The sequence below is a fragment of the Archocentrus centrarchus genome, chromosome 1, assembly GCF_007364275.1.
Source record: "Archocentrus centrarchus isolate MPI-CPG fArcCen1 chromosome 1, fArcCen1, whole genome shotgun sequence".
NCBI lineage: Eukaryota > Metazoa > Chordata > Actinopteri > Cichliformes > Cichlidae > Archocentrus > Archocentrus centrarchus.
In genome coordinates this window covers 28639469-28700416 of record NC_044346.1, presented here as the reverse complement: position 1 = coordinate 28700416, position 60948 = coordinate 28639469, and the positions used below count along the sequence as shown (strand labels likewise).

Genomic DNA, 60948 nt, shown 5'->3' with positions numbered 1-60948 from the left:
AAGTTTACTGGTAACACTTTGTGTGATTTACTTTCTATCTAGCAAACAGGGAGGCAGCAGGAATATAGAAACACTGCTGAGAATATTGAACTGATACAAAAGAGAATGTTTAATTATTTATTTTTATTCATAGTGTCTCAGTAGAATATTGATTGGTTTCAGCTTTGAGTTTTTTCTTTGTCTACTCCGACATATTCATCAGCTGTCTGATTATATTGTCTGCTGTTTGAGACAATTATATATATATACCTGCTGGGCAGGTGGGATACATTTTTCTAGGTGCTCTTCCCCCAGAAAAAAAAAATTCCATTATTTGTTTTGAAAGCTGTTATTTCAACGTATAGTTGGATTTTAAAGTTATAAGGTTAAACAAGTGCACACAAAATGTGCAGTGGTATTGTCACTTTTGCATGGCGCAGAGTTCGGCACCCTAATAACCTTGAAAACTTTGTGCCTAAACCTAACCAAACAGTGAATAAACTGAAAGTTAACAGCAAGCAACAGCAAAACATAAACATTAGTCCCACACGACAGCCAAATTCCAGTGGCCTCATTAAAAGTCCTGTGTTTTTGTGCTCCTCCAACCCACCTATATGCCAATTCAGAGGCCATTACATGGGTCGTTTCACATATGATTTAAATTTTTTATTTTAGAGCTTTTTCTTGAAAATAGATGCTCGTCTGTGTTGTTTAAAGAGAGCAAATCAAAGCTGCATATCATAAAACCAAAACAATGAGCTGAAAGATACTAAAATGCTCTTAAAGCTAAGGGAAATTACAAAACTGGGTGCTATGTTTCTATGAGGTCATTATCATCAGTAGCATTTTTTAAAATATATTTACTTATTTGTTAATGTTAACATAAAAATACTTATTGATGCAGCTTTAAACACACTACCAGAATCAGCTTTTAATATACCCATAATATGTACATATCATATGTTTAATTTTATGCATAATGTTTTATTGAAGTTGAGCAGGCTGCAAATATATGTGTTTTCCCTTGCTGTTTCCAGAAAAGGAAATGTGGCCCATCAAAGGGTTACACAGTCAGTACACTAATTGGAAGAGCAAAGCCAATGTATTTCTGCTTATAGGTCATTGAAATTGAATTTGTAAATCTCTGAATCTCTTTCTGTCCCTGATACAAATAGAGTCCCTCTAGCATATCTTCTCTCTCTTTATGTGGATTATCGTTCTATCTCTTGGCCCGCTGGAAGAATTATGGCTCTAATAACTTTCATTGGAGGCCCCTGAAGCATCAGTAAAATGTTTACTACAAGAACGCAAAGAGGTCCTTTGGTGAAGCCGTGCGTTCGTTACAGAGTCTTTGACTCAATTCAGTGTGTATAAATATATCCATTTCATTATAGGAGGCCAGTCAAATATTTGTTTCAGCGGTTTTCCCCCCATATAATGTAAATTGCTGCAAGCTGTTGCACTTGGAAAATGTTTTCTCATAATGCCTTTCTGCCTTCACATAAATCACAGCTAAATGTTGCATTCAAATGACTACAGACAGGCAATTTATTCTTGGCTTCCCTCGTCCCCCTCCAGAGAGGCTTGTGGCGAGAGGGTCGCTTCGGTTTTTAATAGTGACTGTCATTATTTGTTGACAGTTGTTCATCATCCTTTCCACATTTATGGTGTTTCCTTAAAGTATTTCTTTGTTTTCTCTGCAGTTATGACCACTGTCAAATGAAGTGAGGGGTGAAAACATGTCAAGAATTAGGCCACTGTGAGGCAATGAGCGCGTGACATGACATCTTTTTCTTTTTCTTTTTTTTTTTTTACATAATGAGGTTATGGGGGCATTTTTCTAATAACCCTTTAGTACTAGAAAATTCTACTCAAGAAATATACTCATAATATACTCATAATTTTCAGTTTACTGTCTCACATTTGGCTTCTGTGCTAAACCATGTAACAGGAGCCTGAAACACCACCTCAAACTGACAGTGACATTTCCATTCCTTTTATAAGAAACAATAAGGATACATCATCCACAGGCAGCGAGATGATCCTCTGGTGAAACTGTGGTTGCCTAACAACAAAAAAGCAGGATTGTGTTGTGCAGTGCGAGTGAGCTCTGTATCAGCTTTAACTGGATCTCAGTGGGGTTTGCTGACAGTTGAATCACTGTGTAAGTGGCCCTGAGTCGCCCCACTGAGGGATTTTGGGAAATCTGTCAGCAATGGCAATCAAAGCTAATCCTGTAAAAATCTATGTCATAGCTGCCTGTTAACTGAGGTTCTAAATGACTATGACATTTTAGCGTAGAAGTGCAGATGCTGCTGCACTGAGGTGGGTTTGTACCTCTGAATCTGGGAGTAGAGCAGTGGCTCCACCTGCTACACGGGGGTTGAAAAGACCTTCACCTTCAACTGATATATGTGCCGCTATGCAGTGAGCTAGATAAAAAGAGGACTGTGAAAACAGAATTAGACAACAAATAAATAAACGCGATTACATTTAAAAGAAGAATCCCCCATGCAACAAATACACCCAAGGCTTCTTTTTTTGAGATAATTATAATCATAAAATATATTGGAGGGGACACATGCCTTCTAGTAGGGTGTTTGTTGCAGAACCTCAGGAGAAGTAATTTCCCAAATGCAGTGAGTAGGTATAATCTGTACCAACACTGCACTGTCTCTATTCATTTACTTTTGGTTAGGTCTGTAATTTGTTTCACAATGACACAATTTTGTAGTTTTTCATTCGTAGATCACCACACTGGATTTTAAATCAAACAACTGATATGTGATTGTGCAGTGCAGACTTTCAGCTTTAATTCAAGGGGTTAGGCAAAAAATTTTGCATTAACTGTTTAAAAAATTACAGACATTTTTATACACAGTCCCCCATTTTCAGATGCTCAAAATTAATTGCACAAACTGATTTTAACTGATTTTAAAGATAAGGATTGTTTTTCCTACGTGGATGATTTGTGGATGGGTGATTTTGGATATCCCAGTAGCACATCACACTGCACCATTTACTGTAAGAAAAAAAAAAACCCTACACACACACACACACACACACACACACACACACACACACACACACACACACACACACACACACACACACACACACACACACACACACACAATCTCCAAATATTTGACATTTCTAAGCAGAACAGAGATGTTTCTTATTGGCTGCTCCAATATCACTAGGGGAATACAAAAATGTTAAATAAATTCATTTGGTTTTGGAGGATATGCGATGGTTCTTAGGCTGTGACACCATTTTTGGGGAGCCAAGAGGCTGGAGTGGGTCCTTGGAATATGTCAGGGATTAGAAACTTGTTTGGGGGTTGTGAGATGTTGTCAGGGGTCCCAGAATTTGTAGCCACACCCCTGTTTAGTGGTCTGGACCTGGCAAGCATATTCTATCTTTCAAAATTGCTCTTGGTTGTAGGCTCATGAAGAAGAAAGCCATGGAAATTAGTCAATGGGAAAATTACAGTAACAGTTGTAATTCAGTTTGCTTATGAATGGCTTGAGTTACACAGGTTCAGACTGAGTTTCAAGTTTGTAAAATGAGTGAATTGAAGTCAAACTTATTCCCTCTACCAAGTATGCAATGTTTTTGTGTTTGATTTTTTGCCTGTCTTTGTGTCTGCTTGCAGGATAACATAAAAATTATCTAGCTGAATTTGGTGAAAAATCGTGGAGAGCTGCATGAGAGAGAGAAGAAACAACTACTTTTTGGTGTGAACTTTTCTTAAAATTGCAAGATAAGCATGGTGACAGTCCCATCTCATTTTTTCATATTGTAATGATTTTGTATTGTTTTGTGACACTGGATTCAAAATCATTTTCGCCAGCTCAAACAGGCATACTGATACAATTTTTTACATTTTTTGGCAGAGGCCACTACACACTGAAGGTATTTAGCACCGTGGACACTGAGAATTTAGGTATTGCACTAGGTAGCAGAGAAAGGCTATTTCTGTTTTATTAACTGTTTTGCGGACTTTAAAAGAGAAACAAAAGAGAATCAACATTGAGGGTTCTGGTACGGTGAAGTGCAATGAGAAATTTAATATGCACATTGTGTTCCTTTAATTAAATAATGGAATCCCAAATATGCTTTGTGTGTCAACACTGACACCAGCAGAGAAAAAGATGAAGACACCCAGAGGGAGAGAAAGGTCAATGAGAACATCCTGGAATAAAGAGTCTGAGAATCCCACAGACAGACAGACAGGAATACCCTGAACTAAGACAGCAGTTAAAGACTCATATGCAAGTGTTTATCACAGATAACATCACAAAGGCAGAAAAGGAGCAAAGCTCTAAAAGTAAAACAAACAGCAATGAGAAACTGCTACAATTCACTGACTGTCACAATAATGTGGCATTTTTAAATATGACATTTCAGACCAAAAACAATGTAAATGAATATAAGACAAAATCATTATTTACAGAACTTTGTAGTACTGTGAATGTACTTCAAATTACAAGTGCTGCCTTCTCTGCTGTCTTTAAAGGGACAATTCAACAGTTTATGTCACAAAACATATGACTGAAAAACAGTAATCAAATCCAGCTGACTTTCAGTGATGCAGCACAAAAACAACACAGGGCAACACATTGGTTCGAAGTAATAAGGATATTTCCACTGTTCACTCAAGTTAGAATCAACTGAGAATAAATTCAATAGATTCATCAATTAAAGTAATAAAAAATCACACTCAAATACTGTTTCTGTTTTTGTAAACTCTGTGACGGGATGCAACAGATGAGAAGTTTTTTTTTTTCTTTCTTTCTAATATTCAGGAAATGTAGATTATAAAAAACAGACCTGTATGGAGATTTTCTGTGGTCAGGACAGCTGACCATTATTCAGGAACACACAGATTGGATGACACACAGACATTAAAACCACTCAAGTACAGACACAAACGAGCCACAAGGATCAGATGGGTTTTCAGTCTGCAGATGTTCAACTCTTTTGTCGGTGTTGTGGTACCTTTGCATTCTTTTTGTTGAAGTCTTAAGCCACAATGAGACAATTTCCACCTGCAAAATCTGTGGAGTGACCCATTAGAAGAAACAGTGAAAATTAATAAGTATCGAGAATTGTACAAATGACGTCATTTTGTTTTTCTGAGTGCCTTACTATGATCTGAGCATGACATGAATACCAAATACAGATAGCATGCAAAGCTTCATAAAAGACAAAGTGTAGCTCTGTTAATAGATGAAACCAGATCTCCTGTCTGGATGCATTTAGAAAATATGTTGATTAAAAACAAATGTTGTGGACTGTAAAGTCACTTTGGCTTTTAGGAAGAGTTTTATACAGTTTTATAACCATTCTCCAACACTCGAATTACATTTCTGCCTCATTACGCTATACATTTGTCCTGCACATGTTTGTCTGCTGATGACCCATCCTGTACGAAAGCTAGCGGGCCGAGTCATGCATTCAACAGATCACCATTAATCACGGTGTGACCTTCCTCTCAACCAGGCCCATCTAAAGCTCATTCATCCCCATTTGCCATGCAGCTCTGTGGGTCGATAATTGGCAAAGCAAAACACAGATTAAACTCAATTTGGAGGGTTTTAACTTGAAGTTTAGCAGAGACGGCCAGGCTCAGGCTGAACTGGGGTTCACTGGTCTCTGGCCCTGTCTGAGGCTAAACCAGGAGGGGACCACAAAAACCTAAATCAAACCAGTCTGTTCTCTGTTTGTGTTGCATGTGTGTGTGTGTGTGTGTGTGGTGTGCGTGTGTGTGTGTGCGTGTGTGCGCACAAAGCACGCAACATTGCACTTCTCCCTGCAATGGCATCACTAATAGAAACCAACTTTCAGCATTCAAACTTAGTTTGTCTCATTAACCTATTAGCTTAAAGCTTAATTACAGGATGTCGTAAAATGATTTGGTCTATGAGTAATGACAATATTTCAGCTCCTTAATGGCCAGAACAAAGCAAACTAAAGCTAAGTTAAGCAAAGCCGGTTGTTTTTCTTCCTCACGGCATGTCTGGGCTGCAGCTTTGGGCCTTTACCTCGCCATGTAGGTCGGGTAATTGTTTACTGGCGAGGTTTTCGTTGCATGAGGGCAACATCACGGCAGGAAAACAGAACTAATGACTAATTTCATGGCTATTGAGTCATTTTAAAACGATCATAGTGAGGATGAACATTAAAAGGGCAACTGTTCCTAATCTGATAGCAGGTATTCAAGTTATGGTTAAGAAGGCATAATTACACTTGTAAAGTGAAAAACAAAGAAGAGCAATAAAACATTGTTGTTGGGTTTTTTTTAGTGATTTCAAACACTTTTGAGAAAATATAAACCGTCTTGATTCTGCTTATCAAGCAAGTGGTTCAAAATAAGCAGAAGGAACATCCCCCTCTGCAACAATGGGAGATGACCCCTAGGTGGCAGTGTACCTCATGAAACTTCTACCACTGTAAGTACATCACTCCAATTACAAAACCTCCTCAATTGTCCTTGCTTTTATTATCTCTGCGGGGCAACAAAACTAGATGACAGTGTGTCCAAGTGCTCGATAAGTTATGATCAGCTGCCTCGGCTCTAGCTCATGCCCTTTAAACAGCAGCTTGATAGGATCTGTGAGGCTTGCTGAGCATGTATAGTGTTACTCTCATCAAAGGGGGCTGAATGGAGGATGATGTGTGTACTGCCTCTGCTTAGTGGAGGCATTTCCAGCTGGCGCCAGGGCAGAGGAAACCCACAGAGACCCACAACACACACAGACACAGGGGTCAGCTTGGATTCACCCTCCTCCTCCACCACTACCTCCTCATGCCTCTTGGCCTCTACCGCCTCCTCTTCTTCTGCTCAAACCCTCACCCCCCACCTACACTTCCCAGGCCTGGCCGCCTCTCATCTGCTCTTTCTCTTTTCTTCTGTTTGTCCTGCATTTTCTCTGCTGTCTTGTTTTCTCATCCTCATTTCCCCTGTCATCAAACTTATAAGAGTTCCACATAAAAATGCTTTGGCAAGCCAACTAATGGATAAAATAGTTCTTTGCTGACTGTGAGCAGTGAGACATGTTTGTCAAGAGAGATACTCCACCTTGCAACAAAATGTGTTGGTGGGTTGTTTAAGAGCCACTCTCAAATGATCACATGATTAATCACATGCTTGGAGCAGGTACAGCCTATTAGAGACAAGGATTTCACTTTTGATGTTTAAGATATATATATATATATATATATATATATATATATATATATATATATATATATATATATATATATTTATATATATAGTTTTAAATGGGAAATCAACAACAGACATTTTTTACTTTGTTGCATGTATAAATAATGGAGATGTCTATTCAAAATAACAATCATTGCTCATATTTAAGAGTATTTAACAGTAACTCATTTCATACAACAAACCTTTTACAGATTACAGTCTCACATCTGTCTCTTAAGTAAACTGGTTAGCTTCACTCAGCACAGAGTGAGCTAACAACATGGTGTCTAAATCAACCAAATCCACCAATCTGTATCTCTGAAACTCAGCAAGACTTTCTTCTTCACTCTGACCTTTGCTGGAATCTCTACTAGCGGCCTTGGCGAAATCTTAACTTTTCATGTTTTCAAAAAAATTACCAATTAATTTATTGCTGCTCAGTATACACTGAGCCACAACTGTTAAAACAGATAGCTTGGGTCAGTAACACTGATCATCTTTTTATAAAGCAATGCTCAGCTGGGAAAGCTTGGGAAAGGAAGTGGGGATTTTTCTTGGGCATACGATTCCATCTTAATATTGCTGCAGTACCAGGGATGCCCCCTGCATGGATGTGTGTGTAAATGGGTGAATGTGGCTTTGAGTACTCAATAAAACTCGGCAAGTGCCAGTTCACATACCTTTCCCTTGAGAGGAATAATGTACCCCAAGCTCAAAAACACAGCTCTGGGTCGGCTTGAGGAAAAGAAGGTGTTGACCTAGCTTTGAAACCCCCCAGATCCTAATCTGATCGATCATCCTCTGGGTGCACTGGATCAACCCAAATGGGCCCTCTCCTGCTGGATGGGTTACTAGATACACAGACACCCCAGATTCCTGTATCTATCCCCAGATGGGTTGGAGTTGTTCTAGCAGCACAAGAAGGAGGAACTGCAATAATAGTAGCTACAAATTTTTAAGTTATAGCTAATGAGTGTGTGTATTGCTCCTTCTCTCTGTGCTTTCGATCCACACCTACCTTTGTTTATTGGTTCTTCTTGAAAAGCTGACACTGCAGAGATGCACAAGAACAAGAAAGAAAGTACTTACATCAGTGACATCAGAGCTCAGAGGAATGCGGTTCTGGTGCAACGCTAACAGCTAAATAACTCTTGGCATGGCATCCCTCACGATCTTCAGGGGGAATGAAGGGGAAAGGGTGGGGGGACTCTGAGCGGTCAGAACAAATTAAAAAGCCAACCTGCTATTTTACTGTTCAGATCTGTTGATGCTATAAAGCAGAAAAAATGGGCTTGGCCGCCTTTACGTGACTACTCTGATTTTACATGATTTTCCTCGGGCCCTGAATCTAAGCCCTTTTGGCACAACATGCTATGGCTTGACCAAGCATGGGACCTGTAAATGGACCAATAAATATTTTTAGCACTTTATTTAATTCCATGCCCTGGGCCAGCAGCATTTCAAAGTATGTCATCCAGTAATAGTAAGGGGGGGGGGGGGCCTAAAGGCTAAACAGGGTGTAATGTAGATTTAATTAACAACCTAAGTACAGCCATGAAGGTTTAAATATACTCTAACAGACGGAAGACACACATAAACTTTAGCAAACACATAACTTTAGGTTAATGATTTCATATTCACACGTATACAGACACACACACACACCACACACACACACACACACACACCCACACACACACACACACACACACACACACACCACACACACACATACACAGTCTTCGAGCCACACATCCCTGGGTTTACAGCAATGGTGTGAAAATATGTGAGTGTAAATGAGATTCAGACAGGCTCACAGCAGTGAACCCAGCAAAGGGAGAGAATAAGAGGATGTGGCTTGGCTTTGAATTGCTAAACTAAAGTTTGAGGAGATGGAAGGAGTCATATTTTGAATTCTATGCATACTGAGCATCTTTGAGCAACAGAGTGTACATGGAGCTGAACATTTTTTTCTGCTGGTAATTCAGGATTAGATATTTAAAAAAATATATGAAAACATATTCACTGACCTCTTTTTCAAAGAGTTGGAATGTGTGGAAAGCAAAGAATCTTTGTGGAAATAGTTAATTACAGTGAGCAGTTCAGCATTAATAATCTTTTATCTGTAAAATGTATCACGAAAATTACTCAAGAATAACGGAAGAAACAATCAGGAGCTGTCTCTGAATTGTTTTTAAGAAACAAAATCTTTATAAAACCTCTGCAGCTACTTATTAGTTTCATAAAATGAGGCAAAAATAATACAATAATCATTGGTTAAAGAGTATTTATAACATTTGTGTGACTCAGAAGCAACTTTCCATCAAAACAGGACCTCAAGATTGGATTTCAAGTAATTTATGTCGATCTGTCCCCCACAAATCAAAGTTAAAATGCACTGACTATTAGATCATTAATGACTGGCTTCCTACGCAGGTGATATTTTTAAGTTTATTCTATTGTCATTATATATGTGATATATTTTAAGTGATTTGTTTAGCATTGTACTGGACTGAAGTTAAAAAAAAATCTCATGGTGTGAACTTGGAAAGCATATATATGTTTTTCAAACCTTTATTTTACCAGGTAAAATGTTTGAGAACCAGTTCTCATTTACAAACATGACCTATATGCTGTAAGGAATGTGGAGACAGAGGGAATGACACCACAAATGGACTGGGGCAGACTCAGACCCAGGGTGCTGCAGGAAAAGACCTTATACTGGGGCTACTAGGTGAGCTTCAGAGGCATCATGAATTTAGTTTTATATATCATGTATGTTAAAATACCTATATATTTTAAAAGATCAAATATTCTGTACTCTAAAAGTGAAAAATAAATACCTAGCTTTTAAAGAGGCATATATAAAAGTACAATATAGTCCTTCATATATTTGGGAGAGTAGAAATAAATTATCCTGTCATCCTGTGGCATAGAAAAAAATGTTCAATCAAAACTGGAAACAAATACACATGAATTTTACACGAAATATTGGGAAACATGGGGTTCTTAAGGTTTACTAAGTTTTGAAGTTGCTATGTAACAATTCAGTTCAATTCATTTTTATTTATATAGTGCCAAATCACAAAAAACAGTTCCCTCAAGGCGCTTAACAATAAATGGCCTCCTGCAATTTCACGAGGATATCCTTGAGTTGATAAGCATAATATTTAAAGAATACCATATTGATATTGTGTTAATAATACAATATACAAATAATCCAGTAACTGTAACACTTTACACAACAGGTGGATGCATTGCACCTTATTATGGCTGCCACCCACTATAAAGCAGAAAAAAAACTGTCATTAGTCAGCTAGCTAATACCACAGTGTGTGGCTTCTGCAGCATAAAAGAGAAACAACTATTTTGAGTTTTGCATACTAAAATGATTGTGTTACATCCACTGAAATGTATAGGCTACACTTCAGTGGAGGTACTCACCAAGTATTTTACTATGTATGCCCCAATAGTTTTTTTATTTAACCTCTATTTATACAAGTAGTCCCACTGAGACTCAGTGTCTCATTTACAAACTGTTTCAAACAAGCATAATAAATTAACAACAATAAAAATAGAAACAATAAAAATTTTAAATAAAATATCAAATGTTTATACAATCATATTGAAACAAGTTCCCAGTGATGATTTCACATTATCGTTTATATGTCTTTGGAACTCTATGAGCGAAATCAATCGAGAAAGCCGCAAGTCCTTCTATAATATATTCTAGTACTGGGTTGGACCCCTTTTGCCTTCAGAACTGCCTTAATTCTTTGTGGCACAGATTCAACAAGTTGCCAGGGATTTTGGCTCACTTTGATATGATAGCATCGTACAGTTGCTGCAATCTTTTTTTTTTCTTGGCTCATCCATGATGTGAATCTCTAGTTCTACCACATCCCCAGATATGCTCTATTGGATTTAGATCTGGTGACTGTGGAGGAAATTTGAGTACAATGAACTCACTGTCATATTCAAGAAACCAGTTTGAGATTATTTGAAATTCATAACACGGTGCATTATGCTGGTGAAAGATTGGTACACTGTGGTCCCAAAGGAATGAACATGGTCGGTAACAATACTCAGGTAGGCTGCAGTGTTTAAACAATGCACAGTTGATATTGTCTCAAATTGTGTCTGAAAAATATCCCCCACACCATTACAACACCACCGCCCTGAATCCTTGATACAAGTCATCCATACTATCATGTTGTTTACACCAAATTCTGACCCTACCATCTGAATGTTGCAGCAGAAATCAATTTTCTGTTGTACAATTTTGGTGAGTCATTGTGAACTATAGCCTGTTTCTTGTTTTTACAGGACCAGCAACCAGTGTGGTCTTCTGCTGCTGTAGCCCATCTGCTTTGAGGTTTGAAGTGTTGTCGTGTTCAGACATGCTCTTCTGCATACCTTGGTTGTAACGAGTGGTTATTTGAATTGCTGTTGCATCAAAAAGTCATTTTCACCCAATGAAATGCCGGTGACTGGATGTTCTCTCTTTTTCAGACCATAAATCATAGAGATGGTTGTGTAGGAAAATCCAAGTAGAGCAGCAGTTTCTGAAATACTCAGACCAGCCAACAACCATGCCACATTTAAAGTCATTTAAATGAACTTTCTTCCCTATTGTGATGCTCAGTTTGACCTTCAGCAGGTTGTCTTGACCATGTCTACATACCTACTGTATTAAATTGCTGTCATGTGATTGGTTTGATTAGAAATTATGTAAACAAGCAGCGTACTGTGTACTTACATATGTGGCCATGAGGCATATTAACTTATTAGAGAGCCAAAATTTTATAAAGTAATAGATAATTAAGTAACTAGTGGTGTTTCATAAGTTGAGACTATGTTTTAAATCTGTCACAAGGACAACATTTACTGTCAAACAGATTTAGTGGAGGATAGAAACATCTAATGACTGTTTCTAAGATGTCATCAGTCGTGGCAAGTTATTAATTCAGGTCATTAGTTGCAATGACTCTAAATCAACAGTGCTGGTTCTGAGTGAGAGAGCTCAGCACTTCAGGCATTTATTTCTATTCAGTCAGTGACATCAGAACAGATGTGTCTGATGTAAATGTTTGGCAGTTAAACCACTGGAAACATGCTGTGTTGTGATCTCACATTCATCCAACTCACTGAAAAGTTTTGTCCAAATAAGATTAATGCATTTGGGGGGGGGGGGGGGGGGGGGGGGGGGGGGGGGGGGGGGGGGGGGGGGGGGGGTGGGGGGGGGGAGGGGGGGTGGGGGAGCAAAGAGAAAGTGATGAGAAATTCTTCATACTTCTTACATCATCATAAATTTTCAAACTAAACCTTTGGGTCAGAGATCAGACACCATTGAATACTTACAGTTATAGGTACTTTGTTAATTAAATACTTAAAAAAAAACATAGAACGCTTTAGACACGTTATTAGCACTTATTATATCTACTCCGATGAGTCGAGCATCTCGTTCATACATCCGATCATTATACGTTAACCCTGTGTTCACAAGAAAGGTTGTTTAAGCAACATAAATCAAAAAGAAGAAAAACAGAATGGAACACTGGGCTACTGTTCACAATCAGCTTACCTACATGAACACAGTACAGGTTTTTTGTAATATACATTAAAAGCTCTTAAGAGCGTATCCATAATTACAGGAAAGTAGCTCACATCATAATGTGAATAAAAGAAGCCATCAAATGACATGTGGATTCATAAAATATTCAGCTTGCTCAAATGATGCATACCTAATTGTGTTTTGTATTAATTAACACTGATTAATGAACTTTTCTGGAAATTTTATAAAGACAATAATCCAAATGAAAAAAAAACTGTTTCCCAGAATCTGAATTTGGCTTTAACCTTACAAAACTGCAATTAGAAGTCTAGACAGAGGAAGAGGTGGGGTCAACTAAATTCAGTAAAATGGAAAACATCTTAATAGTCAGACTGTGTGCACATTCAATAATGACTTCATACATTCTGCTCTAAGACTAATCAGAAGACGAAGCAAGATATGTAGCGTGAAGAGAGAAACTCATTAAAACCTTATCTTCACTTCTCACTGTAAGTTCTGTCCTGGCTTCTCTTCTTTCACCTCCAACTTACTCGGCAAATAATGCACATTAACATGAGCATACACACGTTGGGTTCATACATACAGTGCTGTGGAAAAGTATTTGCCCCCTTCCTGATTTCTTACTTTTGCATATTTGACATAAATGTTCAGACCATCAAAGAAGTATAAATTTGACAGATAATAAGTAAACACAAAATGCAGTTTTTTTGATGATTTTAAGCTATCCAGACCTCGTTAACCAAGCCTGGCCCTGTGTAAAAAAGTAATTGCTCTCGATTTTTAAATCATTTTTCACATTTTTTTGGCTGAGTTCAATTATTTACTGATTACTGCCAGACCTGTTGAATCAAGAAATCACTTAAAGAGAACCTGTCTAACAAGGTAGGCTAAACAATCTCAGCCATCTAAAGAAACAAAGTCACTGACATCTATCAGTCTGGTAATGGTTGTAAAGCCACTGCTGAGACTCCAACAGATCATGGTGAGAGCCATTATCCACAAATGGACTAAACAGGGGTGATCTTCCCAGGAGTGGCCAATCTGCCAAAATTACTCCAAGAGTGCATTTACAACTTGTTCAGGAGGTGACAAACAAACCCAGAACAACATCTAAAGAACAGGCCTCACTTGCTTCACTTAAGGTCAGTGTTCATGATTCAACAATGAGAAAGAAGACTGGCACAAATGGAAATTCCAAGGCAAAAACCACTGTTAACCAAAAAAGAACACAAAGGCTCATCTTACATTTACCAAAAAAACATCTTGATGATCCCCAAGACTTTTGAGTAAATATTCTGTGGACTGACGAGACAAAAGTTTTACTTTTTGGAAGGTTTGCATCTTGTTACACCTGGCATAAAAGTAACACACCATTTAAAAAAAAAAAAAAAATTACACCAACAGCCAAACATGGCGATGGTAGTGTGATGGTCCAGGGCTGCTGCTTCTGCTTTGGGACCTGGACAACTAGCTGTAATTGATGGAACCATGAATTTTACTATGTACCAGAAAATATCTGGGTTATGCAGCAGGACAATGAACAAAAACAAAAAAGAAAAAAATAAAAGACAGAAATGACCTAGTCAAAAATTGGATTGAGATGCTTTGACATGACCTTAAACAAGCAGTTCATTTTCAAAAACCCTCCAATATGGCTGAATTTAAATAATATCTGCAATGCTTTTTTTCACAGCACAGTATGTAAGCATGAACAGTAAACAGTATTTACATGAGTGCAGACACACATGCAGGATCCAGATGACTTTTGTCATGACTCAGTAACACTGTAAAAGTCATGTACATTCCTGCCTCTAACCACAAGCACTCACCACGCACACACGCCTTATACACTGGAGCGCCAGTAAAAGCGTTATTCAATGGGCTGTCTGAGAGGGGAAAAAATGCACACACAGACAAAAAATAAAATAAAATAATGTACACTATGCCCTCATCATCATTTTCTCCACTAGCACATCCTTCACTCATCTCCCTCCAGCCCTTCTTTCAGTGGCTCACTGCCTTGTTTGGTCACCTCGGTCTCCTTCAGAGCACTGATGACTGGTAACCATGGTGATGGCAGTTCAGGTCCACTCCTCTTGACCTGGTTTAGGTGGCTGAGAGCAGCGTACAGTCCGGCGTTTGTGCCGCCATGCACACCTGGCTCCTGCTTCTGCTGCTCTGTGTAGTACATCTCCAGAGCTGCAGGGGTGCAGTGCTTCTGCTGTTGGACAGAAATATAAGAACAGCTTTGATGCTTTCAGTATTACTCACACACTGATTTGAAATCATCAACACAGAACAAAAACCATCCTGGGTCAACATAAAATGCAGACATTCTCCTGATATTAATTCACCTGCTCCAACAGGAAGCAGTCTAACTTAATTAAAGCCCTAAGAGACAGATGGAATCACCACACTTTGCACAATTATGATTAATAGTTTTCTATGTTTCGAATAGAGGCTTTTATCTATAGTAACGTGGATGTTGAAAAATGTATCCTGCTTTATATCAGTGCTCAAGTAATGTAGCCCTCTTCTGTATGTTTCATCTTGGCTTGTTTTGCTTTTGTAATCAATCATCCATGCAGCTGCTTTGGGTGTTCTGGTTTTCTACAAGAATAACTTACAGAAAATGTATTGTGACATGCAGTTGCTGTCACAGGTTCTGCTTGTCTTTGCACACTTTGGGAAGAAGCTTCTGAAGCTAGAGACAAAAATTGTCCAGTGTTGCCTGTTTTCCCACCTAGCACACATCAGACTGAGTCGAACACTTGCATTTTGAAATACCTTAGGTAGGGCTGGAAAGAGTTCAAGTGTAAAAACATATTCAGCAGGTTGCATTACATTCAAATACTATATCTAAGGCTAAATTAAAAAGAACTAAGTAAAAGGTACTCCAGAGGATAATCCAGGGTCTTAAAAACACAAAGATGCACCAGAGTGTGCCGAAATATTAAGAAACGGACAAAAATGCAATGCAATTAAGAGTGTTTAAGTACCTGGTGCATAGATATAGTTAAAGACTTATAGACCCAATAAGCTATCGCTTGAGGAAAAAGCATCATTCACATCTTTAAATTCACATTTATTTGTTTTTGAGGACAATTAAAAGTATGTATGAAATAATGGGGGTGAATTAACGCAAGAAATTGAATGCACATCCTGTTATTATTGTGCTTTGGAATGAGTCCATAGAACTGTCCTGACCTTGCAAGTCTTTCCCTTAAGAGGATCCACTACCTGACCTTCCCTAAAAGCAAGGAGTCAAGCCTCTCAAAAGCACAGCAGTGACTACACCACCCTCCACCTTCCATCCCTCTTTTGTCTCTAACGACACACTAGCAGGAAAAAAAATGCTAAAAGCAACTGTAACCGGCAAAAACTTCAAAAGCTTTGCCGGAAGCCCTCCCCCCCCCTTCCTTCCTTGCTTCCCCTCACCATTAAGCCCTTTAATCACAGTTTAGTCACGCTCAGCTCTAATTAAAGACCCCTCCAATTCACAAGCGGGCATCCCAATCTCTGCCTGACCAGAAAGTAGGCTGTCACTCCCTTCCCTTCCTTCCCCCACTCTCTCTATCTACCCCACTCTCTCATTTTCTTCTGCGAGAGAGGGCCTTTAACTAACATTCGTGGTGGTGCTGGTTGGTAGATGATGCCTCCAAGGTATCATTTGCAGACAATGAATTTGAGCTGCCAGTTTTTGGAGAATAGTCCTGAAGTTACTGAAATTGAGAATCTGTGAAGAAGAAACACCAAACGAGCTGCACTGTAGACTGTGTAAGTACTCCACACAGACTACTTCGACAGTAATAAGTTTGTGATATAGAAGGATGAGACTCTGATATGACCTGCTTCAATCTGGTCTCTGCTATGCTGCAGGAAGATAATGGACCTTCCAGGATAATTTGCTTTCCACGTTTCTGTGAATCATATAAAAATCTGTATTTATACAGCGGTGTGTGTGTGTGTGTGTGTTGTGTGTAATGGTATTACTCATGCTGTGGGGGACCAGCCTCCCTTATAAGGAATAAAGCTTTAAAATATTTCATAATATAAATGATTACATTTCAGGTTCAAGTTATGATTTAAAATTTAGTCATGTTAGTGCCAGGTTAAGTCTAAAGGAAATGAATGTAAGTCAGTGGAAGGATCTGTCTTGTGTGGGCGCATGTCTAAGAGATGTATGTTATGCAAAGAATGGTGTTGGTAAAATAAGGAAGCCTCCCCTGTGCACATGTGGATATGCTGCCCACCTTTAAGATGGAAACCCTCTGGGCAGGTAAGTTGGTCATACCCACATGGCTTTGTACATGAGGCAGAAGGAGCAGGCTGGTCAGGAAGGCCAAAGTAATGAGGATCAGGCCTGTGATCTGAGGAAAAACACATATAAATACACACACAATTATAAAGTATATATTTTAGAATAAGCACTGAAAATACTTTTCCTACTCTGTCTATGGCCCTTAGCCCCCAGGAGCTTTGGTTCGTACCACAGACTGTATACAAAGATAGTGACCATGACAGCTCTGCCAGAATAGATGTTATGTCCTTCCTGATGTCTGGCTGCAATATAGTTATAGTCTGAAAGGAAGCCATTGTGAAGTTACCCCACCTTACAAACCTTCAGTTCAGCATTTTGGACCATTGCTATTTTGTTTTGTTTTTTTAAAACCATTCATGATGACCAAGGGGTGGATCCAACTGAGAACCCAAGAACACTATGCACGATCATACAGCGGTAACTTGTCGAGTTGCAAGGATTGTAAAGTAGATCCTGTTATTGCGGATATAATTTACAAAAAGAACATCGTGCTGCATTGAAGAAGAGTTTAAACTACTGAGAATATGAATTCATTATTGTGGTAAATAAATCAAATGAGAATAAAATCATTTAATTATTTTTTCACAGATTCCTATGCAATCTGAAATCTGAGGAGAACAGAGGAATCACCCCCTTCTGGTCATTAGAATAAATTTAATCAATTTCCCAGGAAAAGCCTTATGGCCACTATCTGCATTCATTATGAAACCACACTAGCCCACAACTCACAACCCTTGGAATAGAAACAACTGTAAAACAAGGCAAAAACTATAAATCTGAGCATTACAAACCCCTGTCTTCATTTTAAAATAGTTTATTGATACGGTTATTCATTATTTTGCTTTTTCTGAGAACACACCACTGAGCAACTTTCATTTTAAATGAATGAGGCAACATATTATAATCTACTATGTAGATTTTGGGCCATTTCAAATAGGATAAATAACTTAATTAAAAACCTTGGCACTGCACTTTTTAGCAATCAATGCTCAAACAGAAGAAAACAGTGCATTTGTTGAGGGCTTCTTTCAGCCAGGCATTAATACACACACAGTACTTTAATGAACATTTCCAGCAGCAGGCCAGTGCACATGAGATGGATTCAAAACAGTGCCAGTGTTCATTGTAATAAATGCAAAGTCCATCAAGCACTGCACACTGCAATTAAAAGAACCAAAACACAGACTTATACTAAATTTGAGTTTTTGTAGATTTTCGCCCGTCACCTTGGCCTTCTCAGAGACATCACTGTAGAAGTTGATATTCAGCTTCTTGATGTTGGGAAAATACAGCTTGCTCTTCTTCTTCTGCTGCAGCTGGAACTGTGTTGACGTCTTCACAATGACCTGCAGGAGAGGCAGTGCACTGTGACTGTGACTTTCCTGGAAAAAAGCTCAGCATTTCTATTATCCACTAGGGTTGATAAAGGATGTCCTCAGTTTTCAGCACAGGTTCAGCAATCTGCTGAACACTATTTTGAATGTGAAAAATAAATTAGTATCATTTGTAAAAACAGACAGCTTTAATTATATGTTAAAAACACATTTGGGAACTACAAAGTATTTTTATGTTAATGTTTCACCGCCATCTACTGAGCCTGTGGAACATCCTGTGCTGCTAAGAGCATTATCAAGCAAAATATGTTTCTGAGAGCTTTCTTCTTGTATTATGTATTCAAAGAGGTGCTTGCATTGCGTGGGCTGGTGCCAAGGTTTTAACCTAGGATGGTAGGCAAGGAAAAGTAAATATAGCACTCTCAGTGTTGGGGTTTATGTGAGGACAGGTAAGTATGCCCACGTAAATTTTAATAATGTTTATTGTAATTTGTTGGGCATCTCTGTAATGCTATAATGTACAGTTCTGTTGTACCCAGTGTTCAACTTGGAAAGTACACAGTATTTTAAAAAGAACAAGTGGGCAGGCAAAGAAAAAGATCAAGGAGGACTATAATTTTACCTTTTCTGCAAAAGGCTGCTGGAGCTGGTTGACCTCCAGGGGTGTGATGAGGGGGATGTTATCAAAGCCATCGTCCGCAGATGGCTGCTTCTCCAGCTTATCGGACAGATTGCTGCCCAGCTTCACCATAGCTGCTCGTCTGTCTGAAAATGACCGGACGGATCTCGAAATCAGGGACAGATTTAGTCAGACTGAGTGTTTTGTAACCAAATGTGATAGTGCTGCTTGAGGACCCTGCCAGGACAGAAGAGGAAGTGAGAAGATAACAGTCTGATGAGGATAAATGGGCCAGGATAAGAGAAATATAAACTGCATCAAAAGAAGAGAAAAACATAAAAGTTACTTTTTAGTCATTTTAGCAGCATGGCTGAAGATAAGGAAATGTGTGTCGGTCTATCACTTTGGCCCAGAGTGAATTATATCAACAATGACTGCATTGAGTGGCATGATTTTATTAATACAAACAATATATCCTGCTGACTTTGATGATCCTCTGACTTTGTGAAAACAGCTAGTGGACGCACTGCCATCACATCTGCTTCATAAAAACATGTAATCTTTGGCAATATCTTAATTTTGTGTTGTGTCAGGCTCAGGCCACACCTGAGTTTTATGAGTAAATTAAAAACTAACAAAACTCATGACGTTCCCATCATACTTAGCTGGACTATGTGTTTAATATTAAATGTCTGCAAAATGCTTGCTAACACAGTAAATGTGAATATGATAAATTATAAAAACATTGTTATTGTGAGCATAGCATGCTGGCATGTATAGAGTAATTACCCTACAGCAATGCTAGCTTCTTAACAAACACGGAGTATATTTGCACATGTATTAAATATCTAAAATGACCATTTCTTTGCTGGGAGCTGTCTAGATATTTTTACTCTTTATGCTAAGCTATCCAGCTGCCTACTTAACTAAATGTTCATGGTATATTACTGGAATCATCTTATAATGCACGACAGAAAGCAATTTAGCAGATTTCAGGCTATTTCTTCAATAACTGCCCTTTAAAACTGTCGACACACGAAGTGAATGACTTTGATCATATTGTTAGAGTGCATTTTTGCACGGAAACCTTAGTTCCTGGCATTTATGGGCATGTTACTTTGGCATATACCACCCAGCAACACATTGTTGCAGACAAAGCACCCTCCCCAATGGCAGCAACTTTCCTCAGCATGGCACACTGTAAAAACTGCTCAGTAATAGCATGAGAAACCCATCAAAGACTCAAACTCAATACTCCCCCAATCTCATCAAGCGCCTGCGGGGTGTGCCAAAACAAGCCCGATCAACAGAAGCCCCACTCCATAAGTCGTGAGACTGTCCTGGTGCTAAACACAGTATTTGGTTTGAATGTTGTGGCTGATCAATGCAGCAGCAGCTTGAGTACATACAGTTTATAAGTAAAAAAGAGAAGCCTGCTCTCTCCCTGTTTATCCAGTCCAACAATCTAGAGTAAACAAGTTTCATTACTACTGTGTAGCTGTGTGTCCATGTATCCAACATATATAAATGTCATGCTCTCAGTGCTTCTCTGCTCAGATAACTCCCTGAAATTTTGCTCCTCTATCTGATGATTAGCTAAATGTGGAGGAAAGAGGTGAGGAGCCACTTTATCTCATTCACGCATTGCAACACAACACCTCCCCCAGCAAAGGATGCCACTGGCCCACTGACGCCAATGACTCACAATGATGATACACACCAGGAGGCAAAGAGCTGGAGTTTGTATGCTGCTGGAGAAATCCCTGGTGCCCAAGAAATGTGTTTTTGATGAAGGAGATAGAGGATCATTTACGAAAGCCTCTAGCCTGTCATCAAGTGGCAAATGCGTATGATAATATTTTTTAACCATGTAATATCCTTTCACAAAACATTTTCAGCATTTAGAAAAACAAAATTACTTTTGCACATTTGAAATCTTTGTTAGGTAAGATCTTGACAGAATCTAGGCTATTACTCAAGACTACAACACATAGTTCTTGATGAGTGGGTGGTTATAATGTGGTCATCTGTGCTGACCGCCATTTTTCCTCCCCACGGTTGGAGTGAAGTGCGGGTGCGATGATTCATCCTGAATCTGTGATTAACAAATGAGTCGAGTGCTGCTGTCACTCAGTGTTCCCACACCCTGACAGGAAAGAGTCCAGAAATTGAAAGAGCTGCAAATTACATCCTTTAAATTCACAGCCACAGTTTTTTTTTTTTCTTAAATTGTCCAGTGATTAATAATTACTTTATAGTTCTATCCATCACCCAAATCTGACATACTGAAGGAGACTTGAAGCTGTCTAAAGGTGAATACATACTGTGCTATGAATACTGTAGGTAGCAGAGTGTTTGCTACCTGTGCCTGTCAAGTTCTTCAGGGTTCACTGGTCATGCATATCTAAACTTGCTGCATTGAAGACTGCTGCTCCAAGATACACAGGCTGTGTATGCAATAATCAGAGAGTAGAGGTGGGATAGAAAAGAGCTGATAAAACACATTTTCTATGCAGTACTGTTTTGAATTATTAGGCTATTTAATCACATTTTGCAAACTTATACTCTGATATAATATTCTTCCACTGTACATTTTCTACATGGTTGTTTTTGAGGAGTTGCAGACTTAATTAATACCCACAGGAGATGAAGACAATCACAGAATTTAAGTGTAGCCTCTTATATAATGGTGGTATAGGGCAAATTACAACGCATGTCAAAGACACACACAGTCCCATGTAGCACTCAAATAATGGTTGTCCATTCATCGCCTAAAAAAACGGAAAACCCAAATATAAACTACCTGCACTAAATCACTTAATTGGGCTATGCATATCTAATCGATATTAAGTGATCATCTCTCAGCGACATAACCCGCAGCCGATCAGGCTGTCCTTTAACCGCATTCACGTCTGTCTAATAAACACAAATAAGCCGTTGCACTCTCAGAAATACTGAAGCAGAAGCAGGAATAGAAACTTACGGTGGTCTTGCGGGCTCTCCGGTTGCCTGTGGATGGGGTCGGATCTCACCGATGCTGACGGGGACTCGGTGTGAACGAAGGTTGCCGTGGTGATGTGAGATTCACGGCAGGACTGCGCATGTAATTCAGCCCGTAGCAGCTCCGTTCTCCAGCGGAAACTGGCAGCTTAATGCGCGTCTCAGCGCGGCTCGCCGGGACTTCAGCTGATGTATGTGTGGAAAATACTCATGTGTGAGGGATTGTGATCAAAAGGGTCTAGATTGCCTCTGAATGTAAATATGGAGAGCTCTTTTATTTGATCTTGGTCTCAGGCTTTGAGTACTCAAGTGCTGGACTTAAGTGCAGTTTTGTTGAAGGATGTTGCAATTTTTACGTCACTAGATTAAAGCTACTTAACACCTATAATTCCTCTTTACGGTGCACTTCAAGTCCCCTTATTTATGATTTCTAATCAGTACAAACACATTTAATAAATAATTTACAAGCAGATATATGGTATAGAAACTGCCCACTAGAGGAGTTATAATTGCTGATAAAGGCATTAACACGCAGTTACATCTTCTCACAACTACATATTTCAAATCATTCATTATGTCTAAAGTGCTTATAAAGTGCTACATAAAGGGACTCAGACAATTAAGATTTTACACTGGAAAAAACAAAACAAAGTCAACTTAAATAAAAGTACCCATTTAAGCTAAAACTTCCAAGCAGCATAAAGCAATTCACATGAACTGTAGAAAGGGGCACTGTGCAAAAGCAATTTTATTTTTATATTTTAGTACATTTTACTATGAATTACTTCCAATGATTCCAATAATTATGTGCTTTCACTTTTAAGAGAGTATTTTTACACTGAGGTATTGCTGTGTTAACTAAATGTATTATTTCATAAACATTTACCTGTAACTGGGCCTTAACTTTATAGCATCTTTGATCTTCAAAAGAAATGGAAGTAAAGACTCTGGCTCCAAAACATGACTCTGTAATGATGGGCAAAAGGTTAAAGACCTGCGGACATGATGTAGCTCAGTTGTCTCTGACCTACTAACACATATCCCATGACCTGGGTGACCTGAGGAGTCTTCAAAGGCATATTTAAGCTTTAGCTTATTTCTGAGTTTTTTGTTTTTTTTCACTCAAATCAAGTATGCCTTGCTGTGAGGAAGAGTTATTTTATATCAGCTTACTGAGGGTTATTTGATTAGTGCTTGGTCGCCTAGTTTAGCTCTCTCAGTAAAGATGAGGATAAGAGGTGTTGTTTATGCAGAAGGTGTGTGTCGAGGGAAAAAAAAGAGACTGATATTTTGAATATTTATTCATACATGTGCCTGAGATAAGAGAGAAATAAGAGATTGATGTGTTAGTGGGAAGAAGAAGCCAGTCTTGTTTGCAGATTTAGATCAACCTTTTCATGGAAAGGGGACCCATGCTGTTTTCTTCTTTGGCCATGCCTGACTGTATGAATTCATTACCCCTTAAAGGGAGCACTCGTCCAAAAATGAGTGCTGAACCCTAAAGCCCACCCCCGCCAACCCATCAATTGGGCCTACATTTATTATTTTGACCTTTGCTTTGAGGCAGAGGGACATCAAAGTGGATCCTGGACTAGTTCCTCTATAAAGAGACGGAGGTGTCATCCTCACAGTGTGAGAGGCAGACTGCTGGCCTGTGCTGGTTTTGTTGTCAGTGTAGAAGAGGCATGGAGTCTGGGTCAACATAATTAAAATGAGAATCAATTAGGATAAAGTGTATGGAAGAAAAAATGTGACAAACCAGGCGTGTTAATCTGTCTCTGTTTATATACAGTCACTGGTGTGTAGAAACATTTCTGATATCATTGCGACTTGTAATTTGTATTATTAGCACTTCCAAAAATATGCATATAATGGAAAATAAAAAAAAATTTGTATTTTGCAAAAGCAGCTTTTTGTGTAGTCATCATGAAACAGAATTAACCCTTTCTGTATTTATTAGATTTGTAAACAGTAAATTTATCACATTATCACAGATGTAAATAGAGCTTTCACATACTGTAAGCAGGACTTTGGACTGGGACTGGATGCTGAGCTTTCAACTATTAAAGGTAATCTCAGTGACATAAGATTAGAATCTGGGTGAGGAGCAAAAACCAACAAAAACAAAAAAGTACATAACATAAAATAGTCAGAAATATAAAAGATAAAATTCATCATTAGTAAATCCCACTTCAGATATTGTATTCATTTTGTATTCTTACAGCAGACACGTGCATGCTTAAAATATTTTTAAGAAGAAAATAAGAAAAAATATTTGGGAAGAAAGTGCAGTAAGCTGTCAAGTTAATCACTGATAAAAAACTTACGGTTTGGTTAAAGGAAAAAAGTAGTGATGTTGATATTCACCAAATAATATACAACCACGGTGCTTCCCTCTATTTCCAGTGAATTACCACAGCCACTAAAACTACACATAGAAATGTAATTTTCCACATTTTTTTCTAATTAACATTCAGACACCGTTAGAATCATTTATTTTGTTTAAGGTGCCCTTTCATCTGTCAGTTACATTTTATCAAAATGCTCTGAGACGGAACAAAAAAGAATGGTAAACACGACCAAGTTTGATAGCAGGACTCTCATTTCCAGATCGTACATGCCAGTGAACTGTACAGCAGATGAAGGTAGAGCCATTGTTGCCGTTTCTTGCTATCGGTCTGCATGCAACCCCTCAAGCAGGTTCAGCCGGATCTATGAAAAGCACTCTCTCACAGAGTAGCCCCCTGTATTGGCCGCTCAACTCTCGTTGCTATCCACACTTTCGTTTTTTCCACTCTGACTCCTCGTGTCTGCCTTATTTGACTGAAGCTCTGACAAAAATCTATCCCTCAGCTGGTTTAATTCTGTTTCCTCCTCTACAGTCATTTCCTGTCCTGTATTAAAGTCTTACTTATTTGGAGATGGGAATATTTGCCATGTTTTACCAAAAAAACAATGGTAGGTGTGAATAATTTATGAGAGAAAATATTTTCTAATATTTTCTGTTTTGATTTACTTTTTGTTTTCCAAGCACAGACTTTAAAGTAAATAAAACAATAGTTTCCACAGTTTTTCTGTCCTCTTTTTGCTGCACAGGTTGCAAATTTGTGAGCAGGAGTTACCAAAACCTATCCTCAGGATGCCGTGTAATATAAAATTTTAAGGGCAATCTGGATGACTTAAAATTAGAATTTGTGTGAGGAGCAAAAACAAAGAAATAAAATCTCATGATATAAAATACAACGTCCAAACATACTAAAGCTGAAATTAACTGATAGCGAGACCCAAGTAATGTCTTCTGTTCTTACCACAGAGACATGCATGTTTTAGGGAAACGTTAAGAAAATGTGTTCAGTAGGAAAGTACATTAAGTTGTCAAGATAACCACACATGACATGACTACAACTCCTTTTTGTGTTTTCATACCAGAAAAATGTATGTTTAGTATGATTTTTAAGAAGCTGCCTTGAGGAGGATAGTGCAGTAAGTTGTTGAGTTAATAGTTCAGAGCAGTTTGATTACAGACGCTTTACTAACAGAGCCATCTAGTGTCTGGTTAGTCACCTCACAGTTCAGTAGATGCAAAGACCAACAAGACAAAGACAGATTTTTTTTTTTAAAGCACTGATAAATCAAACAAAATGAGATGCAGCAGTTCAACCACTCTGCAAGTACAGTATGATGTATGACTGAGACAGTTAATATTCATCATCAACAGATGGCGGCATCACTTCAGTGACAGAAACGAGCTGACTGATGGGAGAGAAGTCTTTGCTCTAAACTGTAAAATTCAACAAGATGTAAAATCTCATTTGGAACAATAATTCAGATGGCAGTTGTTCACTTATGGACAACAATTTATCATCCTAAAATGAATCTTACAGGTCATGATTTGTTTATTTTACCAGGCTTTCAAAATTATGTGCATCATAGTTGTCCTTTTTAAGGCGTTCTTCTTTAACATTTGTATTTATTAATTAAATCACACATTTCTTAGGGTAAACTGACCATTTAAAATAAATCTCTTTGTGAGAAGACAATGTTTTCTCACAATGAAGATATTTTTCAAAATACAGGGACTATTGTGTTACAATTTTTTTTATGTATATTGGCAAAATTTAAAAGCAAAGCAAAAGTTTCTTTGCAATTCTGCTTTTACAATAAGTCCTTTTAAACATGTTTAATTTTTGTTCAGACGTGAAAAGTCTAAAAAGGTCTGAGCAGTGATTTATTTATTTTTAAAGAAAAGGCCCAGTGCTGTTAAGCAAGGCACAGCTTTAGCAAGAGCTCCTGATGCTTTACGTAGTCTCTCATTGTGCTTTAAAACAGTCATATGAGACACATGTTTTAGCTGTAATTCTGCAAGATTTTTAAAATATGAAACTTTGTATAAATTTATGCAAAAAAGTATGCTTTTATTTTATTTAAATCTTTTAACAGGGACAGAAAAATGAACCAGCTCAGTAGACACTTACGTTCAATCTGTTGTTCCTGGAAAGTTCTTAAAACAATAATTCTGAAATCCCATAATTAACATAATATGATATTTTTTTTAATGGTCTGTTGAAGCAAGTTAGCTGTTGTCAAGCACAGCCTCTAGCCTTTATGTAAGGTTTTAAAAAGTCTTTAAAAAAATAGAAAACACCACAATAGTATTTTTGCTTTAACATTTTGTTATGAAACCTATCATATTTGTTTTTTGCAATAGTGAAAAGAAAATGACACCATCATCATTTAATTTGGTTGTCTATAAATCTTTCTTTCATTGCTGCCACTCAGATTTGATTTGGGGCAAACTTTTCCACTGTGATGCTGTAGTTACAGTACTTCTTTCAAGGAAACAAAACTCTAGTAGACACATATATTCCGCAGCCACTTTATTAGGTATGCCTGTTCAACTGTTTGTTAATGCAAATATATAATCAGCCAGTCATATGTCAGCAACTGAAAGCATTTAGGCATGTAGACATGGTCAAGACAGCCTGCTAAAGTTCAAACTGAGCATCAGAATGTGAAAGAAAGGTAATTAAATGTGGTATGGCTGTTGATGCCAATAAATATGGACCAAAATCTCTGTTTCCAGCAGCTTGTTGAATCTATGCTACAAAGAATTAAGGCAGCTCTGAAGGGAAAAGAGGGTCCAACCTTGTACTAGCAAGGTGTACCTAATGAAGTGGTCGATGAGTGCATATGTATAGTATATGCTTGTGTGTGATTAGCAGTGCCATGACATGCACCTGTGACACAAGAGTATGTATTTCTATTTGTTTCAACTAAACCTCTTCAGAGGACCAGTTTATATTTGCTTTCAACTGAAGGTCAGTTTCACTGCTACCACTGACAGTGTGTTGCTGGCCTTGCTCTTTCATATATATTTGAAAAAAAGCTTGAAGTAATTTGGTTGAAAACACTAATACAGTGCTGAACATTATTCAGGAAAGTGAGCGATCTAGAGTTCTGACTGACAAAAGAACAAAGTGTTTTGATGAGCTGTGAGGTTCAGATGGAAAGTGTATCAACACAGTATCTGGACAAATATCTTTAGTAGTGAAGTATGAATGGAAACAATAGCAGTGTGTACAAAAACAATGAGAAAGGCTAATGTGGATGTGGAAAATACATTACTGAGAAGTACATTACTGTAAGAGTAGTGAGAATGACTTTTCTGATGTGAGAATTGCACCAAAACAACTGGGAAAAACTGTAAAAACACTAAGTGGTCATCTTATCTATTGTCACTTTAACCTTTTCCTCAGCTGGTTTACTTGATGTTTCAAGTGTGAGAGAAATCGTTGTATCGTTTTATACTTGTGTACAATGACAATAAATTTCAGTCTCATCTAATCTAATTTAAAATGCTCCTAAAAATTTGATAATAAGTGTGATCTGGCATTTAAATCAAACTTGAGCATTCCATGCCTTAAATTCACGAGACCAAGCACACTCAGCTGTTTGGCACATACACTATATCACTACTAAACTGGAATTACAGCTTTTTATTACCTTCATTTAACCAGTAGTCCCACTGAGATCAAATCTCTTGAGAGACCTGGCCAAAGTAGTAGCCATACAAGCTCAAAACATCTCAAAAATTCAACAAATACAACATAAAATACAATATACAAATGCCCATAACATAAAAACATTTGTGTAGAAAAACATCCACAGGTCTCCTTCACTGCATTTGCAGGGTCTTTACGATATAATGCACCTTGAAGTGACTGATGTAGTAATTTGCTGCAATATAAATAAAACGGATTTGAATTGAATTGAACTGATGCTTTTAAATTCACCAATAGATATAGGTATGTTTAAGTAAGTCTTTCTGTAAATTATTTCATGTCCAAGGTGTGCAGTAAGAAAACCACGTTTGTTTTCCCCAAACAGACCTTTTTTTTTTTTATTAATTTTTTGCAAGTGTTGTATTTGAATTGCTGAACAAAATTGAACAGTGGGCAGAAATTCAGAAGTCTGGAACAAGGAAAATAATCTGCAGTGCAATCTAAAAATATATTATGTACTAAATCCACTATTTAAGTGTTTAATCAATGTATCAGAAAGAATGTATCAGAAAGGGAAGAAACGCAATAATAGAAGCATCAATGTATTTAAATATTGAAACATTAATGAAAACTTCCTGTGAGGGGAATCCTGCTGTAAGTGTACTTTCAGTGTGGAAAAGTAAAAATAAACTATAACAGCTACAACAAATAAATGAACCTGCATCAGTGATAAGTTCAACACTTAGGCTTGCCATCTCCATATTTAATGAGATAGGTTAAGGCCATTTAAATATGGTATTCTATATGATTTTAGATACAGCAATTAATACTAGTAGAAATGTGAAAGTACAAGAAACTATAATTTCCACTATGTATGACACACACAAGAAATCAATACCTCTGATAATACACTGGCTCCAGCAAAGAAAAACAAACCTTAAAGTTGTTGGGTGTGTTGTGTACCAGAGGGACGTGTTTACACCTTGTAGTCATGTCTAATATCACATTAAACCTCATGTGAATTTAAGGCTAAAGGTGTTAATAAACAAACTTTAACAAAAACACATGATGCAACCATATGCCACATGAATGCACAGTACATGAATTAAGGTTTCAAATATGTGATAAAAGTAGAATAAATGTCATATATAATATGACAGACATTAAAAAAAAATAATAGAGAATTAGTAATCACAACTTTGGGGTTTTTACAAAATTAACGGCACTATTACACCTCCAGTGATCAGGCCCAGAGCATGATGTGACTTCCTGGACTAAAAGTGGGACAGAAGTTTGTGGGACTAAAACTGATGTTTCAGTCCTCGGGGGTAGAGGGTATAGTGTTTTGCTACATTTTACATGGACATGTTTCCCATTAGCTCAAAGCTTCACATAATACAAACTGATAATTCTGATGGCAGCTGAGACATGCTGTAATCAAGGGATTACAGCTGACTTCAAAGAATGATAAAGGGGCTCATGATGCTGATGATTTTATGCTAATGACAACAGTACTAATGCATTCTGATATTATATTACCATATTTCACTAAAACAGACTAATAGCATTAATAATGACTTTATATCATTGATTTGTCCTAGTCAGTCCTGACAGTGTCACAATGTGCCAGCATACAGAATACCAGAAAATCAAACTAAAATCCAGGTGGCCTTACTTTTACTTTTTATGGTTTTATGAATGGATGATTTCTGTGTAAAAGGTCTATATGAAGAGTTGCTGTGACGTACAAACATATAGGGCTGATGGGAAAATCCTCAGGTGAAGTAAAATGAACTTGTTCTAAGAAAACTAACACAGTGCTTTTAGGTGTCATCTAGCTCATAATATGAAAACGTTCCCTGATTTGATATGGGAATTTTATATCTGCAGTACGCAATATTGTTAAATGAATCCAGTCGAGATGAGGCCCTAAACCAAGATTGAATGCCGGTAATCTTCAAGTCCTCAGGCAGCACTGCATTAAACACAGACATGATTCTATAGGAAAACTTGTAAAAATTTACAATGCAAAGAAAAAAAAAAAACTCACGTAAACAAGATCCAGAAACACTACAGCATGGCATCCGTAAAAAAGGAGCAGCAGTGCTAATCTGGCCTGCCTGCAGTTCAGACCTGGCACCCATTCAAAACACTGAGTGCATTATGAAGCTAAAATGCAGGAAAGACCAACAGTTTTAATAGAACTTTTTTTTTTAATTAAACATTACAATAACAGTTTATAATTTTGAGTGAAATATTTAACATCTAAAAAATTGTATTAGTTCTGCTCTTAGTTCTGCAGCCCCTCCCCTACCCACCCTAGTGCTCTCCAGGCTTTAAATGTGCTACTGCTTTGCTGAGGTGCTTTTTGGAACCTCGTAAGGTGTTCATAATGAACACAGTACGAGATGATTTTTTTGAACCTACCTATCCCAGTGTATCTCTTTCTGTTTTCCTGCTAAAGGTAGCGCCGGTAAAACGGCTGCATGACCTCAGACACCTGTCCCCCTGTTTGTGTTTGTCTCTATGTTTGTATTTCTTGGATGTGTTCTGTTAACTGTAATTTCCCCATTGTGGGACTAATAAAGGTATTCGTATTCGTATTCATATTAACATGAACTTTTGCAGGTAAGACTCCAAGAGTCTGTGAAAAACCTGACATCCCACACTACCCCCAGCTTGACTTCAAGTGCTCCCATAACTGTTCAGAGGTCAGACGGCTCCAGAGAAAAGTCAGCACTTTGCCATCTTTGCTCTTCAGGTAGTTCTTGTGTAACTTTTAGGTGTGTTTGGGCTCATTATCTACAGCGGTGTGATTTTGTTTCTACAAAGAGGCCAACCAGTAGATTTGGCAGGTTTGAAGAAAGGAATGTTCCTTTTCCTTGGTGAGGCTTTAGTTGATGTAATTTGCTATCAAAACAACCTCAGACCTTTAAATCCCCGCCTGATCTCTATGTTTAACTGCTCTATCATTCACCTCTCCCCTTTGTTTCCTTATATAGTAGACACCAATCTACTGCCACAAATTTTAAACTTGAATTTATCACAAACACTTTTTTCCCCATAATCAGCTGTTCTTACCCAAAGCATTTGGCCTGCTGCAGACAAACCTAATGTAGTGATCTTCTGATGAAGAGGCCACTTAATCACACTTTGGATATAATCAGTGAGTTTCTGCAAAGCAGTCTACCCATTATGTCCTGAGAAAGTCCTTTTTTGCCAAGAATAAATAAATAATAGCGTGTTTATAAGTGTCTGATGACTAGATCGAATCCACTTGAGTTTAATCTAAACACCAATTCAGTGTAAGACATACAACTCAAGGAAATATAATCTGTTGTACAAAGGAGCAACCAAGGTCAGTGTTGCAAATTTGCTTATATTCGACTGCTAACCTAGAAATACTGCAGAAGCTAAAGCACTCACTCTTTGTTTCACAGATATTTGAATCAGTAAATGCTTCAAGTGACTTGAACAGTAACACTATCAAAGCTCTTGGAGGGATAAATTGAGTTGTTTGATTATTAGATTGATTAATATTTCTGGTTAACCTCCTGAGACACTGTATCCTCATATAGGGACACTACATTTTGGCTTTTCTACATCTTATACTTTGTTGTGCTCAATAAAGTGTTTTATACTTCATTAATTAAATAATATTGACTTTATTGTGTTATGGTGTAAAACAAACCCACTGTGTGCATAGTGCATCCTTTTCTTTAAGTATGTAACAACTATGTACCAAAATAATTACTTCCCGTTCAAAGATGATTCTCTGTTTTTATACTTCAGGTCCAACTTATCCCAAATAGCTGGGAGAAATTAAAAATGCATCTCAAACAGAAGCTCAGGTCTCAGGAAGTCAAACAATGTCAAAACAGACGTGTCTGTAAGCAACAAAGGACCTCATGGCTTATTTACGAATGCTTTGGCCGTAAAGTTGTAAAATGCAAAACTTTAATCTGCTTCACAGAAGTTTGAAACTTGAGTCTTGAGTCACACAAAAAAGTGATGAAAGGGAAGTGGAAGAAGAAAGGAGCAAGGTGGAATAAGCAAGGGAGGAGTATGGAAGGGGTGGAACACAAGGAGACAGGGAGAGGAGAGAAAAGTAGGAGAGAATAGATTCAGAAAGGGGGGGCTCGGGGTGACTGCTTAGCAGACAGTGATGAAAAGGATGACTTGGGAGTTATAGAGAGAAGGGGGAGCGCCATTAGAGATAAATAAGCTTTGCAATGGCTCATGGGATCAGTAGGCAGCTTGACCTTAGCAGCTCATCCTTTCGTTAGTATTGAATGATGGACAGCCAGGACGGAACTAAATTCTGTTACCCTGAGCTTGTGAATTTGTCTTGCAGTGGTTTAATGCGTCCTCACTCTGAGGCTGTACTCCTCTACATGCTGTTCTTCTCCATCTCTGCGCTAACTGTAATTTTAAATGTGCTGGTTATCATATCCATCTCTCATTTCAGGCAGCTCCACAAGCCCACCAATGTGCTCCTGCTCTCCCTGGCCATCTCAGACCTCCTGGTTGGGCTGCTGGTGATGCCGGTGGAAACTGTACGGTTTATAGAAACCTGCTGGCTGCTTGGTGATCTCATGTGTGCTCTGTCTTACATTATCGGCTTCACTCTCACCTCAGCCTCTGTGGGAAACATGGTGCTCATATCAATTGATCGCTATGTAGCTATTTGTTATCCTCTGCAGTATCCCACCAAAATCACTTTCAGCAGAGCTGAGCTGTCTGTGAGTCTGTGCTGGGCCTGTTCGCTCCTCTACAATGGGCTGATCTTAAAGGAGCATCTTAGGCAGCCAGACAGATTTAACTCCTGTCATGGTCAGTGTTTGGTGGTGATTAACTATGTCTCTGGAACCGTTGACCTTGTGTTTACTTTTATCGGTCCTTGCTCGATGATTATTATTCTGTACATGAGAGTGTTTGTTGTGGCTGTGTCTCAGGCTCGTGCCATGCAGTGTCATATTACAGCTGCTGCAGGTGGTACAGTAAAAATCACTGCAAAGAAATCTGAGAGAAAGGCAGCCAGGACTCTTGGTGTTGTGATATTAGTGTTTTTGATGAGTTTCTGTCCATATTACTATCCCTCTCTTGCAGGACATGACATTTCAAACAGTGCTTCATCTTGGGCTATTGTTTCCTGGCTGCTGTATTTCAATTCTTGTTTGAACCCACTGATATATGCTTTTTTCTACCCATGGTTTAGAAAAGCTATGTGGTTCGTTGTCACCCTGAAGATACTAGAGAAGGACTCCTCTGAAGCAAATATACTTTAAAGTAACACATTTTTTCCTGAATCATATCATCTGCCACGAGAGAATAAAACAATATAAAACTGCTTTTTTCCATATGTAGCAGAGGCCTGTGACAGATTTACTGACATTTAAGTCTTATTTTATATGAACCACTGTTCTCTGTTCTCTTGTTAGAACTGGGAATCAGCAAACATGTAATTTAGATTTATTTAGTTACATTATAGATAAATTTATCAAGGCATGTGTGTGGCATAATGTTTTAGTTACTGCAACAAAGAAATTTCCTAACTTTGGGATAAATAAAGTGGATCTTATATCTTTTGGGTTAACACAGTCTGTAGGTTAATGACTAAAAACAAATTGGGTTTTAGAAAACTGTGATAAGGTTGCTCAAAGATTGAAAGAAAATAATCACATTGCTAGAGTAAGAATCAAAAAAGAAAAAGAAAAAAATCCATCTACTCAATAAACATCACCTTAATTACACCAAACACTAACAGCTCACTGAGCAGTGACTCAACTTGAGCTTGATTTAGGTTTTCTTTAAAAATGTTTGCAGAAGATATCGCAACACACAAGAAAAACTCAAAACACGAGTTTCTTTCTGACCGTGAACATAGCTGACCTATATTTTCAGATGGATTTATTTCATCATTATGTCAGCAAAACTACAATGACAAACTCTACAGGTTTTGTTTTTTGATGATATCTATAAAATGCAATAAAGAATAATAATGAAACAATTTATTATTTTTATGTATAAAAGCAAAAACAAGAAAGACATTTATACTATATTAAATTACCAAACCAAAAAACAAACAAACAAATGAACAACACTAATGTTGAAGTCTTCATCTCCTGGACTGTGAATGAGGCCGTTTGACTTCTGTAATAAAAAGAACAAAGAACGTGAGTTTGTTTTGTTGTTCGACTCACTTTACATTTAAATATGTTTAAACAAATTTTAGAGCAGCAATCATACTGAAATCTTTTTCTTTTATGCACTTATTTCCTTTTTTCAGTTCCAGTAGAGGCACCAAAGGATAGGACACTTAATTATTGGATATATGTCCACAAAGAGCATTTATAAATAAACAATATATACCAGGGATTTCATGTGGCCAGAAGTCATCACAAGCCGGACACCGCGGCTCAGATCTGCCTTTGAAGTATCTGGCCACACATGGGTTATGTATTTTTATGCCACATGTGGAGTTCTCACAAATTTGGCACTGAAAACAAAACAAGAGAGAAAAAAAAATAATTCAGCTCAAATACTGTACAATAAAAAGGCTGGTCACACAATTACACTGACCGGTCATTTACTGGGTACACTATACTCATACCAGGTTGGTCTTATCTTAAATACTGAGGCATAAATTCAGCCTGGTGCTGAAAACCTTCCTCAGAGGTTTTGGTTCATACCAACCCCCAAATGATTCACTTTTGTGGACTGCATCTTTATTATGCAAGTCTGTTTTTCTACAACATTTCAGCAATGTGGGAATATGATCTGGTGACTGTTTAGGGCATTTAAATACAGTGAAATCATTGGCATCAACAAGACAATTTCACCCAGACATTTAGCACTCACTAATGTTTGTTCCCCTTTCCAGGACCATTCTTTGTAAACTCTAGAATTGTTATGTATGAAAATCCCATTAGATCTGCTGTTTCTGAACTACTCAAACCAGCCATGGCATATTTAAAGTGACTTCAGTCCCCTTCCTTCCCCAGCTGAGGCTTAGTTTGGATTTCAGCAGAATATGTTTCCATCAGTTTCTGCCATGTGAATGGCAAATTAGATATACGCTTTATCAAGTAGTTGTACCCAATAAAGTAGGTAGTCAACATTACAGATGGCATTTATTCTCTGTACTGCAACCACACATAAAAAAAACAGACATAGCTACTCAAGAACAATTTTACTGCAAACAAGATCTGGTATTTGTAATGCGATTGTGTTTAGTGAAAAAAAAACAAACAAAATCAATGCCTGAAATAATTCAAGTGTTTGTCAGGTGGGCACAAGGATGATATTATTAAAGGGGTGGGGGCATTTACCTGGAAAGCGATGTTACGACAGATGTGGCACTCTTTCAACTGGTCTTGATACATTGTGCGAATATATGGCTCCATCTCTATGATACACCGGGTGGATAAGGTGTATTCGCCCCGTTTCTAGGGTAACAAACAGCACACAATTACATACTTAAAAAAAAAAAAAATGTGTTAATACACAGCCAAGCTAAAAAGGCACTCCTGTATAAATAATATTGGAGTCATAAATTTCCACACTTGTTCATTTTACTTGCTAAAATACAAAAGTCAGATTAATACTTCATATATTCTTGTTGTGCCTTAATCTTACAAAATATGTTAATGAACTGCACAATCTTTTCCTGCTGCATTCCCATTTTGAATATGGTTACTTTGAAGGTAATGTGACTGTGTTAAGCTTGCTTTAGAAAAGAGGTCCAGCAGATATAAAATGTAACTTGAAGAACTGAAATCAGTCTAATAACCATCCGTCTGTTCACACAAAAAGAGCATGTAATTTGTAGGAAATAAACACAAATCAGATTTGTGAAATCCTGGTGGAGACTGTATATTTTACCTCACTGAGCCATTTGTCGTGCACAAGTCGGCTCAACAGGTGCTCCGTTTCACTCTTCTTCAGCTTTTTGGTGGTCATGGAGTCCGTGGTGTTCAGGATATCAGTGGAGGACGCTTTGCCATTCTCAGAGCCCACAATGAGGTCCATCTGATTTAGAACAGCTCACATTAAGCACAACATCAATTTTACTACAAGCCACATTCATCCATACCGCACTTTATTCTATTCTTGTAAGGACTTTCTAACCGTTATGCGTGCTAAAAACTTCGGGTCAGTTTAACGTGTGGATTGGAGGAACCAGGAATCAAACCTTCAATCTTCTAACTGGTGAACACTCTACCTCTTGAGCCACAGCCACCCACAAAGCCGTGTGTGGTAATTCACTCCTTTGTCTTTTAAAACTAAAAATTAAAGTTTGTCCACTGTTTATGGCTAATTTCACTAATTGGAGTGTTACACTGGACTGCAACCTACTGTTTCAGGGTTTGATATCAATATACATTACTGCCAAAGACTTTAAAAATATAAATATAGAAATTTATAGTGGAGGTGTGCGTAATATGTTATTTTGCAGGCTTTTTTCCTGCGAATTTAACTCACCGTTTTCCTGAAGAGCTCAAGTTCATTATCAGCATAATCTGACGACATCCTGGTGATGTCAGTTTCAGCCATGTTCACCTGGACAGGATTAAAGTTAAACTGTAATTTGTAGCCTAATTTCTCAGTTATGATCCCAAAACAGTGACTAACCAAAAATCTTTGCAACTTAAGACAGTCCTGATAATGCAGACTCAATACAAGCATCAGATCACTAACCAAGGCGTAGTACTGCTGACCGTTATCTTCAGACATCCCTTTCCTAATCTGCATGAACATTGGCTGCAGTCTTGAATTGATAGTATCAATGAATTCATCCAGCTTGTCAGGTGCGTACTGTGCTGCAGAAAATAACAAGTACAACAATGTCTGTTAGTGTCCTTTTAAAAAAAAAAAAAAAAAAACTTCCATCCTTTGCTCTTCCTGTAATACAGAGTGCAACTAGCGAGTGCAAAGGTCATGCCTGGTTGAGTCATTTGTTTACTTTTGGGTCACACATCACCAGCTGCTAGTATCTGCTCCTTCGTAGCCTGGCTGTACTTGAGAGTGAGCAGTAAGAAGTACATTAAAAAGTATCTGAATCCACCACAGATTGTTTTTTTTAATTTTTGATGCTTTGTAACCGAACGTAGGGATGTGCGCGATTACTCGACTAGCCGATTAGTCGTCGCTATTGTTACAAGTCGGTACCAGACGTACTAGTCGGTTAGCCTAATTATTAAGGTGTCTGTAAACCCAGTGCGGGTAAATGTTTATCCTAAATGTTATGCAGCCATCTGCCACCAGGTGGAGCTGCAGCCCTTACATGGTTATAGAAATGCCATAACGTAAGCACACCTCCAAAGAAACACCCTTCCCTCCTTGCATTTACGTTTTGTACAAAGAAGTGAGAAAACTAGCGGGACAAATGTGTTTGTGCCTTCATCATAGTAGAACGCGTTTAATGGTTTCAAATGCCTTTGTTTAGACAGCTTTTGACATTGTCCATTAAACAGGCAAAAAAAAATGTATTTTATATCTGAGTCTAATTTTTTCCCTTGTTTAGTCGACTATTAAATTAGTCACCAGGAACATCCCTAAACCGAAGTATTAAATTTGTCACTTCGGTAATTTTACATTTTTGGACTCAACTGTAAGTCAAAATTTTCCCCAAACTAGAGATATTCCTTATCATGTTCAATAATTTGACCAAATAAATTTAAACTGACAGGACTGGCTAAAGGGGTGATGCTACTCTTGTCATTCAGGTGTCTACTCAGATCTTATTCTAAGTTTACACTTGTCTCCAGATACACTATGAGGTGCACTCTGAGTTTTTCTGGACTAACAGTGACTGTTTAGATGTACAGAAATATACTCACTGTGGTGTGTTTCACAGCAATACTGATAGAGCGCCCTTGCCCCGTGCTCGTCGATAATACCGTTGACCATCATGGTTTGTAGAAACCTTCGATGGTTGTCTCCCATCTGTCGTGACATGTCTGTGGACACAGAGAAAAGGTGGTCTTCAACTTAACCAACAATTACACAAGTTACAAAATGCACATCTCAGACAAGGGATTTTGCAAGTTTGAGAAGAAACAGAGGCTAGGCACAGTTAAAGGCCAATGAATAATAGTGAAATTATGATTCTTTCTGGATCTAGAGAAGGAGAGGAGGCTTTTATTCATTTAGACAGACTGTTGTGATAATGGATGATGATCTCAGGAATCAATGACTGTCAGAATGATCACCAGTGACTTGCCAGTTAAAGCAATATTTAACCTGTTATCCCATTAATGCTTCATATCAACATTATCATTACTAATATTCATATTCAATTTAATATTCAATTTTAGTTTCATGTCAACATCTTTGCATATAACTGGAAAATTCTTGCTCCCAGTTGTGTGTGTGGTGCAAGCTACACAGCTCCATCCAACAAAAGAAAACATAAGGAGGGTGTTTATGTCCAGTAGTTTATTAAGCCTAATGTAACTGTGTGTTTCCTGACATGCTAGTTTATCTCCTTTTCCAGTTTCTGTTTCACCATGTGTGTATGTTGGGAATCACTTCACTGTGTGGGGAGGGCAAGGTATAGAGAAACACGTGAGCCATTTTACACAAATAAAAACATTAAGCAAGTTAGTAAAGCTAAAGGCCTAAAAAAAGTTAAGACCTATTACCATTTCAACTGTTCAGCTGTAAGCTGTCTACTAACTATGGTGGGCAAAATCCTTCACCCTTTGTATGGAAATTAGGCTCACCCACTGGAATAACCCAGTTCTTTCTAATCCTGCTGGAGGTGGAAAACAATCTCCCTGGTGGAGCCATGTGAAAAAAAAGGAAGTTTTCACAGGACTCCCACCTTTAGCAGCAATAACTTGAAATTATTATTGTCTGTATGACATTATCAGTCTCTCACACCATTATGGAGGAATTTTTGCCCACTCTTCACTGAAGTCTGCGAGCCACAGCTTTTCAATCAGGTTGAGGTCTGGACTTGATTCTTTGTTTTTCAAGTTATTCTGTTGTAGATTTGCTGGTGTGCTTGGAATCATTGCCCTCCTGTTGCCTTGAGAACTTAGGTGTACAGAGGAGTTCATGGCTGACTCAGAGACTGCAGTGTGCCCAGCTCCTGTGGCTGCAAAACACAACCCAATCATCACCCTTCCACCACTGTGCTTGACAACTGGTTTACGGTGTTTGCGCTGATAAGTTGTCTTTGGTTTTTGCCAAATGTGGTGCTGTGCATAATGGCCAAATATTTACACTTTGGTATCATCTGTCCATAGGACACTGTTCCAGAAGTCTTGAGGTTTATTCAGATGCAACTTTGCAAACCTAAGTTGTGTTGCCATGTTCTTTTTAGAGAGAAGCTTTCTTCTGGCAACCTTTTCAAACAAGCCATACTTGTTGAGTCTTTTTCTAATTGTACTGTTATGAACCTGTGTTTAACATGCTCACAGAGCCCAGTAGAGTCTGAATGTAGCTCTTGGATTTTGTTTTTTTTTTTAACTTTACAATTTCTCAGAGCATTGCACGGTCTGACCTTGGGGAGAAGTCTCCAGACCAGCAATCTGTCAGCACCACCTGGCTGCTACTTAACCTCTTAATTCCTATGGAAACAGTGAGGATGTACTTATTTTTTCACAGGACTTTGGAGGGTCCTATAAAAACCTTTATTTATTTTCCACATGACTGTATGTCTCTCTGAGTTTTGTTTTTTGTGTTTGACCACCAGGCATGCTTTGTGGAGGGTGGGTAGCATCCTCTGTGATTATCACCACCCTTCCACGCTCAACCCCAGCAGCGATGGTATCGGTTATTGCCGATACAATAGGGCAATCGTACTATGGGAAAAAAAAAGAAATCACACAACCGTAACACACCAATATATCAGCTAATCAGTAGGTAACCGCATTAGTGAGTTACACAAGCAAATAAGATTGCATTTACTCATGTTCTTGGTAAATACTGATCACACCACATCAATTTTGTACTGGCTAAACGTAAAAATGTGATGAAGAAGTGACAAACTTATTCTTTTATTAAAGCATTCTTTCTTTCCGTGATCCAAAAAAACACAAGCTAAATACATAAGAGTATCCGACCCAGCTATCTGACAAATCAGCCTTAAAACTCACTGGACTTCAGCTGTCAAGTGTACAAAAAGTAAAAGTAACACTTTCTGAAGCGAGTGTGACTTCAAGTATCAGCAGAGGATCTTAAGTTACAACTACTGACTCATGCAACCTTAGCAATAACAGCATTTCTACGGCCATGACAGCAAACTGGGCCGGAACCTGAACGGCTAAAACTGCTGACGGTAGCATTTAGTAAATGAATATTGTAACTACGATTGTTATGTTTTAAAAGAGGTTTTTAGTTGATGCTAAGTAACGTTACAGACAGGCATTTCAACAGCTTCAACTTACCGTTTCCCGTTTGCAGCATTTTAGAAATTTTAGTCAGTCAGTGGTTATTCCTAAACGGATCCCGTTTAATTTTATAGTTTGTCTAACTTTTAAAACTTAAAAAAAACAAGATAATTTCCAGTTAAATGAAATCAAGTTTACTTACTTGCCTTCTCCTGAGCGCGCCTTCCGTATTTGTCTCCGGATTTTCCTCCTCCTTGCAGACTTGTGTGGTGAATTACTGCCACCTGCTGGTGTGGATGAACTACTCACTCACGCAAGCCAGTGTTGTGCCAAAAAGTGATTTCCGATTTTTCTGTGTGGTTTTGATGTGTAATATCTTTGCTTATATCGCTAAATAGACTGTAGTCAACAGGATTTATGAAGGGCTTTACATATAAAATAAGGAAATAACCTGTTTTGCAAGTATCTTTGTTCATTACTGTATCTACATTGTAATCAATCCAGTCCTTTTTGACCACTTAAAATTTTGTTATAAAACTGTTATATTTGTTGCAATTTCTGCTGCCCTCTTGGCCAGATCTCACTGAAAAAATGCATTTTTAATGTTAGTGACAGTTTTTACGCTGGTTAATAAAGAATATATCAAAGTCACTTTGCCAAAAAGTGATTGGAGCTTTTACATTGTAACTGGAGTGTTGTTTCTTGCTCAAAATGACTTGATATCATTCATGAGAGATATGTTTGACATATGTTGCAGATTATAGACCAAAAAGTCATTTAGATATATATTAATTTTTTAACTACAAGTGAAATACATTTAAAATACAAGTGTAAGGAGGAGTGTCTGTAACAGTAACTGAAAAAAAAAGCTATAAAAACAGTTATCAGGATAATACTGATGTTAACAACCTATTATTTTTAAATATTATGAATAATAAGTTTTCAAAGGTAAGCCACAGCTGTGGCTGCACCAGGAATAAGCACAGTACATACACATGAACAAAGCCAGATATAGAAAATAATTAATTTGTACTTTTTAAACAAAGAGTCAGATCACATTCACTGAAATTGATCATGAACTACAGCAATGTAAAAATAAGACCATCAATGTTTTATCTCATATTTCAAACTAACCCGCTCCTGACTGGCACTTATTTTTCAGCTTTTAGCTTTTTATCTCATTCATGTATTCAGCATTACCTGGTTAAAAGGTAACCGGGTAATGCTGACAGAGAGAGGCTCATTTATGTGCATCTTTGGTGTGTGCACCTGGGTGCCATGGAGACTGCAGAGAGAGCACAGTCTGTGGTGGAGAGATGTGTGAAATCTGCACACTATCCTTAAACTTGCTGATGAACCTGATATTCACCAAAACGACCTCAGGTCAGTGGTACTACACAACAAAAGGACTCACGGGTTTTATAAAACACGGAAGCATACTTTAATATCCACTTTCATACAGATTGCAGTTTTCTAGTGAAAGTATATTTAGGTACTGACCATTGAGTTATTTGCGTATCAGGTTATTACCACTTCACTGCAACAGTGGCAATGCATGTCAATAAATTACTTTAATACCATGACAAGTTACACTGTATCATAATCAACCTTAGTGTAAATGGATTTAACTTTTTAAATGTGCTGCAAGAGACCGCTAATGTAATTTATACATTAGTTAATGTCTATTCTGTATTTATGATCCAAGTGATTCTTGCATGGACCCTGATGTACCTTCTCTGGAGGTGAGATCGCTATTGGGTGAGTCCTTCAGAGTGTTTAAATGACCACCATCAGTGCTATTGGGAACCATTAAACAGCACATACAGAGAATTTATTCTAAATGCTTTATTACTCTAACAAATTAAATAAGAACATATAATACAAGGTGTCTGAGTCTTTGATTACAATATAGCCTATTATTAACATTATTTAAATACAGTATCCAATGTCATCTGTTTTACTGCAGCATTTAATCTAATATTCCTCAACATTATCCCACATCTTCTGAGACTTTTCAGCAGAAATTTCTAGTTCAAGGTTTCAGGTGTCAGAAAACAGTCTATCGGGCTATCATGACTGTGCATATAATGGAAAAGTGGTGGTCAGTACATTTAGATAAAAAACAAAAAACAAATTCAATGTAAAAACCACTGAATTAGGGTAACAGTGGGGCTGAAGTATTCAGTTTTGAATTAATTTAGTTTAACATGGCCTCTGAGCAGAGAAACAACAGTTGAAATATAAAACTGACTTCATTGCCATTTGCCTTCAGTACTAATAAGATCCACAAATGCTAACCATGTTAGCATCCTGTTCAGAATGTGACATTTAACAAGTAGAATTACAATACAGAAACTCTGAAGTCAAACAGCTCATACAGTATGTTATCCGGTCTGCCATTTGGTTCATGTTAACTTTGATTTGAAAACAAATGTATTCAAATGTACAGTACATAAATCTTTGTGGGATTATCAGAGTACTGACATCAAATTTGAAGTCAAAATTATAAATATTTATGCAAACAAAATGATATTCAGGCTGTATTCAGGGTTTCCTCAAACCAACAGCTTCAACCACTCAATCAACCACTTTCAAAATACACAATTTAAACTTTAACAGCCCAAGTTAAACATCTCCTGACAGCACTGTCGAGTGCTTGCTTCTTTTCATTGTTTCACTAAATGACAACCAACGCTGCCTTGGATAAATTATCGCTAAAGTGCAATGGCTGCATGGCATCTCTGTAAAGTAAAATGAGATGATTAAGCAAGGGCTGAACAATGATCTCAGAGATGTATGGTACAGACACCAACATTTCAGAATAACTTTTTTTTAAGTGATACTAATGACCCCACTGCACAGAAAATGAAAGCTTGGGGGTACTGTGCTAAGCAACTTGTACTTTCTTCCAAATCTGTTCAAATCTCCAACCTTCCTGATCAAGAACAGGCAAGATTTATGAGCAATGTGACATAAATCTAAGGAAACAAAACTTGTCATCACTGTCATGTCAAAACTGGGGAAAAAAAAAAAAAAAAAAAAAACTCAATGTGCAACAAAATTATCCACAATGTGATAAATCCTTAGTAACGTGCCTGGAGCATCTAGGCATGTGTCGCTCATTCTCCGAGTTTTGGCCTCCAGCGGTGACTCCACGTTGCTCTCACACGATCCAACATCAACAGCTTTTTTTTTTTTCCTTTTCTTTTCTTTTTTTTTTTTTTTTTTAAAGCTCAGATCTGGACACCATAGGCTTCTTGTTTTAGCCCAGCATTGCCATTTCTCCAAACTGATTGAGTGCCCAGTGTGCTTTTCAGCCCCAGTAATGCCTTTTTCCTTTTAGTTGGCAGCACTTGGCTAAAAAAACAAAAAAACACCAAATCTGTGGACCACAGAAATGGTATGAGGAGCAGAATGAACCAAAGAGAATGAAAAATAAGATTTCCTTGATTAAAAAAAGAGGAACTGTAATGAAAAACAGTCAGCTGAGAAGCACAATCACTCTATAAGCAGACAGGAGACAATAATGTGATGAGCACTGTGTGTTGTGATTGTTCTACCTTGTGTTCTAGTGACTGGTAGGAAATGGTCCATGTGTGTTGATGGACTGTTGCAGCTTCTCCTCTTTGGCTCTTCTGCTGTGGCAAAGCTGAAGAATAAAACAAAAGTCATCAAAATGTTCCCCTTACATTGTTAAATAATGTACTTCTAATAACATTCACATCTAATCACAGCCAGGGGGCATCGTTTTCACCCACTGTTGCAAAGGCATCAACAAAGGCTAAGATGTTATTTGTTGAAGAAATTATTTTCATTACTTTTTAAAATGATAAGTAGTAGAAGAGGCTACTTTTGGTTGTTCCCTTGCCACAAGGAGTTGCTACAGCGGGCAGCTCCACATGTTTGATTTGGCAGAGTTTTACGTCAGATGCCCTTCCTGACACAGCCTAAAGGGGACTTTGTCTCCGGTACTTGACAAAATAACTATTTAGAATTCAGTTTAAGGTGGTTGGGGGTTTTTTTTTTGGTAATTTTTGTTAGTTTAACAATTGCTTTACAGACTCTGTGTTTTTTTTTTTTTTGGTGGAATCTCACCGTTCTCTTTTCCATGAAGCTGGTCAGGAATTCGTCAATATCAATGCGTCCTTCCAGAAAGTTTTCAGCCGTCTCCTCAGACTCCTCCTCTGCCTGGTGGGCTGCCACTTTTAGTCGAGCCTGTAGAGTGCTTAAACTGCAACTCTGGTAGGGAGTTAAAGAAACAACCATAAATGACAGAAGTCTATCAAAAGCAAACATGTCTGGATTGATATCTATGAGGTCTTCTCCTTGAAACAAGGACAAGGTACAGATAATGTGGTCTAGACTTGGCTGAGAGTACATTCCCATCCAAGTACCTTCTCAACTTGTATAAATCTACAATTTGTATTCTTAGCTCTCCACTAAATTCCTTGGACTTTCCTATTGCTCTGTATGTTGGTCAATACAAAGAGTGCTGGCAAACAAATCCATTTTATGCTGACAAAGAAAAACTACCAGTTATAGTCAATCATGCTCAATAAAAAGTAGTTAACAGGCTTTCGCCTTGACATTGTAGAACCTTCAGCGCCACTTCAAAGATTTAAGTAAGTGGAGTATATGTATATATTTGAGCCTGTATGTATACTTTTGACCCTGTTCAGATTAGAGAAAATCCACAGTAAATTAAAACCTGTGCACTCAATTCTTGTTTTTTTTTTAAAGTCATTAAAGATGTATGCTGCACAATCATTCCACCTTGGAAAAAGAATAGCTCAAGAAAATCACCCAAAATTACCGACATTCATGCCCATAATGACTGCGTGTAGACTTCTGACCACAACTGTAGGAGAATGATATGTAGTCCCTAATTAAATCTGTACCTAATATTTTGCTTGTTCTTTGTGTGGCTGGTCTGACTGACACTGATCAGTCAAACTTGTACAATTCAATGAAAAACCCAAACTCCGTTTCAGTCAATATTAAAAACAGTATTGGAACAAACAGCATCAATACATCATTCCAAAACATATATCTGCACTAGACATCTATTATCAATGAACCCAGAGTGTGCTGATGTAGTCATTTACCTCACTGAGTTCATGCTGTCTCTGCATCTTTGTTTCAAAAGCAGACTTCATCTGAGTCAGCTGTTCATACTGTTAGCACGAGACAAAGAAAAAAACAAAAAACAATACATAATAAGCAGCAGAACAATGGCATGAATGTGTACGCGATGCGTGTGTGAGTGAAAGAAAGAGGTGTGATGTAAGAATTAACCTTGTAGAGCATCTCTTGTCTTTTTCCTTCCAGCTGTGGCTCCAGCTGAAGGTTTTTCTCTGCAAAAACACAGTGAAACCAACCCAATTAAAGCGCCGCTTTTCTATCACTATTGAGGCCTTCTGAGAGGGATGGGACAGAGAGGAACTTACTGGCCATGTCCACTATACTGGTGACCAATTCTTCTTTATCATTGGTGACCTGTTTAAGTTGTGGCAAACTCACAAAGAACTTCAGCAACACATCCTCGTTTTCTGACATATCCGACAACTGTGTCAGACTGAGGGCGAATGAAGCAAAAAAAGTGGATAAACAGGTAAATATATAAACAGTGGGTAAGATATCAAATACACCAATAATGGCATGAAACAACGCTTTTCACATACAAACATTACAATCCGTGCAAACATTTTAACTTTTAACATTTTTAAGGAATACTTTACTTCATGTCACAGAGTTCAGGAAAAGACTCAGGAATCTCAGGCATCTTGTACATGTGTCCATTTAGTCCAGCCTGGAAGAAACAGACGTAGTATATCAGTGAACACTAGATTTGTGTGAGACTGTCCAATCCTAGTTCTCAATGTAATTTTGTCTGATGCCACGTGCTTCTTCTGGTTATGTGTAACGTCTTTTGATGCACCAGCTGCAGTAACATTGGCCATCATGAGATACAGAGACCTAGAAAGTCCACGTTAGGTGGTTGGAGAGGTGGTGATGGCACCTTGCAGGTTCCTTCGTGTTTTATGCCCCCCCTCATTTGCTGATTAGTTTTGTTTTTCACTTGCTTTGTACTTTTGATTTCACTCCGGTTAGATTTAGGTACTGAAAACTGCTTGGTTAGGTTTAAGAAAAGGTTTGGGGTAAAATACACCTCTTCACAACAGTAACACTTGACTTCCAAAATATAACCTTCCAATTTGGCCAATTTTCCCTTCAATGTCATCTTCTCAAGCATCTCTGGACTGCCTCCAGCCTTGCAAATAATCAAATAATACTCACAGAGTGCTCTTTAAACTACATCTGTGCTGGAAGAGGCCCAGAGGCTGGAATAAAGATGGAGGAACATGAAACTTTTTGTTTGACCCTCTTATCTGGTGAGGGTGATACTTGACTTGGCTCACATGCTTGACTGTTACCACTCCACTTGTATACACTGTCCTTCAAGAGCGTACCTGTGACTCTCCAATAGGTACGGGCAGTGGTAGATCAGAAATGACTCCATATGGAGCTGGAGCTCGAGGGGGCCCATGGGTGCTATCGACCCCTGGATGAGGCATTGGCGCTGGAGATGGGACCGGGCCAGGAGGCGGGGTCTGACTGGGTCCCACGTGGCGAGGACCATAGTGAAAAGCCTGAGTGGGATAAGGTGCGATGCCTGATGATTTGTACATACTGCTGCAGTAAAAACAGGGAAGAAATAAAAGGCATAACATCAGTGTTTACATTTTTACACATTTTTTTTTTTGGGATGTGAAAAAAATGCAAGTTAGAATGCACTGCTCCAGATTTCTTTTAGAAAACTAATTTTTAGGACCACTTGATACAATGCCAAAATAAAAAAATAAACATCAGAACTCTCTCAGAATGTCATAAAAAAGTACTAAGAGTACTAAGAGTGTATTATATTCTCAATGAAAGAAAGAGACTCACTAAGGAAAGCCAGCAGGGCCACTAGACATCAAGGCGGGAGGACTTTTCCAGAATTCGTCCAGCAGACTTTGAATGACTTTTCCCAAATCTGAGTGCATCCCAAACTAGAACATACATAACAACAATAACTAAATACAGAAATAAGAGAATTAGGTTGAGATAAAATTAAAGCATGGATAAACTAAAGAACTTAAAATGAAGCTATCAAAGAAACAGGAAAAGGGAAACGTTGACGTTTTTACAGCTGATGAACACTTGGCTTGTGTGCACAAATGAAACAAGGATACCAGGTAGAAATCTGTGCATCAATTAGAGTTCTCCCCATCTCAGTTTGGAGCTGTCATTTTTTTTTTACTTATTATGTTTACATGCACACTACAATCCATAAAACAATTCAATTACTTTTTATCTTTTTTTTTTTTTTTTTTTTAGATGCATTTCATATCAGTAGTCATTTCAAGATGCTTTATAAAGTATACTACTTCTATTTGTGTCTGCAAATGACACAGATTACGAAAAAGGGATTCCACATTATCCTGGGTTTGGTGCAGAAATAAGGGATCAAATAAGCAATACTTAATGAAAGAACTGTTAATGCAGCAAAGGAAAAATCTAATTCTATTTTCCAAGTAAATTGGTTGAAAAATGGGATGCAATCCCACAGCAGTGTGTGACCAAGCTGGTAACCAGCATGCGGAGGAGGTGCCAGGCTGTTGTGGCTGTGTATGGTTCTTCTATATGCTACTGAGGCCCCTGTTTGAATACATTGTTAAATTGCCAGTATGTCTTGTTTTTTAAGACTTCAATCATCCAATAAACAACACCAAACAAGCGTCAATAGCAGAATAAGCTGTTTGGCATTGGCAGAGAAGATTTGGCAAGTTTTTCATGGGCGCAGCCCACATACTGAACTCTGCTGCTACCCACTGTCCAGCCTTGGAAGCCCTCTTACTTTAAAATCACTCATTTCAGTTTCACTTTTAGTCAGATGTGAAATTTCGTTAGCTTGGATACTACCATGACTCATGATGTTTCCTTTGCTGCTGTCACAGCAATGCTGTGTTCTAGTCATTACGTTTCTCTGTAAACTTTAAACAGGTCATTTTTAAAATCGCTAAAGTGTTTCTTCGGCTGTTTCGAAGAAAAAGTCGAGCTATTGCCATAGCCTTCATGTTGACGTCAGCGTCATCTGTTCCACAAAAACTTTAAATGTTGGCCATAACTCGAGAACGATATCACCAAGTTCACACCATAGATGCATCTAAAGCTCTCGGACGAATTTGAATCTCACTGACTTTGACCTCAAGTTAAAAATCAGAGATCAAGTTTTCTGAAAATCTTTTCAATGTGATAATGCAAGAGTGATCTCACCTAGGATGTTCAAATTCACACCACATATGCATACTGTTCAAACTTCACACACTTGTGCATGGACTTTACCATAATGGCACTTTGATGACCCCCTCCCCCCTTTTACAAATCCAAAATAGCCTAGCGTTGGCACCTGCTCAGCAGTGCTCTTGTTGAATATTGATTCTGGACCCATAACAAACAAAATCTGTTTACTTGGATAATTCATGTTGCAGAGCTGAAAAAACACACTCCTTAATTCTCAACAGCTACTTACATTAGTGATGAGGGGGCTTGTGATCATGGTGCCGTTATTGCTGTCCACTAAATGGTGACCTACAGGGGGATAGACGCTAACCATTGGCTTCTCTTGGGGAAACTGAGGAGGCAGCAAACTGGAAGACAGACAACAAAAGTAAAGTGTTTCACATGTAACTTTCATAGTTTAGCCCTTTAATGTATTAAACTATCAACAGTTTACAGTCCAGACTATATAAGCTCAGTAACAATATAGGGCTATTGTGTAATCAGTCAACTGTTACAGTGGAGTGCTAGATGTAACAAGTTAATGAAGCAGAAGGCAAATGAAAATTCAACAGATAAAAAAATTAAACATATGGAAAATGTAGGTAAACACAGGGGTTAATCATCCCAAGAGTGAAGGCTCACTAGAATAAAACAAAAACCTTCATTTATGTCACCAGACATACATCTATTTACCTACTATTATATGTCAAAATGGCATTGTCAGTAATGTCTATGAGATTCAAATATAGTTCTGATATACCCAGAACCAATTAATGGACAGTCCTCCACACCCATAATCCCAGCCTCATATTCTCTGAGGCTTCACAGGTGACAAAAATGGAAGCATAAATAGAGGGGATATATGGCAAACGTTTTGCCCAAAAGCTCTCGAAAACATTTGACTACCTAATGCTGTGGTGACTAAAGCCTATTACATATATTTGGGTTCTCAACTGGCTTTACTGTTTTTTCTTTGCTCATCTGGTTTATGAAAATCTGAAAATTTCTATCTTGTTTTCTCATTCCTTTGGATTTACTTACAACAGGTCAGCACTTTTAAACCAAAGTCATATTTAAAAAAAAAAATAAAAAATTGCATCAGTGGCCTAAGTACAGACTGGCTCTGAGACAAGGCAGATTATCAGTATAAGTGTATATGACCTAACACATGTTCAGCATCATCATCCTAGGCATGCCAAAACCTCCAGCATGACTGCTATTTTTCACTCCCATTCTGACCACCTGCACTGTGCGCGTTCTCCAAATATAGAAGGCTCTTTTAAACTGACCCAAATTTCTTCTGAAGAATTACAGCTGGCAATAATGATCTCCAGTTACAATAAAGCAGTTTGCAGTTACACAATCCACAGTCCCCAAGCCCGAAGGCAATGTGTTACATGAGGTGCTATCATCATTGCGCCACAGTGTAAGACTGTCAATGCAGAGTGCTACGGGAGAACATATAAAGGGAACATTCTCAACTCTGGTGCTCAGAGTGGACTGATAGCCAATTATGGCTCTCTGCAACTTCACCCACTTCCTGAAAATAAAAAAATACAAATAAAAGGGCTGCAGAGGCACAAGTGCAAGTGCAAGAGAACACAGTGGGACTATTGAGAGATCTAAATTAGCAGCCACAGGTGTAAGAGAAGATGACCTTAAATGTGAGATAGGCCAAATTTCAGTCAGGTAGGGCTTTTGGTTTTTATGGATCCGTCATCAGAACTTTTTGGTCCCACCAGGTATGTGCAAAAATGTACTCACATGTTAACACTAATGGTGGAGTTGTTGACTGTGAATGGTATTCTGTACTCCACATCCTTCTGGATCTCTGCAAGGCTGTGAAGGAACAGGCCCAGAAATTTATCATCATGCAAAGCAAAAAAAGAATTATACACCTAATGTCAAAGTTTATGAAAAATTCTGCTAGTTTGGAGACTAAATGACAGACTCAAAATATGTCTTTAATGCTTATCTGTCACCCAGTAACTTTTGGAGGTGACAGATTTAAATAGTATAGAAATATAACACTGTTTTCCAGGCATAAGTACATGCAGTATGTTTATGGTGTTTAGTAGCTGGTGGCTAAGAAAAGATATGAAAGAGGTGGTGTCACAAAACAGAGCAGTGGATACTTATGACATTTTAAAAAAAATCACACGCAAGTGTCTGCCAGTGTCTGATATCAAGAACCTTTTACTATCACTGTCCCTAATGCTGCTGATCCCACTATTTATTTGACTCATTGCATTCTAATCAGATAAACTGCACCAGTAAAATTATGGAATAATTATAATGCTACTATGATTATATATGTCACAACTAGAAAAAGTAGGACAAAAAAAAAAGTAAAACCTAGTTCTGTTAGTAGTGACCCTGAAGTCAGTATGAGCGACTTATCACCAAATAAATCAATTACCCTGTCAAAGATCTGAGCTGTATGTCAAAAACCTTTACCTTACACCTAATAACATCAATGTCACGGTATGAGCAGTGTTCCCAGACCGCAATGGCATCTGAAATCACATGATCTGCATTTGACATGCATGATTCCTTCTCAGAAACTATATAACACCATTTCTTTGTCACACACTTGGCATAATTGACATCAGGAGGAAGACTGTGACTCAGTGCCTCTCATGGCTCAAGAATTGAACCATAACAGTGGGTTTATGGTGGCTTACGGTGGACACCACTCGTTGATAAACAAAGGCTAATACTTTAATCTCCACTTCTCAGTAACGAGCTCGTCCTAAAACTACACGTGTGGCAAACACTGGAATGATCACAGGACATGTCCGGCAATGAGCCCTAAAAATAGACCCCCTGTCATTTAATGCTAACATGACACGCGCTAATTAGCTATGGTAAAAGGGTAGGAAGATTAGCTGTTTAAAGACGAGACTTCACAACAGCGGGCTTATGTAAAACTTATTTCATAGTTTACATGTTAAGAGAACAGATGGGGGTAAATGTGACCGACAATAAATGATAAGCTGGTTGTTAGCATTAGGCACTTCTGACTTAACTGTGAGCCACGCAGCTAGCTCTGCGAAGTAAACAGCACCTGTGTTTGTAAACCGGGTGAGCGTGTTTTGTATTTAACGCTATAAAAAAATGTCAAATACCCATGCAAAACACGGTAGTGACCACAGAACAGTATCACGGGTCGGATTTTGGGGTGACGGCTCGTCATTACCTCGGGTGGGCAGCTTTTAAGGACTCGATCTGCCGCTGTCTCTGTTGCTGTAAGCTGTTCAGAGGAGGGAGAGGTCCAGAGCCTTTGGAGAGGGGGAAAAACCAGTTCATTCTCTCCTGGCGAAACCACCGACCGAACTTGGCGACAGAATCTAAAGGTCGACTACAGACGAAGAAGAAATGGAAGAGAAAGTCAGCATGAGCGGCACACGGTGTGGAGATTTGCGGCGCAGACCGCTGTTAGCTGCTTGACTCGGTTTCTCGTCCACACAAGGTTTACTTTCTATATACGGTACAAAGTCGGATGGCATATCCTCGTGTGATCGTGTGTTAAAATGTCAGTTCCGCTTTATCTCCGAGGGGCTGTGTGTAAATTTAGCCCCGTCATTAATATCAAGCGAGAGATTAAGGCTAAAAGAAGAAAACAACCTAGCTAATAACAGCTTGATCAACTTATTTACGTGTTACGTCACCCAAACGCCTACGTATAGCGCAACTTCCTGTTTTCCGTCGTTTTTTCACAATGTCAAATAAATGTGGTGCTTTTCTAATGGACCTCATTAAAATATATTGTACGCAATTAAAAAAAAAAAAAAAAAAAAAAAAAAAGCAAAATGATTTTTATGTTGATTATTTTTTGTGAATAAATGCTAATTTTCTGAGCATTAAATAGTTTATTTAGGGTGAGCATGCATCCCTGTTTATGTGGAACTGTACAGCATTTTTATCCTTTGTCCCCTTGTCCCATATATTGAGGTATTGTCTCACATCTTGTTTCTGAAAGTCGAGACTGTGGGATGGACATTCTTCTAAAGTCTCCTGCAGGTTAACATTCAGCATAATTTATTGCTTACACTGTGCCCAAGAGGGATATGCAGCTTTGAATAAAGACTCAAAAACTTATAACCACTGGGTGAAACTGATGGTTATAAGTTTTCAAATCTTTTTTCAAAAACTTATAAACATTGGGTGAAACTGATGGAAGGGGGTTCTCAGAGTCTTTTCCCCACTTTTGTCAGTTATTTCAGAGTCTAACAAGAAACCTGTAGCTAAAAAGAGGTATACTACTTCATGGATACATGCATCTGAGATCACAGTTAACAGTTTTAAAAGTTATTGGAATAAAAATAAGGATACATAAGCATACAAAAAAACTATCGCATAAGGCCTAAACTTTAGCTTCCTTTTATTATCAAGCAGTGGGAACCCAACTATGGGAGCACAGGCCAAATGTACCCCTACTGTTGGTCCCAAGCCTGGATAAATGGGGAGGGTTCCACACCTGTCACAGCACAAGTTAATGGTGACTGTCTCAAGTGCTACTGGCCAACAGGGTGTCAGTGGAAACTGTGCTGAAAACAGTGCAAGAAGATAGGAGGATGGCATTTTAAGATGCGATCGGAAAGAAGGAAAGGCAGAAGCATGGAGGTGAGAGTAGGGTCTTCAAATGTAGGGACTATGACTGGTAAAGGGAGAGAGCTGGCTGATGTGATGGAGAGAAATGCAGAAAGAGAGATGGTAGTGGATTTTGCAAAAAGGATATGGCTGTGGTGAACACGCTTGAAGAAGAGGGAGGAACACAGGGTGACAAAAGAGTGGAGGAAGTTGCACATAGGTGGACTATGTAGAAGCTGCAAGCTGAAAGAAGTAGGAGACAGCAATGTGGTCAGAAGAGAATGGAGCTAGGCAGCATTGGATGGTAGTCTGTAGGATGGCTTTGGAAATGAAGAACAGGTAGCGAGTGAAGGCAGAGGCAAAGATTAAATGGTGGAAGCTGAAGAAGTAAGAATGTTGCACAGAGCTCAGGGAGAAGTTGAGACAGGCTCTGGGTGGTAGGGAAGTGTTACTACATAAAATGGTGAGGAAAACTATGGAGAAGATATTTGGTGTTTGCTTTGTAGAGAGCAAAGAGGGCAAGGAGAGGAAGTAATTTGTAAACAACTGTTAACAACCACTGCAAGAGTGCAAACCTCCACCAAGGCAGCTCACTCTCTGAGCAATATTTACTTTTAAGGGAATAGTATTGCATTTGCATATATTCATTTTCTTTTCTTAGTTTTTTTTTTTTTTTTGCAACATACTTTAAGAAGTTTGTAGTGCAACCAATTTTAATATACTTGAAGTAATTTTGAGTATAATTATTTTTTTTGTTTCTATAGATTCATTCTCTTTTTCTTGACAATACTTTCTTTAAAGATATAACACATTTTGGGGTCAAAATGTAAACGTTAGATCAGGGGTCAAATGTTACATGATATTTGGATGCAAACTATAATGTGATATTTAAAATCCCCATATACCAGTATTACTTCCTAAATGTCTCCAATACAAACAAAGGCAGTAGAATTTTAAGCATAGTTTTAAAGATAAAATACATTTTATGAAAATTTGACCTTGAAGAACAGGTTAGAGGTCCAAAGTAACATGATATTTAGTATAATATTGTTCCCCCATACGCCTATATGTTTCCAATACAGTGGCATTAAGAAACATAGTTTTATATAGTTCTATATAGCATTATTATTACTTTGATGTCATCAGTCTATTGGCCTTGAAGGAGAGGTCTGAGGTCAAATCTGACATATTTTAAATCTTTATATAGTACTTTCTATATGTTGACAATAAACACCATACGTGTAAGAATCATAGTCTCTAAGTTTCTAAGGCTTTTTGTCAATTTTTGACCAATAAATCATTAAGTTGACCTTGAAGACCTTGATTGGATATAAGGCAAATTTTAACAGATGTTTAACATAACCCCACTCAACACTCCTACAATTCATTCAAAACCTTTCGAGCTATTGTGTTTACAGACAGAATGACACACATGCACACAAATGCTTCCAAAAACATAACTTCCTTGGCAGAGGTAAAAATTAATCAATTGATATTACTGACTTGATATTACAGCTTTTTTTTTTTTTTAAAGAAAAGCTGTTCTCAAAAGTTTTAATTTGAACCTGATCTACCTCTTAATGAGCATTTAAAATATGAAGAAAAATGCAACCATCTGAGACATAACACAGTTTTCACATTTTAAAATATTTCAGTAACCACTCTCATAATTCCTTTCTTGATGCTCCATAATGAGGCAAAGAAAAGTAATCAAAAACAGGGAATATATATGAAGTGAATCACTATTCTTCACTTACTTCATGCTCAGAAGGGACTACACCTGTGCTTTTTCGCACGTGACAGAAACAGCAGCTTTGAAATGTAGTATTGAGAAACACACGTAATAATCCAAACTACACTTTTACTTTGAAACACTTTTTGCAACCACTCTGATCACATTCCCTTTGTCAGTGCTCCAAATGTAGCAATGAAGTAAATCATTGTTCTCTATCAGCTTCATGCTCAAAAAGGGAACATCATAAGTGCATTTAGTGAGACACTCTAGAACGAAGTTCCCAAATCAGAAACCACAGAAATGGTCACCAGAAGTATAGCATTAACAAAGCTAAGGCTGGAAACAACAAGTCATTCCCAGGACAATCATTTTCACTCAGGGTGTTGATCTTTGCAAGGCTTTATTATGAGTGCCATTTAGAGTTTACATGAAACATACACAAACACGTGGAAGAATTATTTTTAAGTCATTTAAATTATAAACCAAAGGTTACACAGAGAGTGAGAATAAAAAGGCTTGTGTCTTACATGGACTGTAAAAGGAACACAGAAAAAACAGGTTGTTTTTACTGTCTCCATTCAAGGCAATCTAAAACATTTTTTTTTTTTTTGATGAGTCTACATGAGCCGTGGAGTCTGATGTTCAGAACTGAGCCCAGGCTATCAGGATATATACCTTTCTGGACAATATAGGTTACACAATCTATGCAATTTGCAGACCTGTATTATAACTTGCATCAACTTGCATCTAAAAATAAACATACAAAATAAATTCCATAGCACAAATAGTTTTTTTAGCAACTTTAACTTAAAAAAATAATTTTGTCCCTAAATAGATACGATATCTAAATTTCTTTCCACTTTCCACATTTAAATCAGCATCATCACAGTTGATAATAAATTGGCTAAAAAAATAAATAATAATGCTGAGCAGCTGTGCATATTACAGCTCACTTTAAGAACCAGTAGCATTAACAATTAACCACATTTTTAACATGTCCATACAACCACTCTGATCACATCCCCTTCCTCAGTGCCTCACAAGGAATCAAGGAGCAATCATCAGTGAAAGAGAACATACAACATAATCATTCCCAATCTGCCTCCTGCTCAGAAAGGAATATCAAGCTTCATCATTGTGGTTAGTGACACGTACACTTTGGAATCACATTCCTCAAGTCAAACATTATAGACATGATCCCAGAATAAAGATTAAAACGGCGTCTCATTCACAGTAGCATCCTTCTTACAAGGCTGCTACAGTCTATCATCCAATCATGAGTGTCCTAAAAAAGGTCTTCATACAACAGACAAAAGAACATTAGTGCTGAAGAAAGAAAGTCTTGGGTAAAAGAAAGCAAGCGTGGTGCTCATGTGCATACAGCTGGATTTTAAACAAAGACAGAACATAATGGAAAAAAAAAAAACTCTTCTTCACAGCCAGACAAAAATTGTATTGTTACTTAGGGTTCACCTCTGCTACCAAGCAAGGCCAAAACAACCAGTTAGTGGGTGAACTACACTATAACTAGTACAATAAATCCTTTTTTTTGTCTTTTTTTTTTTTCAGGAGAACAGTTTTATAGCTTTGTGTCACTTTTATAATTTTCTTCTGTTTTCTTCTTAATTCAGTTTTATTAAGCAAATTAATAACATTAGCCCTCTACTGCACACATTGTGAATGCACACGCTGAAATTTATTTGACATTATTTACTGATTCACTTTGAGCCATTTAATTGCCAAAACTATTTTTTTATATTTCAGACCCCCCCCCCCCACCCCCCCCCCCCCCCCACCCCCACCCACACACACACACACACACACACACACACACACACACACACACACAAAATATTTTTTCGTTGGGGCAATGTTGTGCAACAATGGTATAAAACTACAGAGAAAATTATTAACTCATAGATCATAAGGCAACTGTTACAGAGCAATAAAAACACCAGAAGTGTTTCCAAAAATGATGAAACAAAGAACTGAAAAACACTTGAAACATATAGACTCAGGTTTGTATGGCCCATTGTCATGCCATGTTGATACTCATGTTGTGAGACATTGCTGTCATTCTGTGTGTGAAACTTCACAAAACAGTTCTTGTATGCTGTAAAACACAGGTGCACTTTACATTTTATACACATTGCTTTTGGTGTTCCTGTGCACCCAGGAACTCTCCATCTTTCTTTGCGCACTGAGAATTCCAGTGGTAGGTGCTCATCTTGCAACCAGAGGGTTGCTGGTTCGAGTCTCCATCTGAGCACATGCTGTGAAGACACTTAACCCAAATTGCCTAAGTGTCAATGTGGTTGTGTGGTGTGGTTGGAGAAGCCGTAGGTGCAAATTGGCAGCCGTGCTTCCAATTTGCACCTACGGCAAATTGGAAGCACGGTGGTGGAAGGCTACTAATGTAGCCTTCCACACCAAGTGTGATTGAGGTGTGCATGAAATTGTAAAGCATCTTTGAATATCTTGAAAAGTGCTATATAAGTCTAATTCATTATTATTTGTTCTCACATATTGTTGGCCATTGTGATGAACTGTCCAAGCGGATAGATATCATGATTAGGAATGGGGCCACGGGCCCCTGCTACTTCCTCTTCTCCTCATACTTTTGAGATATCCCATCTCTGGTTTGCCCTCTCTTGCTTTTCTATTTTTGATTTGGACAGACTTTGCACAGAACTGCACACACTTTGTGCAGTTTGGGATTTGAATCCATACACGTGCATGTGGTCACTTTTTGTCATCCCATTCTCAGTGCAGCCCAGTCTGTAAAGCAGCCAGCATGTCACCACTGCCATGTTTATCAAAGTAAAGGCAGTGGTACCACTTTTTTTTCAGTGTTTGGGTTACGATACCTTACCCAAGGTGCCCTAAGCCCAAGCCTATAAGTCTCCCTCGAGAAGTACCCCTTACTGTACAACGTTGCCCTGAGGCAACAAAAAAACCCCTGAATTTCTGAAAATACAAAATTTTAAAAAATTCAAAAAACCTTACAAAATCCCTCTCTACAACTTCATAAACACTCCTGTATTTTTTAAATTTAGGATTTATGCCATTTTAAATGATTACTAGGGCAATTATTCTTACCGTCTTCTATGTCCCGCCTACAAATCATGCTTGATAGTGACTCCAACATGTTATTGGACTGAAATTTAATCCTTTTTAAAACATTCTGATTGGTTTGCATCATTTAAGCTCACATGTACTGGGTGTGGGGCTTAAAAAAGTTTCTGTTGCCACAGGGCAACGCTGTGCTGTAGAGGGTTAAACTTAGTTTCCAGAGTGAGCGTGCTAGTATCAGTATGGTTATTACTGCTTATTTTAGTTTGTAATAGTTTCAGAATTAGATGACACCCCCCAAAAAGAAAAATGTGGCTATTTTTTAGGCACACAATGTCCCCGTCATTGAGATATCCCAGTGCCAATAAACATTGGGACCAATGCTGCCTCACGCTGGTTGTGTTGACAAATTTAAGGCTAAAATTTGAGACATTTGTTGTAGATTTGTATTTTATTTTTGTAATTCTTACAAGTCCACAATAATTTCAGAGTATATTTTTTTCTTAACGGTTATTTTTTATTTCAGATACATAAAATGTGCTAGCATAGTTTTAGCTGATTAATTTTCACTACAGATTAGAAACAGCAGTAACACTTTTGGGTTAACTTGAAATAAATGAAAACACTTCTATGAAAGTTATTAAGTAAGTAAGAATGTTTACTATTCAAAAAGCTATGTTCTCTCAGTGCCAGTAAGAGGCTGTGTAGAAACCCTTGTATATATCTAAGACACTGTATCAAACATTAAAACACTAAAACGTTCTGTTTTAGTGCTGCCTTTCTCTCCCGTTTGTTTGCTGTCAGTGTAACAGCTGTGTTGTTAGAGGTATGCAGTGATTGGATGTGGTACACAGTGTTATTTACATAAAGACATGGCAACTGGAGGAACTAATTAATGGCGGAGAGGAACCGTGAGTGATGAAGACTTTACAGAAAACCACATGCAGGTTTCACATGAAGTCACACTAAGACTATACTTTCAGGGATCATTTCTATAGTTTCTAACTTGAGAAATGCGTTTCTAAAGTGTTTGGTCTCGCTAACCACGATGATGAGTCGTGATATTCCTTTCTGAGCGTGAAGCTGATGGAGAATAATGATTCACTTCATATGTTCTTTATCATTGATGACCGTTCTTTACTTCCACGTGGAGTATTGAGGAAGGGAATATGATCAGAGTGGTTACACAAGCATGTTAAATGTAAAACTGTATTTGCTACAACTGGCTGTTGTGCTTATGAATATCAAAGGTGCCACCTCTGAAACTAAGAGGATGGAAGAAAAGCTAGATATATATATAAAAAAAAAAAAAGGCACAAAACTGCAACAACAGTGTTCTGCAGGATTAGGAGGGATTTTTAATGTATCTTTTAGCTTGGCTGTTTTGAAGAATAGCATAGCTGTGGTGTCGCCGGCAGTGTGTGTTCCACAAAAAATGGCCATAACTCGAGAATTTGACCTAGGATGTTCATATTCACACCATAGATGCATCTACTAAAAGTCTTGGACAAGTTTAAATCTCGTTGACCTTGACCTCAAGCTAAAGGTCAGAAGTCAAGTGTTCTGAAACTAACTGACGAACTATTGGACAGCTGACATCTCCCGCTTTCTGCTTCCTGGTAACAAGGAAATGATGTACCTTCAGAGCTTCCTGACTGGCAGAGCTAACTCACGTTATGGATGGCTTCCTTTTTTTCTTTTTTTGTTTCCAGCGGCGGAAACGAGCATCCACAGTTCAATCCTGTGTGTTTCTACAGTGGTATTTACATAGATACAGATGACTGGACATGGCATGGCAACTTGAGGAGCTTATTGGTGACATAAAGAAACCCTGAGTGATGAAGACTTTACAGAAAACCACATGCAGTTTTCACATGAAGTCACACTAAGACTATACTTTCAGGGATCATTTCTATAGTTTCTGACTTGAGAAATGCTTTTTTTTTTTTAAAGTGTATGGTCTCATTAACCATGACGCTGAGTTGTGACGTTTCCTTCTGAGCATGACGCTGATGGGGAATTACGCTTTTCATATTTGTTCTATCACTGATGACTGTTCTTTGCTATCTTGTTGGGCATTGAGGAAGGGAATATGATCAGAGTGGTTATGAGAAATGTTTAAAAGAAAGAGTTTAGTTTTGAATAGGTACAGTCATCTCAGTGCACTCTTTCCTTTGTGTGAGTGTATTCAAATTATGAAAAGCTACTGAGGTCCACGTGTGTGTTTGAGTAGTCATATTAGTCATTTGTTTCCTCTGGAGCGTGAAGCTAATAGTGATGTACTTCACATGTTCTCTGTCCTTGATGACTGTTCTTTGTGATGCACCGAGGAAGGGAATGTGATCAGAGTGGGCGCACAAACTTTCTAAAGGTAAAAATTACATTTATTGTTTTGGATTGGAAATCTTGCTTTGGAGTGTCTAGGGTGCCACCTTCTGAAATTAAGAGAACAGCAGAAAAACATGATATGAAAAAGGCACAAAACTGTAACATTTCCCTACTTTCCTTCAGGATCAATAAAGTATCTAACTCTATCTATCAACACTGTTCTGCCAAAAATGAATGTGGCAGCATTAGGAAGGTGGTGGTGTTCTTTTAATGAACATTTCTATTGTTTAGTTCACTCATTAACTGGTTGTTTTGCTCATGTTTGGCAGCAAAGATGACCCTGAATTGGAATTACTGACCTGCAAATGACTTGTTTCCATTCTTTGGGCCACTATGAATGTACTTTCAGGGATTGTTTCTGGAGTGTATGGGCTTACTAATGATGATGCTATGTGATGACTCCTTCTGAGCATTAAGTGAATGGAGACCAATGACTCACTTCATGCATTCG

At 38.0% G+C, this 60948-nt stretch overlaps 4 protein-coding genes and 3 non-coding genes across 10 annotated transcripts; 3 read left to right on the top strand and 4 right to left on the bottom strand.

Annotated features, from left to right (window-relative positions):
- Positions 1-13464: 13464 nt before the first annotated feature.
- On the bottom strand, positions 13465-22335 carry caly (calcyon neuron-specific vesicular protein). Its single transcript, XM_030739135.1, is given in 7 exon segments — positions 13465-14990; positions 17024-17060; positions 17062-17082; positions 17084-17137; positions 18315-18434; positions 19045-19187; positions 22025-22335. Coding segments are annotated over 6 exon segments (606 nt in total). The 5' UTR covers positions 19174-19187; positions 22025-22335; the 3' UTR covers positions 13465-14745.
- Positions 22336-32335: 10000 nt separating this feature from the next.
- LOC115788031 (trace amine-associated receptor 13c-like) lies at positions 32336-33331 on the top strand. Its single transcript, XM_030740895.1, has one exon. The coding sequence runs from the start codon at positions 32336-32338 to the stop codon at positions 33329-33331; it is 996 nt and encodes a 331-aa protein (XP_030596755.1).
- Positions 33332-33907: 576 nt separating this feature from the next.
- On the bottom strand, positions 33908-40707 carry nsmce1 (NSE1 component of SMC5/6 complex). 3 transcript variants are annotated; one of them, XM_030738626.1, is made up of 8 exons: positions 40442-40578; positions 37886-38005; positions 36744-36865; positions 36528-36605; positions 35928-36074; positions 35375-35491; positions 34416-34542; positions 33908-34196 (listed from the first exon to the last, which is right to left on the bottom strand). In XM_030738626.1, the coding sequence occupies exons 1-8, from the start codon at positions 40458-40460 to the stop codon at positions 34162-34164; spliced, it is 765 nt and encodes a 254-aa protein (XP_030594486.1). In that variant the 5' UTR covers positions 40461-40578; the 3' UTR covers positions 33908-34161. The 3 variants fall into 3 exon arrangements, with proteins under 3 accessions (XP_030594486.1, XP_030594495.1, XP_030594501.1); XM_030738635.1 differs by lacking the exon at positions 40442-40578 and adding an exon at positions 40587-40707 and having other exon boundaries at positions 34162-34196; XM_030738641.1 differs by lacking the exon at positions 40442-40578 and adding an exon at positions 40591-40645 and having other exon boundaries at positions 34162-34196.
- Positions 40708-41801: 1094 nt separating this feature from the next.
- vps37a (VPS37A subunit of ESCRT-I) lies at positions 41802-52381 on the bottom strand. Of its 2 annotated transcripts, none has more exons than XM_030737930.1 (12): positions 51909-52381; positions 50474-50548; positions 48960-49077; positions 47333-47436; positions 46855-47074; positions 46123-46193; positions 45832-45959; positions 45680-45738; positions 45490-45558; positions 44480-44623; positions 43945-44033; positions 41802-43766 (listed from the first exon to the last, which is right to left on the bottom strand). In XM_030737930.1, the coding sequence occupies exons 1-11, from the start codon at positions 52016-52018 to the stop codon at positions 43953-43955; spliced, it is 1179 nt and encodes a 392-aa protein (XP_030593790.1). In that variant the 5' UTR covers positions 52019-52381; the 3' UTR covers positions 41802-43766; positions 43945-43952. The 2 variants fall into 2 exon arrangements, with proteins under 2 accessions (XP_030593790.1, XP_030593781.1); XM_030737921.1 differs by having other exon boundaries at positions 46855-47077; positions 51909-52380.
- A 3661-nt stretch (positions 52382-56042) lies between these two features.
- On the bottom strand, positions 56043-56251 carry LOC115790389 (small nucleolar RNA U3). Its single transcript, XR_004020784.1, has one exon. It is a non-coding gene; the product is annotated as a small nucleolar RNA U3 (small nucleolar RNA).
- Positions 56252-59076: 2825 nt separating this feature from the next.
- LOC115790367 (small nucleolar RNA U3) lies at positions 59077-59292 on the top strand. Its single transcript, XR_004020781.1, has one exon. It is a non-coding gene; the product is annotated as a small nucleolar RNA U3 (small nucleolar RNA).
- A 704-nt stretch (positions 59293-59996) lies between these two features.
- LOC115790382 (small nucleolar RNA U3) lies at positions 59997-60215 on the top strand. Its single transcript, XR_004020783.1, has one exon. It is a non-coding gene; the product is annotated as a small nucleolar RNA U3 (small nucleolar RNA).
- Positions 60216-60948: the final 733 nt, after the last annotated feature.

Bases quoted from the DNA above. Each gene is read 5' to 3' on its own strand.
- LOC115788031 (XM_030740895.1), top strand. From the start codon at position 32,336: ATGATGGACAGCCAGGACGGAACTAAATTCTGTTACCCTGAGCTTGTG.
- nsmce1 (XM_030738626.1), bottom strand. The intron at 36,866-37,885 runs GTGAGTATATTT...TATTTTCTGCAG, and splicing joins TTGCTGTGAAACACACCACA to CACAGTACGCACCTGACAAG. The intron at 34,197-34,415 runs GTATATATTGTT...TTTTTATTACAG, and splicing joins CTGGCCACATGAAATCCCTG to AAGTCAAACGGCCTCATTCA.
- vps37a (XM_030737921.1), bottom strand. From the start codon at position 52,018: ATGAACTGGTTTTTCCCCCTCTCCAAAGGCTCTGGACCTCTCCCTCCT. The intron at 50,549-51,908 runs GTAATGACGAGC...GTTCCTTCACAG, and splicing joins TTAAAAGCTGCCCACCCGAG to CCTTGCAGAGATCCAGAAGG. The intron at 49,078-50,473 runs GTGAGTACATTT...TCTGTCTTCCAG, and splicing joins TCCACCATTAGTGTTAACAT to TTTGCTGCCTCCTCAGTTTC.